The following is a 72089-nucleotide window of genomic DNA, read 5'->3' on the forward strand; positions in this document are numbered from 1 at the left end:
GAAGTGAACACTGAAATGTCTGTTGTAATAATAGAGAGGTCAGGAAAATGAAAGTCGGAAATCTCTCCAGAAATCACTGGGTCGATATAAGCTGCTTAGGGCTCAGTGCAGTGATACCTTTGATTGTATTCTACTTTTCAACTAGCCATGTTTAAAGGGTTCTTCGCAGCCGGTGCTGCTCTGCTTAGCTGGGAAAGGTTGTAATTGTTGAGTGCAGCCTCCACCTCATTGTACGTTGGAGGGATAGAGCAACAGATTTCGTGTGACAGCAGCACTTCCATTTCCCACAGGCAGAACACGCAGGTGTCTGGGCGGCATTTGAGAAAATATGGAAGTAGAATTGGACAAAATGGAAAACACATCAATGACCCACATGAAGAGTGATATTAGTACCAAGTCTGAGTACTAGTCCTTGCAATGCAACCCATGAAGCTGTTGCCCCGTAAGCGTTTACCTTTAATGATGGCTCACTTGCAAACCAGAGCCCCTTGCGAGTCATCACTGGCAACTCATTAGCACTATGCTAAGCTAATGGATCAGTAAATGGATTTTTATGTGGGCATAAATGCTAATTCGCTACAGTGCTGCTCCGTTCAACGATGGCGTGTTTAGCAAGCCCGTCACAGCCTCTGGGGTGAGTTTGTGTCTCATTAGGCCCGGCCGGGGATCTATTGTGGTCGGCGAGGTCTCGGTGGCACAGACAGGAACACAATGATGAGAGGCCTGCAGCCCTGAAACACTTGTTCCTCCTGCACCTGAAGGTTTCACTGTAGAAAAACGGAAAATCTGCTCGTATTACCAGAACCGATCAATTGTCAGATGTTATTGTGTTGCATGATGGTTGTTAATGGGCTGGCAATGACACAAACTGTACGTTTTTGATAAGAATTGTTCAGGTGTGCAGCCCAGAAATAAAGCTTGTCTGTTCCCAAACCACGACCACCTTGACATCTATGGAACAAAAACTGAGGAAATGATTGTTGACCTAAGACACAAGTCATGCACTGACCATTTAGTTTATGACTGTCAACTTAAGTTTGATATTAACACTGAGTCTATTGTCAAACGTGGACAACAGAGAATCCATTTGATGTCAGTCAGGGACTGTCAGTCAATGTCAGTGAGCGGATTTTAAGTATCTTTTATTGTTCTTTTTAATTTTATTGTTCACGGTGATGCCTTCAGGCGGCCGTTATCTTGTACCTCTGAGGAGAACTAACCCATTCTGCAAATCTTTCATTCCTTCTGCTATCAGGCTGCTAAACTCAGACAGTAGTCATTTTAAATGACGTCTTTTATGACTTTGCCTTTGACATGATAACACATGTAACAAATGTCTATTTATTATATATTTATTGTCTCCTCTGTTTGTTTGTTGACCTGTGCTTTTTGACATGTGTCATATTGGATGTTGTTTGTGTAGTGAAGTCATTCTCTATGTTGCCCGTATCTTTAATGTCAGATGTACGGTGGACGAGATGTCTCACACAGGCGCATTAATGGAAAACACAAATGCAAAAGTGTCAACACAACGGCAAAAGTTGTGTTGCAGCTTTTACTGTTGTCTTGTGGCTTTTGCAGTTGTGTTGTGGCTTTTGCAGTTATGTTGTGGCTTTTGCAGTTGTGTTGTGGCTTTTACAGTTGTTTTGTTGTTTTTATAGTTGTGTTGTGGCTTTTGCAGTTGTGTTTTGCTCTTGCAGTTGTGTTGTGGCTTTTACAGTTGTATTTTGCTCTTGCAGTTGTGGTGTGGCTTTTACAGTTATGTTGTGGCTTTTGCAGTTGTGTTGTGGCTTTTGCAGTTGAATTGTGGATTCATGATTTCCATGAATGCGCTTGTGTGAGAAATCCTGCCCAACATACCGATGGCTAGTAATATATTTCAACACATGTAATGCATCATAAGACTTGCTGCAACCTTTTACTATGCATAATGTTCTCCTCTAACAAAAGCCAATCTAACAATTAACATAATAATTATGTCAAGCGTCACTCCTGCCAATGCTCATCTTTTTCTTTCTGCGTAAACAGTTATAAGATCTGATGAACTGCACAGTTCTTCCTGCATCCAGAATACACAACGTTAACTTGCCAGAGCATGACAGCTCATTGTCTGCTTCTGGTAAAGTCAGACTGTTCCGATTTCCAGTGTACACACTGTGCTGTACCATAGTTGGCAGGAGGCTGGATACCACCACCGTACCATTTGTTGATCCTGACAGCAGCCCACATTCAAAAACCCTGAAACAGCAAGACAGACATTCAGAATGGAAGAAAGCAGCAGCGGGGCCTCGCTGAAAGAACATCTCTAACTGTGGGAGGTGAGTGGGAATACTGGCTCAGCAGCAAGCGCAGGAACCGCATGTCTCCTCTTTCTACAGCCGAGAGGAACACACAACACTGTTCATTATACTGCATGGTACATTTTGACCCTTCCTCCAGCAAAGGTGACCTATTTCTGCCATGTTCCTGAAAATAACTAAGTTGTGTGGTACTAAATGTTCTGACTCTAGTTTCTAGGAACATAACCCTCCATATATAAACACATGTACAGAAATTATTTATTATTTAGCGACCTTTTCAAATAGTTTTACTGAAAATGTTACGATGGATGAAGTGTAATACAAGCAACTGTGATACTCGACAATGTACACAATTTTGATGATTAAAACTCTAACTTCTGTTACAACATTTAATTGCACTGGACATTATATTCAGCCAAGATTAGAGTGGAGGTATATGTTTTTTTCACAGCTCTATGTCACTGTGGTGCAGTGTTTTGCTCTTTTACCTCAAAGCGAGAAGCTTCTTGGGTTAGAATCCTGTGTGAGGTTTGCATGTTCTCCCAGTGTCTGCTTCCTCCGGGTTATCCAGCTTCTTCCCACATTCCAAACACATGTCGATTGGGGTAAGGTTAATAGGAGACTCTAAATTAACCGTGGGTGTGAATGATTGTTTGTCTCTGTATGTCTCTGTGTGTACGCTGGTGACCTGTCCCAATGTTATCTGGGATTGGCTCCAGCCTCTCTGTGCGAACTATAAGAATTATAGATAATGGATGGATGGATCACAGCTCTAACATGGCAGCCACACATGTCTTCTCCCACTTGTTGGATCTTTAAAATATTTCTTTGCAGGTTTCCTTCTAATAGATCATACTACACAAGTAATAAAAGACATATAGTATATTTTCATCTTTGGGAGGCGTCCATGTTATAAAGTGGCAAATTTGTGATGCACAGTGCAGCCTCGGTATGAAAAATAAATCACTCCACACACGCAATTTAGGTTATTTTTCGATAACCACACAGCCCATTGTGAGTCATCTCTCACACAAACACTTTTATAATCGAATATACCGCCGTGGAAGTCTGCGTTATAATACATCATATACTTGGAAGGGTTACCCAATTTCATTTTAGTCTGTGCAAGAAATCTTTTCTTGTTCCAGTTTGTCTCAGTTACTGTTGCTTTGTCATTTTTGGGAAGTAATTGGCCTGAAGTTTCATACTTTTCACCCAAAGCCTCTTTCGTAACAAGCACAGAGTGAAATAAAAGGACAAGACATTTATATATAAACGTTTGAGGCACTTTTTAGGCCTTAGCATGGGGCCACTTGATAGTCCCTCACCCCCACTGCATCAGAGCTCAAGTGTCAGAACTCACACAAGTTGGTTTAATGATATGTGCTGTAACCACATTTTCAGACCACTCAGAAGAGCAGAAGGTCCAGATTTTTTTTGTCACTTTACTAAAAGATTCAATGTGAATGCAGTAGCACTGACGGTGAGTCAAATCAAAGGGGAAAATGTATTTACGGTGATAGAAAACCAAAGAGGCGATAAATAAAGAGACCATATGAAATCAAAAGCATGGGATCAGGTGGAAAATGGTATTTTTTCAATCTCACTCCACAAACTTCTGTTAACCTGGAAAACACACACACACACACACACACACCCTTGTAATGCTATTATATTGAGAAAACTAATCGGCATAATGCATTTCCTAGCCGCTTACCATAACCATGACCGATTCATACTTTACCCTGTCCTTTACCTAATCACAATTCATATCTTACTCTTAACCTCAACCAGGTCCTAAGAAATTATATTTTGCCTCTTTATGACAGGGTTTGAGTCCCCATGAGGTCAACTGGTCCTGAAAATGTCAGTGGTGGAAAAGGTCCTAAAGTGGTTAAGTCCCCATAATGTGACTGTCTAAAGTCCCCATAACATAAGTAATACCTGGACCACCCATCTACACACATACACACACACACACACACACACCAAACACACATGTCTCAGGTCCCAGGAGTGAACACTGTCTTTATGTCTTCATATGCTTAACTTGTTGTTTTTAGAACAAATAAAAGAAACAAAACAGGCAGAAATGGGGAAACCTGTACAATATAATATAATCTACTGCAACCGACCTGCAACAAACAGGACGCTGTGCAGATTACTGCAGCTTGTCACACTGTGGTACTTGGATTGTGTTTTATTATATCATACTGGTGTTCATATTCTCATTTTCTTCGACTCCGCTTTCAATGAGATCCACAGAACATAAAACACGAATTAAAATCGAAATCAGCAAATAACACTTCCAGCAGCCTGCCAAAAACATTTCATATGAAAATAGTCAGTTTAGTCAAGGATTCTGAACTACATTTAATCACACATAAATTGATTTTTAATTACAGAATTTAACTTACCGTATGTGACATATTTCAGATCTTTACCCAGTTTCAATAATATTTTCCCCCAAAATAAATATCTCTATGTACTAAAGAAAAAAACAAGAAAAGATAAAGAAAAGGCAAACACAGGATTCATCTACAAAGATTCAAATGAAATCCAACATCTGTAAAATCACAAATGCTCTTTGCCAGATGGTGAGCTCTGGTCTGGGCGTGTCCCAAAAATATACAAGAGTATGAATAATGCATTGGACATTACTTATTTCACAGTGTATCTCTGCATGTGCACATTCTCTCTCTCTCTCTCTCTCACACACACACACACACACACACACACACACACACACACGCACATACCCACCAACTCACATACACTCAAAATACAGACGATAAAAATGAGCCAGGGGTCCACATGTGCCAAATGCTCCCGGTGATGTGTACAAGATGTGTGAGGCTCATTGACAGAAAATTACTTGTCTAATCTATGTTGGCACCACATAATAAAAAAAACATGAGATATAAGCTAAATCATCCAAAATGTCCACATTTCACCTTCATACCCTTCATTCACGGAGGAAAGACAGTCAACTCATCTGTCGCCTCTTCTGCAACATCCCAATCCACTTTCATGCTTTTTCTCGTCCACCTTGTCCGTAACTGTGTGGGCAGAGATTTTGGAGGCTACGGCCTTGTAAAGTTTCACCCCGCCAAATGAGAGGGAGGTGTTAAAAAGGCTAGAATCCAACGGACAATGCAGGCTGGCTAAACAGTAAAGCCATGACTCTTTAAAGAAACTCGGCTGGAATATAACCCTGGACAGTTTCACAGCAGTGACGATAAAGAGCGGGGCTGACTTCTGAGAGACAAAGTGTAATTCAAGCCACAAAGAAAAATCCTTCAAGGAGCCGTCACCTTGCAGACCGGGCGGTGACTCACTAAAAACAACAGGTAAAGTACTTCAATGAATATTCCATCATCTGGTCATAACTGTTCCTTACAGGGGTCTTGTTCTATGATGAGTCCGTGAATTTGGCTGCAGTGAAGATTCGATGGCGATGGTGTACCATGCTGCTCACTTGAGACTTCTCAGAGTTCTTACAAGTTGCTGCCGAGAGTCTTCCACTGCGGTGATGGGAGAAGCTCAGGGATGATTATTTTTGTTAATTTAATTTCTTTTCAACTGAAGATCAAGTTTTGGAGCCTTGTAGGTGAATCGACATAATGTTCGGTTGTAGTGACTGGCATCAGTTCCTTTTTGAATCATGGATGTCAATGAGCCTGTTGGGGAAATGGAGGAAAAACACAGGGATCAGATCAAAATCACATCAAATCAAAAATGTTCCATAAGCCTTTATAAGGTGTTTTTCCTCCTATTGCTATTTAACAGTGTGGACTTTCAGTTTGAGAGCAGGACTTATTGATTCCTCATTCAGATGTGGTAATGCTTTCACTCAACACTGCTCTCACACTCAAATAAACAGTGCTTGTGCTTAGATGTCCTACGCTCCAGCTCCTGCTCTCGGATTTCTCCTCGGCTCTTGGATATTTTCTTCTGCACTTGGAATAAGCAATAAGTCTGTTCAAATTCCCCAATTCCCCAATTGTTAGCTTTATGTCTTTAAGAGTCCTGTACGGCCGGCTTGAAAAACGACGACACCTTCATGGAGCAGGAGTCCTGTAGAACACTGGTCAACATGAAGCGGCAAAATCAAGGATCTTATGTTTTAGGTTTTAGTTTAAGTTGATGTTATGGGAACAATGTTGCTCACTATAAAAATAAAATAGATGCCTTGCTGTTTCTTTTTTCGCCCTGTGTTTTATGGGAACAGCAAAATTAACCAAAACGAGGGCGGTGCAATTTCATCCGTCATTTCTACACCTGGCATTCTATTGGTTGGGGAATTATGACAGACTTGTTGCACAAAACATCCAAGCGCAGAAGAAAAATTCCAAGAACGGGATAAATTTGAGAAGTTTCACGTGCACACAAAAGCAGTGTGAGCTCGGGCAGAAGAGCTGAAGCTGGAGCACAGCAAATCTAAGTACAAGCAGAGAGCGTTACAGAATCTTCAGGTGAAATACGTCCCGCTGTCAAAATAAAAGACCACGATCCTGAAAAAGATAGGATTGTTGATTTGCTGACAATATTATAGACGCCCGAGTCTCTTTTATGTTAAAATTATGACAGCAAGTGTCACTAGGTCAAATGTAGCATAACATTTCATTTAGTGGAACACAACACCAAAATGAAACCATTAACATAAAGACGACAGCATCACGAAACAAGGTTAAATATGCAGAGAGAAGTGTTTGTCTTCCCGTAATAAATGTAATAAACTTAGCGACTCATTTAATTATCATGTCATCTGCATGATAATTAAGTGATGTGCTAAGTCGCTCTTTCACCATTACCTCTATCTAATAAATGGTGAAATTGACGAGAAATATTATGAGGTTCTTCATTGTGAGAGCAACTCATGCTTGTGATGGTCTTTGATTAATGCTTCAATGGAAAAGCAGGGTTTAAAACCCATCATTGATTCATCCTGTGAGACATTTTTCTTCTTTTATATCTCGATTAACTGATGTTTTTGTGCCACTTCTACCTTTGCTGCAGGAGGCTACAAACATAGTGTTGGCTTTGTTCCATTAAGTGATGCTGAACATTTATGGAATGGACAAGTTTGAATGAAAAACTGATTGCTAAGACCAGCAGTTTTATGAATTACGGATCTGACTTATTCGGCTTTAACAAAGCTAATTCTATGAAGAATTCAAAAAAGGGTCTATGAGTGTATACACTAATACATTTCTTTCCATTTCCAATATATATTTCATCTCCAGTAAAATTCTGCAGTTAATGGTTTAATTTAACCAATCATTTCATCAGGAAAACCCATTTGAATGATATGTCATGAATATGTCATATGGATAAATGGATAAATGTTAATACAGAACTGATTCGGGGTGACAGTGGACAAATGTGACACCCAGGACCGACCATATAAATCATTCAGACACTTAAATATGAGTTGGCAAATCCACACAGAATTGCACAAATTCCCAGGGCTTGCAAATAAATATTTATGACGCCCCCAATTCCCCTCTTCTCCCTGTCCTTGGTAATTGTGCGTGATTCATTTTGTTTTCTCAGTGGAAGAGGGAAAATCAATCTTAGAATATTGGCTAGGAGGACATAAAGCATGCAGATTCCAAATGCCCGTGGTTTTGCAGAATATAAAAGCTTCACAGACACTCAGTCAATGTTCTCAGGAGAGGAATTCAGTTTAATCTTTAGCAGATTTCCTTGTTTTTTAGAGAAAATACATTTTTTTGTGGAAGTTCAACTCCCAGCAGAATCAGGCTAACCGGTCCTCCTTTACTCGCAGACATTTCATAAGCAGGTATCGACTTGGAGGGAACGTCAGGAAGGCAACCAACATTTTTAAAGAAAATGTTACTGTGAAATTTAGAAAATAATATAAATAATTTTCTTTCAGTTGTTGCGTTTGTGGAAGAAAAAGAGCCTCCAATAAATATCTGTGTTTCGCTTAGGTCATAAAAGAAAGCCTTGACACTTGATGCAGCCGCTCTCTTTGATGTAACCAGTCGGGCCTTTTTTATTTTCATCTTTGTGGATTTCCCAAAATCCAATTGTCGTCTTTGATTTCTCTTCTTTGCATTGATACATCAAAGTGACTGAATCCTGAGAAATGGTAGATTCCATCAAGTCTGCTCCAAGTTCTTGATGATCTTTATTTAAGCTCAGTAGTGAGAGTGGAATAGACGATAATATCAGACTCATTCCAGCTCTGAGCTACACTGACCCTTTATAACAACTTAGAACGGAGGCGCAGACTCTGCTGTTCATTAAGTTTCCCTGAAAAGAAACTATTTCTGCTTTTCTTCGAGACGCACCAATCAAAAGTGTCTGGGTTGCTTGCGCTGTATGTCAAAGTGACCCCAACTTGCACCCGGTATGCAAAGTAGAATAAAATACATCATTAAAACCTCACATACCTGCTGTGTTCCTCTGCATCCTACGACGGCTCCTTGGGCATAGGCTGGAAAAGAGAAAGCAGAAGGTCAGCATCAGAGGAACAGAGGACCGGCCTTCACCAACGTTTTATTCAACTTTCCTTAAGCATATTGGCCTTGGACACAAAGCAGCATATGTCCATTTAAAAGCACAGATGGCATGTATTCCAATTATATCTAAGGCGAGATGGAGGAAGATGAAGGTTATTTTGTTCTCTCCCTGTTTTTATGACCTCTGAGGACACTGCTTCTCTCCTCGAGCGGAAAATACGAGCGAGTAATGGCCACCTCATCATCCGCGTTAACGAGTGAGAGACATTCCCTTTCTTCCATCAGTGGCATCACACAGACAGAACATTTTTTATCGCATTAGCTGTAGGGCAGGGTGATAAACAGTGTTCCACTTTGTTTCTCTGTGAACAACAACTTCTTGCCGCGTGCATTCATCTCAAGGAGAACACTTGAAAACACACACTTTTCCCCTTGACCGGAGGAAGAAAACAGCTCCCTTGCCTTCTTAATATTGGTGAATGAGCCACTTTTTCGTAGATAATGACTCTGCTAATCATAATCAAGAAGCTAATGGTCTGTTTAGCCAATCGGAGGAGCCAAGGCGAGACGGCTGCCTGGGCATTGCATTGGCATTCCCAGCAGCCCCTGTCTCTTGGCGGCTGTGCCAGGCTTCTCTGCAGCAGCGAGGCAGACTTGGTATTCCGCTGCCCACCCAGCCTGACGTCCTGCGATCCGTCGTTCTGTCTGTCCGACCGGGTCGGCCGGCTGCGGCACTGTCGAGGAAATTCAGTCCTCTGAAGAGGCACTGATCCATCACACCTCTTCTGCAGCATGTCATCTAAATGCTAAGTACTTCCACTGCATCTTTAAATCAAAACAAGAAAAGAAATGAGCACAGGGCGAGCAGTTGGATAAAAGCTTATAAGAGCACAATAGAATCTGCAGAGCAAACCCTTAGCTTTTTGATTACATTCATTTTCGAGGTAGAGGAAACGTGGACGAGGAGACACTGGGTGATAGGAATGTGCAGGTCCCTGGAACCCAGAGACCTTGTTATCCCTTCAAATGTACATGGAAAAAGGAAAAAGGGATAGTTATACGTACACAGGCCCTGAAGGTTCCTTTAAAGGGAATAGTATGTTCTTGACATTCTCTCCAAAAACCATCACCAATGCATCTGAGCTGCTCCCACAATAGATCCCCTCGCCTCTCGCTCATCTGCCTGCCTTAGTGCGACTCGTGGCTATCGATCTGAGGGATTCTTGAAGTCGGAGCAGAGTGCTAAGGCGGCAGAAGCGGACAGCACTATTAACTGCTCCTACTAATTAAAAGGGTAACAAGGTGAATTTGGCCCCACGGGGACAAACCGTGGCGGCTGTTTGCCTGCCATGCACACCGGTAAACAGTGCTCACCACCGCCAGTGCTTACACGACAGGAATCCAAGGACACAGAAGACATATTTATCTCCCGCTGGCGTTGAGGATGAGGGAGATTCACAGATAGGAGTGAGAGAGAGAGAGAGGGGGAAGTGGGGAACAGACTAATAAGAGCTTTGCTAATTGGTTTTGTTGTGGTGAAATTGAAGCATTTGGACCTCGTCTCTGAGCTCGGGGTGCCCTTGTTTCATCATCACTTGTAAACACTGTGCATAAATGATAAAGTTTCACAGTTCAAATGAGGTGCATAGCCTGGATCTTTGAGCGAGCGCCAGCGGAGATTGGCAAAAAAATATTAAGGGATTCAATTAACTTCCTTCCTTATCATCAACACAGCATATTTTAGGATCAAAGTATTTTTTTAAACACAGTATGTTTCGCACCACACAAATATCCTCAGCAAAGGTAACATTTCAACTCCCAGAAATCTTTGTGTCCGAGAGAGGGAAACCGCGGCAGGTACATCAGACAGCTTGTTTGCTCAGTGCTCAGGAGGAAACAAAGCAGCGACAGTATATCTGGTGGCACTTCAAGCTGCAGAATTCTCACCAGCAGCCCCGCCAGCCATTATGGAGACAGGCACTGTGCCATCACTGCAGTAACTAAAAGACCTTTCCCGGAGGTCTTTCAAAACAAGTGAAGTCCTGCACAGGAGTTAGTTGGTTTCATCAGCTGGAAACTCACAAACGTCCAAGACCATTACTGACCACTCAAGCTGCTGTTGTCATTAGGGTAACAAGCACAGCTATAGCTCACTGAAGACCCTGCGTCGCTGAGCCTGATGCAGAGCTGATGTTCGGCTTGTCTGGAGATGTTTTGCTGAAAACAGCAGCGTGCTGTGGCTGAAAACATGGTTGATGAGAGCGTTTCTTTGAGACTTAGAACAAAAAATGTTTGCTAAAAGAGATTTTAATGCTGAGAGCTGAGGGACGGTGTCGGATCTAAAAGTTTTCTAAATCAGAAGCCACAGTTTACACAGAGGCTCCAAATATATGTCCAGCATCCATGCAAAATTCATGATTCAGTAAGGTGCACATTTAAGTTAGTCCTAAAGTTGTGTACTTCAAAAAACTTAATTTATTATTACAGAGGCACTACAGGGGCCAATCAGATTTCAGCCATCCAACCCCTGGATCCGCCCCTGCTGAGGGAGACTAGTGCTGTGTTCGAAAACAACCTCTCATTCACTATTCCCTACTTCACTATATAGTGATAATTATATACACTTCATAGTGAGCTCATCAGGAAAAGAAAAAAAAGGCTTTAGGACAATACTTTGTGCATTTTCTCTGCCCCGGTAATCACTGTCGCAGGACAGCAACAACAACAGTGGCCAGTGGAAAATCCTGCAGTATTTTAATGTTTATTTTGCACTTAGTATTTGTACTTTAAGGTAAAAAACATGTTGAATGATAATCTTTAAATGTAAAAATAAACTTCTTTCAGACTGTTCCTGCTGCTCTCACTCCTCTGGTCTCTCCACCACTAGCGCAATGCATGATGGTATATATTAAACCCAATTCATGCCTCTGCCTCGAAGCTATGCCGCAGCCTACTTGTAGACGTGTACCCTACGCAGAGCCCTTGTTATGAAGTGAACAGGGACGCCAGAGAGTTTCTAAATAAGCAGACCAGAAACAGGAAGTCACTCAACACCAGCATAGAAACTACCGCCACTGGTGGTTACGTGCGTAGGCTACGTGCGTTGCGTTTGTGCGCACAGACTCAGAAGCATGAATCAGCCTTTAGTGACCATTACTTTCAATGATACATTGTGGGAGACAATGAGTTCACTGTATAAAAGCTTCACTAAACATTCGGACACCACTACAAAACGGCAAACTCACTATATGGAGCGACGCCACTGAGCTAGTTCAGGCAGCCAACTCGAGCTGCGCTGCGCCAATCATGTGACATACATCATGTGACATCCCAGTTTGAGCCTAGACGCCAAACACTAAACCTGTTCTAATGCTGCAATAAATGTTTGAACGTGAGATGTCTGACTGAAATAGGGATTAGTGAGTGATTTCAGACACAGCGTCGGACTCTGTCACATGACACAGTCTTTTGATCGATAAGTCATTTTTGACCACTACTCACCTAGACCTAACATTTTCGGTTATATTTGTCCCAGACAGACACTGGTTTAAGTTCATTTCTGTACGACTGGGAAAGCCAATAGTTATTTTACAAGAGTCCGCCTTCATTTTTGTAAATGTAAATTACAGCTGCTCGATAATGCAGTTTAAGTGCAGATTAATATAAAACGTCAGCAATGCGCTAGCTCAAACCAGTAATGAAACTTTGATGAAAATGGATTCAGACTTGATATAAATAGTGATGGATAACTCGACTCAAGCAAGAGCGCGGGTATTGATTTTCATACTGAAGGAAAGTAATGCAAAGCAAAGGACATGTGGAGTGGAAAGTAAAATGCACAGCAGCAACGCAGAGCCAAACACTCAGCTGTGATGTGTATGTGGAGCGGAGTGAACAGGCTGAAGAAAATATAGAAGGAAATATGTTAGTCTTACAATATATTTTATATTATTATTATTACTGGTGCATAAACGTGAGCAGGTGGTTTAATCTATACCAATGCATCATTAGTTATCAGTTGATATAAAATCTTAACCTGCAAAGTATTTTACAGCTGTCACATAAACATTGTGCAATTTAGGGAACATATGGTCAAGTCAATTCATTTATGTAGACTAATAAATGAAATCAAATAAGTCATATTGGGCCGATCAAGGGGCTTTGAAATGTGCTCAGTGTACAACACTACCGATCCTTCCACCCCTATTTTTCAAGATGGCGCTGCATGAGTGGCAGCTTGTTGCAGCAGCTCCAACCTCCTTTCTGAGTTTGTGTCAATCTCCATTTTTGATGGTTGTTACTTGGTTACTGCCTATTTCAGTTATATTTTTAATTTCACTTGTTATTTTGCCGACGTCTTTTTGATTATCTGCTGCTGTAACAAGTGAATTTCCCTCATGAGGGATCAATAAATCTTATCTTATCAATAAATAGGTGATAATCTAAAAAATACCCCTTCCAACACAATTTGTTCTATGACAGTGAATGTAGTATGAGAATTGCATAACAATTAAAAAACAGTGCAAATACTGGAAATTATTTTTGATTCTACTTAAGGAACAGTATTGTGACTAATCGTATCTTATTTCTAGCAGATCTGGGGTTATGTTTTCAGGGCGGATCCAGCATCTAAAATTGCACAAAAAACGATAGATTGCTGCTGTCTGCATCAGTGGAAGCATCACTAAACAATTTATTAAAAATGCATAAACAAAAGATGCAAAGGGCACAAAAAGCATCAGCGCTTTGAAACAGGATGCTGCTGAGATCGCCTGAATGTGTCCAGTCCATAAAGAGGCTCTGTGCAATTATTATTACAAAAACCCCTGCGCTGAAATGTGGCCTGTGGCTGTGGCAATTTTCACACCAGACGAAGCTGTGGAGACGAGCAGCGTGCCGGCTAAAACACAAATGGCAGTTCAAAGCCCGGCTATGACAGCACTTCAAAAAGGGGAGTGGGATAAAGCGATCGAAAAGTGACAGTGCTGGAGACCACATTCATTCCCGGTCTACAGACAGAGAAGAGAGGGGGGCAACATGTGCCTGGCAAAGTCAATGTGAAAAAAGGACTGGTTTAATAGATGATGGCAGCACCAGAGGAAACAAAACAAAAAACCCCAATGCGTTGCAGTTTTACACCCCGTGGACGACTACCAAAGAAAGTACGAGATACTGTCAATGTAATCATGAAGCTGACTTCACACAGAATATTGTGCATGTTCAATACCACAACGCGGGGGCCCGCTTCAGCAATTTAGCTCTTTCCTGAACATCTCTATCAATCTAACCTATTTCAATATATTTTCCGCATCAGTTCACACGCTATCTCCTCAAGACCGATGATCATGCCATAGCACCTGACAAACAGATGAGCTGAGGCCCAAGCAGCGCATTTTTCTTTTTGCCATTTGATAAGCAGAAGATCGGTGAATGCAACTGAAATAGAGTATTTGCTTATCAACTGTAACCTCCATGTACTCTGTCTGTTTGGCAGGGACATGCACGCTGTTGGAACATCAGTCATTTTAGAAATGTTCGTCCAAAGGCTACAGTATGTTCTCCCCGAGGATCCAGAGAGAAGCTGTCACATGCAATATGGCAGGGCTACTCGCGGTTCACAAACGGCAATGTATATGAGAGCCTGGAGGTGAGCCAGTGAAACATAAAACGTATGAGCTGCAGTCTAACACTCCTCTGTCTGATGTCTGTATCAAAGAGAGGGTGGATGGTGCATCCGAGTTATTAGATTGACAATTAATCGAAAATTATAGTTTTGGTTTATTGCAGATATGCGGCTCTCTGGGTACATACTGCTGCACAAAATGAATTCTTGTTTTACCAAAAGGGTATTGCTACCACACCAGAAAAAGAAAAATGTATTAACGTGAAAAGTTTGTAGTTACAACAATATGTGTTTCACATTATGACATACACACTTATAACATCACCATGTGAAACTGAAATTTTGAACTTTTAGAGAAACCGCTCTTTTTGGAGTTTTATTGTGTTTTTGTTTTAGTGGATGTTTGTCAGAGCTTGTCTGTATCTTTTTGTAGTTTGGTCTTTTTTTCATTACCCTAAACCAACCATTCGGGATTAATAGAGTTGAATTGTATTGTATTGTATTGTTTGAAGTTATAACATAAAATGTTGTATGTTATACTGATCTGTTGCAGCAATATTTTTTCTGTATGTTTGAACCCAACAGTGCAGAAATAGATTCAATTGATTTGAATTTTCTTGCAGGTGAACAGATTTGAATAATTTCAACTGCAAATGAGACTGAAAACCAGCAGAGCACGGTGCCCACAATGCATATCTAATATTTGAAAATACTCTTTTCCAATACATTTCAAAGATACAAATATTTCTCTAATGACCTCCGGTCCTGATTTCCTCTGATATTTCCCCACTGTTTTAGAAACGAGACCATTTAAACCACATCCTCTTACTCGGGGGCACATTTTTACTCTGTGTTGCCTTCAGAACTGGGAGTTACTATTCAAGAAACAACCTACTTTACTTCTCTCATTATGCGTTTTATTTAGGCTAAATGAATGCTGCTGGTCACAGCGCTGCAGCTCCAAATGAAAGTGATTTCACCATCAAAGACCACCTTTATCTAAAGATGGCAACCCACTGAGAATACAAATCTGTTGGCAGGAGGTTCAGAAGGCAGCACTGTGACAAACACAAGTCAGAGAAGAACAAAAGAAGCTACAATTTACATAACCCAAAAAAAGGTAAGTGCAAAGTCACATACACGCTAATGCAACTGCACATTAGAACGAAAGCCAAAAGAAAAGAAACACACCTCTTGAAAATACATTTTGTTCTCAGTGGGATGAGCTGTTTGGATTGAGATTTGGTTTTATAAGAGTGGAAAATGTGCCTATAAAAATGAAATCACATGACAAACAAAAGATTGGCTGCTAATGTGACCGCTCCCCTCACCAGCAGCAGCAGTTTGTCCTTTCAGCGGAATCTTTCTGCACGATTATTGTTATTCAGTAGCAGCAGTGGCCACAGAATGCTTTTAATACTGTTGCAATCCATGGATCTGTGCAAAATACTGTTCCGGGGATGTGCACACATGAAGCATATATGCATCGCCCCATGCAGATTGTTGGTTTAAATATAACAAAGACAAAGCAGCTTTTTAAAGGCAATAAATCAGAAGGACAAAGGCACCTCTGCTTCTCTGGTTGACTAATGTTGTATTAGATCTCAACTGGTTGTGTTGCATCAGCAGCAAGAGAGCAATATGTAAGTGAGATGTGTGGGTGTCCGCATCTGCATCTTTTATAGCTTATTAAACATAGAAAAAAAGTCAAGCATGTAGTACCGCTACAGACCTTATCAAAAAATATAAAATACAAAAAATACCAGGTAGTTCAAGAGAAGCAACAGACAAAAAAAATTGAAAAAGGCCACATCTGAGTGTTTGAGTATCATCAGTCAAAGACCTCACAGTGGACTGAGATTCTTCAAATCGAGCTTTCATTCTCAGTTAGTGTGAAGCTACTTCAGGGGACATTTCGGTCCCCAGAGGGAGATGCAGAGCGACCACTCCTCGCTTTAACGCTGCTCCCTGGTGGAAAGTAATTCCGCTAATTCCCGACCACTCTGTGAAGATGTCTGCGACGGGAACAGGCAGCTGCAAACTCGGACCTAAAAAGACTTAATAACTTAATACGAAATAATCTCTGGCTTTTGTTAGTTGTTGCACATTTCAGATCCGGCATTAGCGTAGTTAGCACGCATTAGTTTGGAGGGTTGTCTTGTTTATTATATTATATGAGCATCACTCTCACCCTGAACATCCCACCAAACCCTGTTCCATTTGTTACTTTGTATGAACAAATTGTTGACTATTCGTACTGAACAGCTAAATCTGATCCAACTGACAAAATAACCCTCATGTATAGATCATACCTCCACAATCAAATAAAGGCTTTAAACAACAACCACCCTAAAATACCCATGATATAAATATACCCAAAGAGTGTATCTTCTGTCCCAAACCAACAAGCTCATAGTCCATCTTCAAATACTGTGACTCTCCTACCTCCTGTCACGTTTTCAACCACTTATTGTTCCCCACTGTCGATATGAATCCCTTAAAAATGAAGCTTACAAATACGTTTCAGTATTTTCCAGTTGAGTTGTAGTTTAGAGCAACATTACTGCAGATGACTGGAACTGAAGAAAACAGTGCATTTGTCATGGACTATTTTCAGCGGTGGATTTATACACATTTAGTTAAATTAAATTAAAATTAAATGAGGGTGTATGTGGTAGTAAGTCAAGTGAAATAAAGTGTTCCCGGTACTGGTGCATTTGTGTGATTCATTCATATATTTTATTTGGACAATGACTGAGCTCGGTGGCACAGAGGAATGAGATCATGTATTTCATTATGAGATATGCTTGTAGTTATTACAATGATAAATTCATTGCTGGTGGTTTTTTTCATGGGACTGATCTGAACAAAATAAACACAATCACGAGACAGACAAAATGTCACTTGCCTGTTTCACAGTTTGAATCAGCGGTATTAAGAAATCTAAATAAATTTAAGAAAACTGTACAAATAATAAACTGAATTGCAGTTTCTGGAGAAGTGAAATAATGCCAGCTCAACATTACTTTTCACCATCTGTCTTGAAACTCCATTCGAAATAAGACCACATGCCAGGACATCTTTTGGCGGTGCACCTGAGCCTCAATTTGAAACCTTATTGCCTTTCTGTTTACTTTTACTTGAGCGCTCCATCCTCTCCCATCCTTTTTCACTAATGACACAAAGCCAAGCAGAGATCTGTCGTCTGCACCGCGACTCTCCAGCCTCACCAACTAATCAACAATTCATTTCGAGAAGCTCGCAGACAAACAGCCATGTTGCTGCGTCGCCTGAGAAGAGAAGCGAACTCATTGGAAGTGTGTCTCGGGTCGGATGGGTTGCAGTGACCATGGTGATACATGACTTGGCTGCCTGGTCGTGTGTCGGAGACACTGAAGCCTTTTAAACCGAGGTGCTAGCGAGCGTTATATAACTACATCATCTGTCCTTCTCTTCCCTCCGTTATAAGAGGTGAGAATTTCATATCTCAATCAGTCTGAACAGGAACATTTGTATTGATGCAGTGCCACCGGAACAATCCAGCTTCTCCTCGTGTTTTTCCCTCATGCATCACATTTGTCACATTTCTAATTCAAACACCTGTTTTATTTTCTTTCTATTTCTCAGTGCGGTGCATCTTCTTTTTTTCCTGTACAAATCACGATTTTTCTTTTGGTCACATAGCTTTCGGAGCTAACTGGCTATGATGTCTTCATGTTTACAGACACACTGGCAGGACTACACACACTTTTTCGGGCTGGCTGACACGGGAACAGAGAGCACATAGCTGGACGAGGGCGATCAGTGCAAAAAGAAAAATGACGCAAGCCTTTCTGACCTCCCGGGTGGTGCAGAGTGTGTGTGTTTGCATGTGTGTGTATTTCTACTCTCTTTGGTTTGGCAAAAATGCCCAACTGCAACAGTTTTTTTTTTCTGTCCAGGCTACACACTAGCTGAGCAGTGGCAGGTGCTGTGTGGGTGTAGGAATATTTCTTTTGCTGGCGGCTTTCGAGTATTGTCTGAGGGTCGGAGGGCACATGAGCTGCAGTCTGAATATGATCCACTCAGGGTTATAAGTATCTAAAAATTTGGGGAAACAGTCTGATCTTTAAAGAGGGTTTTTTTTGTTTCCTTTTGAGCCATTCACTTGATTAGCAAAAGCGAATAATAGACCTCAGTGGTGGTCTCACCAAGCAGGGAGCAAGTGATGCAATCTCACATCCCTTCTGCTCGCCTGAAAGGAGAAAAAGTCATTTCACCGTCTTGAATTCTGTCTGTCTTGCCAATTTTCAACCTGACGGCCTTTTCCACCCTCCGCACACTCGCACACATCCGGCACGCTGCTGCGCTCTTGTGTAACCCAGCCATTCTCATCCACACCCTCCCTGTCAAGTGTATGAAACCAATCTCATAACTCCTCGCCCCACCCCTCCTGAAACGCACTCCCCGCCACGGAGAGTATCATGTGTAGATCTTTCAGCGGCTCACTAGTGAAGACAAATTGCCAGCTTGTTTGGGTGGGCCTCCAGAGAGTGATTCATATTAATGGATAGCTGGCAGTGGAGAGCGGGGCTGCATATGCAAACTCCATTAGCAGGTGGGCTGGAGAGTGTGACCTGGCAGTGCCACCGTGAGCTGCACACGCACTGAGGGGCAGCACGAGGGAGGGTGGTGAAATGAAAGAGGTTCAGGTGCACAGAATGTGTTTGTGTGTAATGCAGCTAGACTCGTAAATCACTTTATTAATACATCAAGTTGATTTGAGGGATTATTGCACTATTCTGCTGTTTTATTATTATGTATTAATGGTTGATTTTACCTATAGAGAGCCAGATCATTTCCCCACAGAATTGTGTGTTTGCACGTTTGATTTTTTTGTTTGTTTCCCCCCCAATGGATAACAAGGAAAGTAGTTATTATTAGAGATGTTTAGATACCGAGCTCTTATTTTATGTAATCTTTTTTAGTAATGACTGTCAAACTGGTTCTACAGTATTTATTCTCTGTATGTATTTGTTTTTCAAAGGCTTTAACCTGAGCCAGGCCTATGCAACAATGATAGCAATCATCCCTTCATACACGGATGGTAGCATACAGCTGTCAAAATACTTTGTATAAGTTGTTATTCTGTTTAAATGCACTGGTATCGGATCAATACTCGGTATCAGCCATTATGCAAAAGAAAAGGTATTTGAATCTATATCGGGGAAAACAATGGTATCTAACCAATGAACACCTACACTCCACCTATATTAAAACCTGTTTGACCGCATTGATAGTAGGGTAGTAGGATTTTTACAGGTTTTGGTTGAATACTCTGTTGTAAATTGTACCTGGATTATTTCAAGGTTGGTATCTTTGCTCTAATGGCGTCTCTTCCGAGCGTCGAAATCCTCTGAGGAGAATAGATATGCTCAGTAAATCTGCCATTTAATTGTCAGTATTTCCTGTCTAAATTTTAGCCTGATAGTGGTGCTAGAGGAAAGGTCATCCAGTCATTACACAAAGCAGGATTCATCCTAATAAGATCAGGAACATTCACAGCAAATCTCATTGAAACGCAGCCATTGTTTTTTTATGATTAGCCTGTGAAATATATGTGTCTCTATGGTGCGGGAGGCAATTCAGGGAATGACATCAGCAGCCTTCAATGGGGCCCATTACTGTCTGAAGTATGTGGTAACCTGGGCCAATAGCTGTTGTGAAAGTGATGAGAGAATAACCAGCTACAACCAGGACAATATTATCAGTGGGTCCACTTTTATCAATTCCAGCAGCACTCAGAACAAAAGTGTCATACACTGGTTGCCCGCATCCAACATGGCAGCCTGCAGTACTAATGTGTGTAGAAGAATGTATGAACAGATGTGTTTCTGTGAGTTAACTTAAAGGGGACATAGCATGCAATTTCCACTTTGTTAGTGCTTCTACACGTTAATGTGGGTATCTGGCATGTCTACCAACCCAAAAACTCTGGGAAAAAAACACTTGTGCGTTTTGTTATAGTTCCTCTAAGTCAGAAACGTCATGCTTGAGTGACTCGATTGAGCTTCCTGGGTTTTGTGTCGTAACAAGGCACTGGAAGTCTCCCTACATGGGCTTGGCCCACCCCCACCTCATCCCCTTTCTCCGCGCTGGTCAGCCCCATAGACTGCATATATAAGGTCAGCCCGCGATTCTGCTTTCTCCGCTTGTTGTTGTACCCGTTGAATGTCGGGGTTCGGGGGTAAAAGATGGTCTTCATAGCCCCCCCCCCCCCTCTCTTTCTCTCTCTGTCTGTCTGCTTGTGTGCTTGTAGTGGATGGGCAGAGGGGGACATTTAATTATGTGATTGGGAAAATTAAAACTCCAGGACAACAGAAGGGGAATACAAAGTATGGGATGCATATTTGATAATTTATATCATGATATATATCATTTAAAATCATGGGGGAAGAGGGGGGAGGGGGGAGCTGGCTCATTAGCATTTAAAGGAACAGGCACTCAAAACAGCTCACTCTGTGGAGGGCTGTTTTATACAGGGTAAAAAGGGTGCTGTTTTAAATGATCCTTGTGGTATTTTGACCAAAGTATGTTACAGACATTTCATTAAGACCCCAAGGAACCATATCAACTTGTGGTAAAATGGGCATGCTATGTCCCCTTTAATGTTTACGGGTGTTGCTCAAGGAACTTAGATGTTTATGGCTTCCTCCCTTTGAGTGTCTTTGGGCAAATGGTTCACTGCAGGGGTCACTCAAGGCGTCTGAGCAGATGGGTGCAGGGGTCTCTGTCTTGTAAGCAGGACTGAGTTCTCTGTCTTGTAAACGAAGATAAGGGGTCTCTGAGACAGATGGTTCACGCCAGAAGTCACTCCAGGGGTCTGGGACAGAGATGGAGTCAGGATGTCTGCCCACCCTGATCAGACATCAAAGAAGCTGATGGATAACCTTCTGCTCCTCTCAGGGAGGGGCTTGTGATGTATAAGTGTACTGATTCTTGCACTTTGCTCATTGTACACGTCACTCTAGGTGATGTGTGGGGTGAGTCCATCTGCAGATGTAGAATTGAACTTACCGGAAGACAACTGTATGACTTTGTGTTTGATTAAATAGAAATTTCCACGACAGTATGAAGTAGGATTTGTGGTTATCAAGGCAACTCCAGGTTTAACTCTTTCCAGGGTAAATCACCATGGCAACTTATGCTGAGCCGCTAACTTGCAGGTTAAGTTCATGATAAGAGGCCAAAACCTATCAACGACTGAACTACTGACCAATAGAGTGAGACATAATGAATGTTAGCAGATTTCTTCATAGTTGAGCAGAATCAATTTTCTGGTCGAACTTTTTAAAACAGCTTCTAACAAACGGAGGGAGACATTTATCATAACATATGAATTCATAACATTTATTACAGTTTCATTTTAATTCAACAAATATTCTTTGATTCTGACATGATACCTGACACTGTTCATGCTTTTAATACTAATCAGATTTTTATTAAAAACTGCTCAATGTTTCTGAGGATTATAAATGAAAATAAAAAAAATTCAGCCGGACTGAGTTGCTCATAATTATCTACTTTGCCTGTGTTATATCGAAGCGTTTGTAGCTGGATAAGAAAACCCAGGGTTAATTGAGAGAGTTAATTGAGGTTTTCCAGGATTGCCGATGTTAGGTTAATTCAAGTCTGATAATGAAAGTATATCCTGGGTAAGTTGAAGTCTCTTTGTACTACAGGCCCCATGCAGGTCAGGTGCTAACCCAAACAGATGAACAAGACAAAAGCATGATACACACATACAACTGAAAAACAACAGATGACAGCAGAGATGGTCCCCTAGAGGATTTACTGTATAAATATGTTGTTTGGTTAAACAGCACATCTGCCGAACTCCTCTTTCCTATCTCCACTTAAATAACCTCATGTACAAAGCAAATATCCAATGCAAATTTTTTTCTATTACACAAATATATCATATCACATATCGTATATTCAATGTGTCAAATCAATTTAAGCTGCATTTCATATCTTCTGCTACTCATTTCATTTGCTGGATGTAGCTACACGTTGTAAACATTAATGAGGCTGCCAATCAGAAATAAAGCGTTTCTGCCTCGTCAGCCAACAAAAACGCAGATTGATCAAACCACATTGAACCTTGAAGTCATTTTTTAACTGAGCTGGGATTTCCAAAAGGCATCAGTTATCATTTGGATGCAATGAGCAATTTGACATTGGATTTTGATTTGGTAAAAAATGCAACTGAACCTAAACCCTGTGCGTAATCGATATTTACAGCATAATGTATGTTTTACTAGATGCACAATTTCGTGCATGATCTGCCGCATTCAGGTACATTTGTCACTTCATTCCAGCGGCTGACTCCACCTACGTCAAACCTGCGCACCACCGCATGAATCACATGAATAATGACTGCAGCCATTGTCAGCTTTCAAAAGACACGTCACAGTGATTGCTTTGTAATGTGATCATGTGCACGTGAAGACAGATCCTCTCGCAATTAAAGCTCCGTCTCTACCACTTGATTTCTCGCATGTACTTGCCAAGCGATCGCCTGGCACTCTGCACCCCCTGGCCACCCCCCACCGCCCGTTCAATCGTCGTTATAGAATGGTTTATCTCACTGAATGTGCTTTCCACCCATTCTAGGTCTTACAACAAAAACCTCTGGCTGCCTCCTCTGCACCGCTGTTCAATCTTCACTATCCCTGCCCCCCCCCCCACAAAGAAGAGAGAAAGAAAAACACAAGCATCACTTAAGAAGTTCTTAACTTCTGGAAAGAACACTGATCACCGACAGCGAATGGGGGATATTCAGCTGAACACGTAATCTGCATTTAAATTTTGTTTTGAAGTAAATATATGTGCAAATGCAAAACACTCATCTAAGTGTGCTGTCAGGGTAGATTAGAGCGCGATGGGAATGCATGCATGAAATCTGCCGCAGCTGCCCAGGGCTGCCGGACGGACGAGGCCGAGGAGCGAGTGAGATAAAGACACACGGCGAGCGAGCGAGTTAAAGAGGGAGAGTGAAAATCAACAGAGCCAGTGACAGGTTGACCCGTGGCCTTGTGTACCTCATGACCAGGACAACAGTCTCTGCTGCTCTGACCGTCGTGTCATCTCTTGCTGACATCTACATGCTGTATTGTGCTGTTTCACTCACTCTGTCTCTTCAAGTTACATCCCACTGCGACTCCCTTTGGTCTCTCTCTATCTTTTTATTTTGACATCTTCATACCTCAGGCAGATATCTGTCTACTTGCTTTGGCTGAGCTGATTTTTTTCCTTTCACAATGGTGGAAAATGATTGAAATCGTCTATGAGAATCTATTAATCAACCAGGCTGATTTATTGGCCAATCATTAGAATGTCACCGATATGTTGTATTGATTTGTGGGCTGATACGTAACTGCAGAAGAGAAATGTTGAATATATGTTTGAGGTAGATTACAAACCTTCGACATTAAACTGCATTTGAAGACTGATTGTGTCACATGCTGTGCGACTGGAGTGTCCTTTTTGAAAAACTCCTTCAAATGTGTTCTGTCATCCCCAAGAAAACGAACAAACCTATCCCAGAATTCATTGCGCTTCTGTAACGAACAATTTTTTAAAATAAATAATGCTGAGCGACGAGATGTCTGATGCTCAAGATACATGTCAAAAAACCATGAAGACCATCGTCCCGTTCAACTGCTTTGCTGCTAGGCGACAGCAGTAAGGGCGGGACAAGCTGGTGACGCAAATCCCAGAAAACCTCCGTAGACCAGACCGTTTCATTTAAGTTTGGCCTTCGCAATTCACACAGGCGCGATTGGGACAAAGCTTTGTCTACAAGAGAGCATTAGCAAAGCTTTTGGTTTTTATCACCGCTTAAACAAAGGTATAAAAGCAAAGAGAAGTTCAGATTTGGTTGTTCAGATTTGAGTATCTGCTTGGCGACATTCTCCTTCAGCCGATGGGATGTTATGTGGTTTTAGACAGCGACATTTTGACGTGGTATCAAAAGTGTTTTCAAGGAACACACAGAATTTAATTCAATTCAATTCAAGCCAAAACCAAAAAAGCTGAACTTGTCCGGTGCCAACTTTTGAACAACAATCGTGTACATGCAACCAACTGTAGCAGTGGATCCAGGTTGAAGAGATGAGGCAAGGGGGGGGAGACTAAATTGTGTTTCTTGGGCATGACAAACACAGAACACAGAACTCCTCCATTTCTATTGTGTATAAAGTGTGAAATTGCCAAGTGGTGCAGTGTGAAGCTCACAGCGACAGTGAGACCTGTATCCATGGCGACTCAGCTATCGAGTGGACAAGCGGTAGCGCCCGCGGAGCGACTATTGTTGACCAGCCTGTAGGTTTCCTTCAGAGTCATTCATGGCTTTCAAATTCATTTATCATGCTACTTCCTTTATAATGATACAAAAAAAACCGGATGAAATGAATCTTCATTACTGATGATGAAGTAATGATGTGTTTATCGAATGAGAGTTAATCACATTGAAAAGCCTCAGTTAGCAATGCAGCGTTTGGCAGCTCTGAGGCGTGTCGCTGCAAGAGGAGCCTACAGAGGAGCAGATGACACCATATTGAAGGTTTTAAAAATTCACCATGGTGTGTTTTCACTTCCGTCTCCCACAGAGTCACAGAGAGGTCACGGAGTGTTGTCAGCTATTGTTATTCTCCTCAGCCTTACACTGGGATATCAAGTGCCTAATCTCATGTTTGAGCAGTTTATTTAATCGACTGCCCATATTCATATTTGATTTTACATTCTGTCAGCACGAGTCAGGAGTTCCACTGTGCATGCACTCAGAGAAACCTCTGATTATTGCCCACACAGGTTTGATAATGGTTTAAACATTACAGAGACCTGCTGCTGAACCGCTCGCCAGTGGGCAGTTCAGTGTGTTGCACTGCGTGTTGGCTGCATCCCAACAAGTGATGTCACAGCGGATGTTTTCCATTAGCCGTGTATTGATGTTTATACTGTTTATTGTTGTATGAGAGCCTCATCAGCAGCAGATAGAGCTGATGTGGGACCTAAAATAATGAGTTTAAAAAGGCGAGAGACTGACATGACTCTCGTTATTACCCTTCACCCAATCACCATAAATTCAGTGTTTTTCACTTGCAACTTCAAGCTTATTCTATTTCTAATGTTTTTGATATAAGCTGGTAACTCCTGGTAACTGAAGAGGTTCTTTACAGAATAGTTTGAAATGATATGCGAGTATTCTTAAGTCTTCTTAGTATTTCTGGTTGATGCTGGTGTTTCTGGGTGGTGTATATAACCTGACCAGAGGATCAAACAACAAAGCAGTCTAATAGGTGTGTAAGTAAATGTTCATAATCTTCAGAACACTCATTCTTGAGCCTCTACCTCTTTTACAGAAAATTAGCATTCTTTTAACCTGCCAGAAAAAAGTGATTGATACCTTCCAATTACCTGTAGAGGAGTTTGCCTTTCTGTTTTTTTCCCCCTGGTGAATCATGTTCGACGTCACAAACAGAAACTTAGAAGCTCTCGCATTTCACTGGCTTGCCACTGTTGCATCTTGCATGATACAAAGAAAAATGTTGTTCCCAGGATGTAAAAAAAGAAGAAATATACAGTGGTTATTTAAGTGTTCACCCGAGTGTCACGTTTCTATCACTGCCAATCAGAGCTGATAAAAGCCTGTGTCTTCTGTCATTTGCTGATTGTTTCCATTCCCATTGCAGACAAAAGCCAGATGTCGGTGGGTGTTACTGGGTTTTGACCTGTGGAATAGTTTTTTATAGTATTATGTTCTAAGTCTAAAAGAGACGGTGATTGAAAGTGATACCCAACAGTTTGTTTATTAGATTTCTTTTTCTCCACTCGGGCATCCTGACCCTGACCCCTAACCCTTAAATTGTGGATTGCAATCAAACCATTATAGCATCCGCTGTTACATCACTGAGCGAGGCTGCACACTGATAATGCTTTGTAGTTCAGGTCCAGGTTCACATAAAACAGCTCAGCATTAAATTTCTTCCCTCTGAGATTCGCAACTGATGCAGCATTTGAAACCTGGACACTGACCTGCTGTGTGAACGTTCTGCCTCAAGGTGCTGAGGCTTCATGTGACACTATCAGCCTGCAGGGGGGCGGGGGGTCACACATGCTGAAAACATGGGCGCAACGCTTTTAAGTGCGTATGTCGTGTATTAATGTCACGTCTTGAAAATTACCGTGATGGTCTTGATGCGACCGCTGCCCCTGGTGCAGGTCCAGCCGGATCGGTTGAACAGGAGGCTGCAGACCTCCCCCTCCATGCAGGGAGCCATCTCGCACCACTGGCGGCTCCGCACGATCCGCGCTGGGATGGTGAAAGAGAAGAGGGGAAACAGGCACGTTAGAGAGACAGACCCTGGTAAAGACTTACATTTCTCGAGAACAAACAGCACAGCAGTCTTATCTTTATGCTCACCAGACAGGAAAGCATCTTCGTGTGGTGGTGTGTCTACAAGCCTGTCGTATTTTAATTAGCTTCTTGTTGAACTTCCATGTCTGAATTGCCTCTGGTAGTAACCTTTACAGACCAGCTGGTGGTCCATAAATTACTTTCCTGCTAAAGCTTGCTTTTACTGCAGCTGCAGAACTCCGCTTTTTTTCTTTCAACATGTTGTTTCAGTTCCTATTCCTGTTCATGATAATTACTTAATAACATCACATGGTTGGATTATTTGACTTGAAGCTACACTGTACACTGGGAAACTTGCCCTCAATTGACATTACAATAGTTTCCCGATGAGTCTTTGCGGTCTTTTTGCTATCAGGGCCAGGCACATTATGAAGTATATCACATAAATGTTGGGCACCTCTTCCTGCAGCATGAGTGAATAGAGCTCCAGTAAATGGCAGGAGCAGCAACACTGCAGGTTCATTGTTGGTTTGAAACAATGGCTGAAAAAGCCCTTGTTCCCTCAACTGAGAATAATCGCTCTACAAAGACTGTGCACATAAACATGGAAAAACATTTGCCAAAAGAAATGTTGTGTTGTGATTGTAGTTAATTTCTTGAGATGCTCATGTTTTTACATTTGCATTTTTATGCATTTTAAATGAATAAAAAACTATTTGTATTCTGCAACACAGCATAATGCAGTATGATTACAGCCTCCTGATGCCTTTTGGAAATACTTGTAAAATCTAATTTAACAATACAAGTTGTTTTAAATGATGGCATGTCAATGCTGTTTAATATTTACATGTTCCTGTTTTAAATTAAACAGTGACATTAGAGAGATGACAGAGAAATAAAGAAGAGAGACTGGGAAAGAGAAATAAAAGAGGTCGCCTGGCTGGGTGCAAACTGGAGAACACTGCAGCTCTTCATCATCATCTTGACCTTCATTAATGGGATTTTTAAGAGCCCAGTAGCATTCATGGTAAAACATAAAATACTAATTTGTGCCTCTAAATGAATAGTTTATGTTTATGAATTAGCTATTTGTGAATACAAATATAGATTTACATTAAATCTTACCCTCATAATTCTGTTAAAATTATTTTAGGTGGCACTCCCATTTATTTTTCATTTTTAGACTTCAGCCCCGACCAACGCTGCCTCTAGTGACGTCCCTTGAGGCAATATACTTCACACAGCTCCCTCTCAAGGTGGCCTGGACGTTCGTACGTGGTCCAGCCAAATACACATATACAGTCGAGAACTGTAGACTTTGACGTACAAAACAGGTGGATAACTCTTCAAGTTACAGGTTATTTTCACTACCCTGGTCACTAATACCCCTTTTACGCCTAAATTAGCAGCTATAAGAAAAATTTTTTTTTTAAAGCATCTAAACCTGTTTTAAAAAGGCAATCAACTCCTTTCACATTGGATAGACAAGTTTGTCTTTCTGTTCTTTTCCCCCGGTGCATCATGTTTATCTGGAGCACATAGAAAATTTAAACGCTTAACCTCGCTGACTTGCCAAACTAGCGCGTTCACCTGGGTGTCTCATTTCCATCGGAGCCGGAGCCGGAGCTGATTAAAACCTGAGTCATTTGACCCGGAAGTGAATGCTGATTATACCCATTCCCACTTGACCAGTGGAAAATGGGCGTTGGGGAGGAACACTGTTAGCATCTGGCTAACATCTGTGTTTTGGTGTTAATGTGGCTGAATTCATTCACCAATACTGTCAGCCTGGTGGATTACATTTCATTTTCATTACATTTTACACAGTTGTGATGCAACATTGGTCATTGTTTCAGCTACACTGTCCAGTTGAGGCTGCTGCTGCCCAACTGAACACATACAACTCTCTAGAGTTGAAAATGTTACATATCACGTCCTGATTCAAAACATATGGTAGGATAATAGTTAGTATTCACGAATCATTCATTAAAATGCATGAATGTGTTATTTTTTACCTTGACAGCTGCAGGGCTCTGTAAATCTGAAATGTACATCCTCAGCAATATTTCAATCCATGGATTTGAGGGAGCGGATTACAGACGAGAAAAAGCAATAAAAGCCCCAAAATCTTAAGTCGACGAAAAGTTATTTGTCGGCTGGAGAATGTCAGAGCGAAAGCCGGTGATGCACTCACTCTCCCTCTGTCTGCATGACATTGAATCAGCATTCGCCTGTAGTCGACGGTGATAAACACTGATTGTTCTTTACACAGCGTGCTAAAGCAACACTGAAAGGTTATCAGCTCTCCGCGGACCTGGCCGGGGCCGCTGCTCTTGCCTACCCACGATCCCCCTGGGCAGCATATTGTGGGACGAGGCAACACGGTCGGCAAATTGAAAGAGAGGAACTACAATTCGTTGAATGTCCATGGGAGAGCTGGGGGCAGAGCGGGGGGTGTGAGAGTAAAGAGGTGTGGAAAGGGAGGCCTTGTGACATTTCGCTGTGAGGTATTCCTGGTCCAGGCCTTGTTAACAGTCTGAAATTGGTCTTTGGAGTGTCAGACCCCGACTGCTGCTCTGCAATAAAGACCTGTCATCTTGTGGTATTTATCAAACTGGCTGAACGGCACCCTCATGTATGTAACCACACACGCGCAAGCACGCAATTATTGCTCTGTAGATATAGATCCATCGTCTCTCAGCAAATAATGGATATTGTTGGCACTTTAGGGGAGAGCAGGGATTTTCAGTGTGTCCTGCCAGTGCAGTCAGGCAGCTGGAGGATTCAGCAGTGGAACAAAACAATCCAGGAACCTGTCATCTCATTCAACCAAACAAGCTTAAAGAAAGCATTAAAGCTTCGCAACTTGATTTGGAGACAAAATGGTCATCGCGGCCTCGCCCTGAGCCAAGAGGAGAGGAAGATCTAAAGTGACCTTTGTCCTGACACAGCAACATGCCGCGGTGAATTTTCATTTTCACAGCCATCTGTCAGGCGCAACAAAAAGTAGATTTATCAGTCAGTTGCAGATGTAGGTTTGAGTACATTACATGGCAAGCAAAACTCAATTTCCAGGGCACGGGAATAAAAGCTGAGCTGGCAAAGTGGCTGGAGTGCTGACTAACCGTGGAGAGCATCAGGCTGGCCAGCCCAGAGTCGCGGAGGTTGGCTAAAATAAATGCATTTGTTAGCTGTAGCTCAGAGTAGCTGGGCACTCGATACCTCGTCCTTGTTACTTTTTCAATGCCATCAATGACAGTATGATTTGATCTATGATGACTCCATGAACGTCCTGGTGCCATAACCCACGGTGCTGGCTCGGCCAGCGTTTGTTCATATGACAGTGTTGTCATCACTACTTCTTCAACGGCAACATCATGGAACAAATTTGGCATCACTGCAGTTTGGCTTCAGCCTGTCTCCATTCATCAAACCTATCCGTCCAACATGCTGGCACGCACAACTGTAGACACAGTGAAATGTGTAAATGCTGCAACCACCTACACACATCAACAGGCTCTAAGCCAAGTGAGCTGAAGCTGTGATGAAAAATAATAAATATCTGTCTGCTGCTATATTTCATCCCTCAGTGGTGTGATTTTTACATACTGCTGTTCTAATACACCTGGCTTATTGGATCACTCAATGCCGGAGAATCGTTGTGGCTATGCTGGCATCGTTATTACTATAGTGCAGTGTCCGTTCTAAACCTGTCTGTTTGGGCTGAAGTCTTGTCCCTAGTTAAAGCTCCTGAGCTACTTCAGAATGATTCCTTGTCATTAGTGAGTCCTCCTCACTAATGACTAACAGTTCTACATTATACTGTCACTTTTTACTGTTTGTTAGCTGAACGTTGTGTGCAGAGATTTTTATAATCAGTTTATGGTGCAGAGTGAGGTTAAAAAACTTTGTGTTCATCCTACCTGGTTTATCTGCAATGAAGATTTTATAGTCAACGTTTTTCATAAAATTAAACAAATTTTGCTTTATTAATGTTCAATGGAATAAACAAGATTGAATAATTCACTGGTGCTATTTTTTCATTCAATGCATGTCGGCTATTTCAGATGCACAATCTTCAGATCCAAGTTCACATATTTTCAAAATAAAAGCTATGTAGTTCAGCTCAATATAAAGCATTGCAGCAAGATACATTGAAAACAAATTGCCATACAGGAAGTGATTCTGTGAATGTTGTTCCCATGACAGAGATCATCACCTGTGGCAGGTCTCATAGTCTGTGTCTGTGCGTCAGTGAAATACCTAAATTATCAAAATGATCCGGCAGTGATTTTGATCTGAGGTTTGACCCAGTTGCCGACAGCTGACATAGAAGAAGACATGTTCAACTCAGTCAGTAGACTGAAGACACACTGCCCCGCCCCCACTGTCTGCTATAGAGTGCTGACTCATTTTATTAATATTGAACGTATCAAGCGTCCAAATCGCACCAAATTTGACACTGCATTTCCTTGGGCCATTAATAATTCACAAGTGTGAAGCTGATGAACGGCTCACATACATACAGACGCTTGTTGAATTAGTAAGTAGATGTAGTTTGTGTTGTATTTAAACATGAGCTCAGGGCTGTTGTGTAATTCTTGTCCCTCCTTGTTTGTAATGATGTAATAGCAGCAGAGGTGAAACAGCTGGCTGCGGTGGCTGGAAGAGAGAGCGTCTCTGTCTGCCGGGCCGACACCTGGGTGGCCCGTCCTGTTGCAGTCACTGTCGGAGTCCCACCCAGGGAAAGTGGATGTTGGCCCAGGCTTGTCAGCTGCAAGGGTCCCTGCTGGGGTACGGCTCTGGACCTCCAACTAGATCACACGTATGCGACCATCTGTCCCCCCCATGCACAGTGCCAAGCCCTGCCCTGCACTACACAGCACTGCCAGATGGGACTCAGAATGGGGCAGAAGGCACAACAGTGACTTACTTAAACCAGACCCACTGTTAGTCTGATGAAATTCTGCCTCTGCACAAGTAAAAATATAACATCCATTTTTTACTAAAGCCACAAGGCAGCTCATTTCAAATGTATTTAGATGAGGTGCAACAAACAAAAAGACAGGACTTCAGAGGCAGTGTCAGAAACACAAAGAGGAACGACACCAGAAGACGGACCGCTGCGTTTAAAACATGATACAACTTGCAGCATGAATCACCACAACAACTAACTGTGTCTCTTCTGGTAATTGAATAATGGTACTTATACTGGTGCTTCCTTTGAGGCAGTTGCTGGAACCCATAAAGAGAAGGTCCATTGCATTTAAAAAAGGATATATTGTAAAGCATTAATTACAACAATTAATTGTGCGTTACAATGCCACTAATACTGATGCGTCTAAGTATCCAACACGATGAGCTGAGCACCCGAAACAACAGTTTTTTTTTTAATGTTTCTGTCTGATGTTAATTAAGTTTCAATCATGGATCAATTTGTAGCGGCCACATTTTCAGTCTTCTGTCCTCCATCCTGCTACCAGAGGCCCGACGGTCTCTCATTTCTAATTATGACTACAGAAAAATCCAACCGAATGCATATTAAACACAGCCAGCAGACACACTTCATCATAAACTGTGTGTTTTGTTGAGCAGGCTGTTGCTTGGAATTACTGAGATTGTTGGGCTCACTTTCAAAAGGGCTTTGTGGAAAAACTGTCTGGTAACACTTGGGCTGGGTACATAAGCAATTCAATCAGTTGTTGGGAATTTATCTGTTTATTTCAACCATTTGGCCGCACTGTGACAGTATTATTAATCTGAATCTAAACCGACTCTCCAATGTTATTATCTTAGTTATTAGATAGTCATGATCAATTCTATCAGGATAATTTAGAGGATTCCTGTATTGCAAATGTTGCTTTGAGGGAAACCTCAGCACTGCATTGACCTAAATGAAAAAATTGGGAGAAATAATGTATGTAAATTAACACAATATCTCTCGAGTACATAACCCTGTTGTTGCACTTGAGAGCAGCAGCCTCAACAGCAAATCTAAACAGGAGCAGATCAGAAATATGGAGGCTTCTTACGGCATTTTGTTCAAATATATAAAATCCCATTTCCTATATAAGCATGTTTTAAATATAAGCCTCTCTAAGCAGTTGAAATAAAAAGTATCTATCTTCTCAAGGATGTGCCTGTATTGTAAATTTTAGGAAACCTTTCTTTTGTTTAGCCTCTTTTCCGCTATACTTTTTTTTTGCTCATTTAGAGTCGATAATCATTTTGCTGGGCGTGAAAGCAGAAGATTGCAGCTTGCAAATAAACAGTCTCCCTGCAGCCTGCAGACTCTTATCACAGCGGCCATCGAGCTCTGTACGATTACAGTGTGATGTGGTGGCATGGCAACAATGGGCCGAGCAGCAAGGGAAAGGGAGAGAGTCCGGGAGCAGATTACAGTGAGAGCAGGGAGACAAGCAAGGAAAAGCACATAATCCTCCTGTGTACAGTGTGCACACCGAACCTGCACAACAGTGACACACAGCAGCACAAAAAGAGGGCAAAACGCTTGAAATATGTCCTTAAAGAGACTAATAATAGAAAGTATTCTGCAGAGAAAAGAAATATATAAAGATGCACATGGTGTTCAGTGAATTAAAACAAATAAAGACCAACCAAGTGAATGTGCAGCTGCCGTCTGGACCAATCAACCGATAAATTCGTAGGTGTCTCACTTGTAACAAACTTTATTCACTGCTTGGCAGTTGGTGTGCCATAATGGAAGTGTGAATTCAAGCAAAATGGTAAGAGAGAAGAAAATATCAGTCCAATTGTCTCCTTTAAGCCACCAGCTGCAGACTGTTGTAAATTTTAAAATGTCCCAGGGGCTGCATCAGATGTAAGCCTGGGTTTTTATTTTTTATTCATTGCAGGAAACAGCAAAGTGGCTGAAATCCATGAGCTTTTGATGGTGATTTGAATCGCTCAGACGGGACTCTTGAATCTTAACTCGCCGTATTAAGTTGCATGGACACAGTCTGATAGTTCAACTGCAAACATGATCATACATCAAACGGCGTGCTTTATGAAAGGTACGTGTAGCACCAATGTGTTCACAGGAAACAAATTAGAATAGAATAGAATAGAATAAAATGCCTTTATGGTCATTTCGCACTGTGCTAAAAAATTTGCTGTACATCTCAAAACATTATGATATATATAAAAAAGATGAATCAAAACAAAGGTAATAAGATAATTAATATATAGAAAGTAGACAAGTAATAACATTATGAACAAATATAAAAATAGACAAGTAATAAGATTATGAATATATATAGAAATAGATAAATAGTAAGATTATTAATACATTCAATAAAGACCAGTACTAAGATTTTATATACATGTTAAAAAGCTGGTTAAAAAAAGTGCATGGTGATAAGGTATTGCACAGTAAAACAGTAAAAAACAGAATTGCATGTTAAAATTCTCAGTTGAAGACGTTTCTCAAGTTTTTGCAGATCTGTGAACAGTAGACAGTCGGACACTGATGATCCTGTGTTTATTGCTACTGGAGGAAACTCAAATAGTGGAAAAAGTTCATTTTACATAAACTGATAATCCTTTAAGTATTTTTTTTAGTGCTGTTGTGCACGTGCTCCAAACTCAACTGTCAAACCTGCAGTGTCGGAGAGACGTGTATATGAAAGATTCAGCTTTGATTTGTTAGTGCGTCATCACCAGCAGCAACATGCCAGTCACTTTAACTGACAGTGGAAATGCTTGAACACTGTGTTAAGATGTGTCATTTCTGTGGGTTTCATTAAAAATACAGCCACTTGCACCTGAGATATTGTGTGTGACAGAGGAATAAACACACGTCAACAGGCAGATCTATCGCTGCCCACACATTTCATTTAGAATTCAGAAAAGTCAGGCAGTGCTGCCGGCCAAGGGTAAAATAAATGCTTTGTCCCAAAATCACATAATCAAGACTGTAAAGTACACACTACATAATAATCCTTAGCAAACTGCCCCAGTTAACATATGAGACATTAATGCACTTTTTGTACTGACAGGAAATGATATAAGACATGTTGACAAGAGTGTCTAATCTTACCTCAAAAATTGAATGATTTTAGTCTACGTCCAGATATTTTTGTAAATGTTTAATTGTCTAAAGAAGGGCCTGTGCATGTTGCGGCACGGTGGTGCAGTGGTTACCAGTGTCACCTCACAGAAAGAAGTTTCCATTTTGAATCCCATTTCGTCTGTGGTCTGTGTGGAGTTTGCATGTTCTCCCTTTGTCTGTGTGAGTTTTTTCCGGGTGCTCCAGCTTCCTCCCACAGTCCACAGACATGCAGATTGAGGTTAGGTTAATTGGCGAGTCTAATTTGGTATGAAAGCTACTTACACTGGCGACATGTACAGGGCGTAACCTGCCTTTTGCCCATTGTCAGCTGGGATTGGCTCCAGCCCATCAGTGATCCGCAAAGGATAAGGGGTATCGATAATAGATGGATGGATCGGAGAGCCTGTGCCAGAAACGCTACCTCCCTAGGAGGTCAAATAAAAAGTTTGTGGGAGCATAAACTAGTGTGCAGGCAATTCTTGTTTTCTGGTTTTCGGCACCAATGTCCAGCAGTGAGTGATTATCAAGCTTGGATGTGCGTGCTTTTTTGCAGCTTCCAACTATTTAGTTGTGCCTCTAATACAGTGTAATATCACTACATACTTATAAACATCTAGAATTATATTGGCGGCTGTGGTTTGGAACTGAATCTCATGTAAAGTCTTTCCAGGAAAATGAATTCACTCCATAAATCTGCTCTGACCGCTGTCCATGGTGCTGAATTTGGAGGTTTTTGTCATCTTTGTGCCCATGCACTGAATTCCTGCTGCTGAAGACTGAGGGCAAGTAGGTTTCCATAGTGTCATCATTCCCTTCACCGGTTAGGCTGGTCCCCGAGTCCTGGAGACCACTGCATTTTTATTATTAAATTAGTTATTTAGACTTTAGTTTACTAATGATGATTTAGTTTATCTGTTCACTGTGGCAGAGGCCTATAGTTTGTTGGCTTCTGCAGCAAAGTTGAGTTTTGTCGTCACGTGTTCTCTGTGCTCCTGGGTCCTGTTTAGCATTTAGTGCTGTTACCAGCCTTTATCGCGCTGCTGCAAACAAAGATGCACTGTGCAGATGAGATTGTAAAAATGTATTGTCTCTGCTGTTGTTTTAATTTATGAACAGAAAGACAGTAGTGTTCAACATTACAGACTGACAATCACTCACGCCCCCACCTGCCTCACAGCTCTGACAGATCGTTGTTACAGCACCAGTTTTTTCTTTAGCATTTCATTAGACAGTGACAGTGTAAGTACATGGTTGGAAACATGTGGAGAGAGACTGAGCCACAGCTTTCAAAAACAACCCCCCCGCTGGAAGTGAATCAAGGGCATAGCAGTTGGATCGTAACATGGATGCTCTCAATGCTCTCAATCTCTTGACAATGTAAATATTAATGCAAACAAGAGTTATGTATGTAACTAGCGTTCTACAAATCCTGATTAAGAGAAATGTTGTATCTAGATGTATCACATTTACCTTTAGCCAAAACACTTGATGACGCTAGAAATTGCTGTCTGTGGTAGTCGGACACCACTGACAACAGATTTCTGTTTTATGTGTCTTGAAACTTGTCTTTTTGTACTTTTCATTTAAACACTGAAACTGTAATTTAATAATTCATTATATTATTAGTTGGGTTACGATATATTTATTATGTGATTTAGTGATGTAATTTGTTTTGCACTGATTTATATTTGCACTGATTTATATTTGTATATTTAAGTTAAACCGTTGACCGTTAAAATGTTAACTCTCAACTTGAAATTTTATTTTAAGGAAAACATATCAATTCTGGCACAGTAACCATTTTAAAAGTATAAATGCAGCACAGATATCTACAAATATTCCAAACAATACCCAAACCTAGGTTACATTTATGTCTCTAAACTCAACATGGCTGAAAGGAGAGGAATGATCAGATTTCCACACACAATAACAGGATGGAGCTCTAAGCCCTCTTCTTACTCACTCACTGATGGTTTCACTTTCACTGACGTTCACTGTTCTATCACACCACATCTCAAAAAGGCAGTGATCTACTCCTGCTGCTGCTGCTGAGAGACTTAAATTAGACTGAGCCAGAGGACAGCGAGACCTTGCTGTGTTAATGACAACACACTGAAATAAAATTTAGCGATTGTGAGGGATACAAATAAACATACTTATAAGTCAGTAAATTGGTTTATGTGCTTAGAGGGGCAAAGGGGAATTTATGGGAATTCACATGAAAGGCAAACATAACTGGATGTACTCTGAACCAAAGGTCAGAGAGGATATCTGTACGGTGGCAGCATTAGACCAATTGCATTCTCATGCAATATGCAGAAATTCCACTTAAAAGCCAGGCGATGATGGATACCATCTCAGCTGTCAGCGGAGAGCCTGTAAATTAGCAACAGGTTCCACCTTTAATGCGCTGGGTATTAATGGAGTGTAGGGTGTGGTGCGGCGGGAAGCCAGTAATAATCAATTTCCTGCTGCTGTAATCATAGTCCTCTGTAAGTTAATTAGCATGTGTTGAGAGGCTTCTGCAGAGAGGGAGAGCTGGATAGAAGCAGCGTGTGGGAAGTGTGACACAGGCGGTGGGACTGCAGTCTTGTGTCAGGCCGATTAGATTAAGACCAACATGAGTCATTGCATGATGGAACTAATGGCGCATCCGATACATGTGATTGTGATATTTGTGAGATCCAATCAGCATTTCAGATGGACCTTGTCCACCCCCCAAGTCTTTTCATCCATCTTATAATCCTCCTCCAGACACGGTCCAATAACACACAGAGAGAAACTCCAAAGTATAAAACCGTATAAAGTGGATAAACACTGCATTCACCACAAGTGGCCTTAAGGGATTTTAAGAGTTCAACTTGATACACACTGAAGAAAAACGAAGGAGGCACATAGTGATTGGCTGATCTCACAGAGGCTGACAAGAGAAGGCCAGAGGCAGACGATCAGTCACGTAGTTGAGCGTTAAACGGTCCAAAAGGCACCAAAAAGGCTGACACGCAAGGTGATTATTGATTGGTTGTTTGAACAACCACCTTACAATGGCAGTTGCTTTTAATGGAGAGAGGAAGAGGCTAATACATTTTGTTCCATTGTATTTTTGGGGGGTTGGGGGTTTCACATTATGTTTTTTTCTGACCTGTATGGACATATTGGTATTTTATTTGTGACCAGAGGCCTTAAGCATCAGTGCATCCGTTTAAAAGTACCTCCTATAAAAAAAGTATTCAAACTGGTGTGCATCAATAATGGCATTTTCTGACTTAAATGCATTATGTGCACTTACAGCATCATTGACAGCTCAACATAGAAATAATCCAGAGAGTTACCTTAATTAAAACTGAAACAAACTTTTTTGCATTAGAATGAGGAGAAGCCTCGTCCTCCTCTGCAGCTGCTGTTCTGCAAATAATAGCTCTTATGTGTTATGTGTTAGCTTAAACCGTTCCATCAAACAAAACCAATACTGGACTGTAAAGTTGAATCCCTGCAGCCCTGCCACCACATCTACAGTCTATTTGGAACAGCAACTCATGTCACTAGTCCCTCAGAGTTAACAGGTAGGCCAGGTTGTCCTAACTAGCCAATTTGTGCGGCATGGTTGTAAGGCGGTTGTAAACTGTCACCTCACAGCAAGAAGGTTCGAGGATACCAATTTGAATCCCAGTTCGGTGTATGTTCTTTGCATGTTCTCGTCGCGTCTTTGGGGTTAGACGTGTGAATGTGTGTGTTAATGGTTGTTTTCTCTCAGACATGCTGGCAAACTGTCCAGGGTGTACGCCGCCCCCCCCCCTCCCTATTATAGATGATGGATGGATACCTATTTGTAGTAAATAGTGTAGTTAAAATACAGGTGCAGACAAAGAGAAATGGTTTGCCAAAAAACATCCATAAATACAGAATTTACTATTTCATGAATTGAAATTCAGGCTACAGTAAAAATGTTCGTTAACTGGCATTTAAACATAACTTTTTCTGAAAAGTTCCAGCCACACAGAGCCACTCAGGGAGAGTCAGAAGGCAGCAGCAGGTCGATGAGGATAAATCATACCTGTCTGATTGAAAAGACAGAGAGTGAGTGTTAGCATCAGATGAGAGAGAGAGAAAGAGAGAGAGAGAGAGAGAGAGAGGCCGCCATGCTCCAGAAAGCTTCTGCATCAGGTGAGGCAGAGCAGAGCTCGGTGTGCCCCAAACAGATCCAACAGCCTACACTGTGTCACTCAATACAATGAACTCCATAATCTGGGTCCAGTTTTCTAAAAGGTTCTGTTAGATTTCATTCTGTTTCCTCACCATGAAATAAAAAATCCTTGATCTGTGCGGCAGTGGGTCCCTCCAATAAGTTTATATAAATTCTAAAATTAAAGTTGGTGAATATGAAGGAGGGCCCTTTGGAGGGTGGATTGGGTCAATTATATGGTGTGAAACATATAAAGCATTCTTATGACGTGACCTTGTGATGAGATTGCTTTCTCAACTTGCCAATGATCTCTTCTGCTGTTACTTTCCTCTTTCACTATGTTCGGTATTACATATTTGTTGTAGATAATCAAACCACCTCCACACTGCTGATATTTTACTGATTCCTCCAGTGGAGCCAGCAGCAAAACCACGTTCTGCCATATTTGTTGACACTGAACATTTTAATGATGTAAATGTGTCAAATTCTCACAATATCATTGACGGTCCAGACTGTAGGGAGACGTATCTGCAGCAGTTGAATATAATATTCAAAATTATGTTTTCAGTGTATAATCACTTGAAACTATGAATATGAAGCCTTTCTTTCTACATAATGAGCAGGTCGACTTCCACAGAGTCTGTCATGATGATTCTACAGTAGTCCAGAATGGACAAACCAAACACTGGCTCCAGAGGGAGGCACCTGAAGGCCACCGTATGTTCTCCTACATGCCTGGAAGGAGAGAGGCGTTGATCCCTGTAGATCCCTGTAAATCCAACACACTGAATCTTTAATGCCAATGTATGACATAGTTATACTAATTCCCCACCCGTAATGTTAAACCAGATAAGAAGTAAAAATAAGAATATTGTAACATGTGATATTTTGTCATTTTACAGCAGAACATTAACAACTACATATCGGTGTTCCAGATGTAGCGCCCTGGTATAGTGCATGCTGGGACACAATGGATCAGAGACAGTGTTTTAAAAGTGCTGTTAGGATTTTTAATGATGTTCCTGTTATGTCAAAATTTCATGCAGGAAAAAGGGCCCTTGGATTCTGTTGAAGCGTAGTTAATGGTTTCACGTTCCATTACTTACCATTATCACTGTGTATTTAATGTATTTATAGTCGCTGCTGTAGAATACTGTATTGTTCATTATGTGTTACATTAGTTTTTATGTCAGGACTGTTCTGTAGTGTGTAGCATGAATGTCCTCTGCACGTCCTTGAAGACCTATATTCAATATTCAAATGTTTATGTTGAGTTTTCAAACAAGTGCGTTTACTTTTGGTCCTTGTTGGGGGGGGGGGGATCCATCTGCTGCATCCTGTCCCTGGGATACGTTCATCTGTAATAAGATCTGCTAAAAAATTACTGAGCTTGAATATGACTGTTATTATTTCATTTTATGTATAATTTAATAAAAGCTTTTAAATAACACTGCAAATACCTTATTGACGATGTTGGCTGTAATTTGTTACAAACGTCACATCGGTGACTTTGCCAGCTTGATTGTTTGATTGTTATCTTTCACACACTCCACTGTTCTGATTTTGTACCAGTTTACCAACCTCACAGTAACAGCTTTGCTTTTTTGTCAAGTTAAGCTACATGTTACCATGACGGCTGGAAACAGGGTGAAATAACTTGTCTGGCTCTGTCCAAAGGAAACTAAATCTGCCTAATAGCACCTAATGTGCAGGGCTACTTGTTGGCTTGGACCAGTTCATTCCTTGAGTTGCGTTGTAACTGGTCTCAGTCTTTATGCTGAGATAATCCAACCAGCTGCTCACATTACTACACAGATACAACTCATCTTACTCTTAGTGAGGAAACAATAAAAACAGCTGCTTTACCTAACACAAACATTTATAATATAACTTAGTTCACTTTATGATCACCTGCAGTGGAGTAAAGCCATGAGACAAGTTTTCATCCAGTGTTCACATGGTGCATATTAAAGGTGAATCTTGTTTCAAACATTATGAATGTTCAGAGAGTGCTTGTAGTTTAAACACAACACAGCTATGATATAAAGTGGTCTAACACAGACACTCATTAAAGGCCTCTGATCCAGAAGGTTGTGAATAATCTATGGTTACTGCAGCGGAGACAGAGGTGGCTGTGATGGGTTCAGCAATGTTTATAATTTGAACAAATAAACGTCCAGTGAATGCATTTATAGTAAAAACTACAGTTAATGAATAATGGCCAGAAAAATGTTTTTTTCACAGTCACAGTGAATTTGACCTTTAACCTTTTGGATATAAAACATCCCCATTGCATTATTGTATTCAATTAGTTATATTGATTTACAAACAACCAGACCATTAATTATCTAGTCTGTGCCGGCCCACCATTTTCTAATTTGTCCCTCCACAATTTCGTGATGAAATTAATATTTGTTATACTTCTCATGATAACATAAGAGACCTCTAACTGCTAATGTAAGTGCTACTTACCGCGCTATTTGCTTCGTGCTTGCTCGCACGACTGTGACCTACTGGGGCTATGTTCCATAACGTCGATACAGCCCATTGCAGACAGTCAGACCTCATAGTTTCAGCTTGCAGTTGTGGCATCAGTTCTTTCTCTCAAGCAAGAACTTGTCTTTAGTCTCTGTACCTGCCACAAGTGACCTTCATGCAGCGTGCATGAACACCCTCATCACCACCATAGATTTTATTCTGTGGGAAACACTGCACCAACTGAGGCTTCATTTTTGAGGTTTGGCCAAACATGTATTTTTCTAAAATCAGAGCCTTTTGGGCCTTGACCTTTGACCATAAAATCTAATCAGGTCTTGTGCCAGATGTAGTGAATTTCCCTCGTCACGGTCTTGAGGTAATGTCTTCATGATCACAAAAATCTGTTCATTTTTGCGTCCCAGTCAACAACTGTGCAAATTTAGAAGGAATTCAAAGAAGCTCAAACTCTGATTTAACAATTTGAAAGACTGAGGAACAAAAGAGTTCTTCAGTCTGTCCAGTCGAGCCTGTGGGACTAAGGCTTTTAGTGTGTACAGCTTGAAAGCTTGAATCAAGCGGTTGACCCACAATCTTTGAGCAGATATATGCAACAGTCTTGTCAGCCGGGCTTTAAGTTGCACAGAAAGACAACTGAACCATGCACTGATTCCTGAACTCTCTGGATAATAGGCTGTACACATCATAAGATTATGTGTTTGTTTGCTCCGAACAACCTATAGATGCTTTATGTATGTAATGTAGTGCACTCCATGTTAAAGCATCGTCCAAATAGATCCCCAAATATTTGTAGGAAGAAACTTGTTCTATCTGTGAGCTTTGGACGGTAACTGGTGGAGGATGTGAGTTCACTGGAAGACCAAACATTTTTCCTTTTGTCTCGCCTTTGAGTTAATAATAAGTGAGTTCTTTTCACACCACTCCGCTAATCTATCTGTACAACAATGATGAATTCTTGGGTCATCTTCAGGTCCCAACAAAGACGACGGTACAGTATCATCTGAAAACTTCAAAATAAATGTCTTCAGAATGTCAGCTTTACAGTCATCTGTGTATAGTGTGAAGAGTAGCAGTGAACTCACACAGCCCTGTGGTGCCCCTGAGTAGTGACGACAATCTAAATGCTGTCCAACAAAGAGGCATTATTTAACAGTTGATAATCTGATGAACATCGTTTGATTACTTCAACATTTATTTATCCACAGAATGTTGTGTACCTGCTTCACATTCACACATTTTCTCCTCCCAGTGAACGGACAAAAACATTCACTTTTCTGAGAGGTAGTGTTTCACTTAGTTCTCAAACCATCGACCAGTGGCTTGAACTCATTCTAAATTAAGTCTGTAAAATCTGCCCTCAACAGGACAACTGCCCTCCTCTGGGCTACAAAGGTCATTGAACTTACCGTCTACACAAGCCGGCCTCGCCCTCGTGGTCCCGGCAATCTGGCCTCTCCGGCAGGCGCAGCGGGCCGTCTGCCTGGCAATGGTCCGTCTGGGAACGCTGCTGTCTCTGTTGAGCATCACTATCTCACAGGTTCCCACCGCCAACTGGCCTGCAATACACAGCAGCGAGGAACAAAACACATCACATCAGCTTAATGAGACTGTAATAAACATATTACACAGGAGCAACTGGTGTTTGGAGGCACAGACAATGGGCAGCCTGGACACAGAGCAGTTTATGACTCTCATTTAGAGTCTCAAATAGAAAAATGAGAAACTGGTGCCTGGGTTTTAAAGGCAGCAGGGCTAGATTGCCTCTTCAGTTTTAATACAGTATGGCTGGCTGCTCCTGTGATAAAAGTGCCTCACAAGTGATCATGTGGAAAACAAAACTCCTTCCAAGCATCTGTTAAAGGGACATTTTATATTTGGTTAGTCATAATTGCAAGTTAACAAGCATACAAGTTTCATGCTTCAAGATATGGAAGTACTTAACCAACATACTGTCCATTTTACTGCTCTTAGATTGTAAGCATAAAATTAAAACAGTTTCAGTATTCTGAAAACTAAATCAACCTCTGATTTTACATCTCCCTGATCAGGAACACTTATACCCTGCAAATAAAGACTCTAGTCTGTAAGAGGCCGGGGCAGATGGGTGACGTCGTTCCAGCACAGTATACACAGTATTGTTGGATGGTTAGTTCAACAAAACAAGACCACAGTTTGTTTCTCGTGTTCTATCGACCTTTAGTGTTGGTTCTTGGTCGTCAAATTACCATAAGCAAGTAGTGTTTGTGTCTTAATCTAAAACTGTCACTGACGTAATGCTACATTCATTTTCAAATAATGTCGTCCCCCAGAAAGCACCACCAAGTGTTGTTTGGAAGCTGAGCATGGATGATTCTACAGTTCTCAGTTTTGTTTTCCTCCAATCTTGTGGTTTTCATTTAAAGTTAGGGTTGGTTATCCTGGAAAAGGTAACAAGAGCAGGCTTCACTATGAAAAGATGCAATCGATAGATCCCACCCACTCCCATCAGCCCTCTTGTCAAAGCCACGCCCCCAAAACACATGAACGTGCACTGACAACCACCAGAAGCCGACTTCTCAGTGACTTGCTCACCAACTTCTGACTATCGTCTCTGCTTCAGCGATGAATGACTCGCCGTCTGTAGGCTCCAGTCATGTGCAGTGACAATGCTGGCAGGGTGCACGTAGACAGGCAGGTTGCTTAGTGACAGACAGGTACATCAGCCAATCATTTCATTTTGTATTATCATTACATTTTTATGTTATATAATATATAATTTGTATGTCTAAACATTATATTCAGTTGATCATTTTGTCACAGGTTGTTAAATCAAAGCCATACATCAACTTGCATCTTCTATCCGGGTGTGGTGTTTGAGATCAGTACGTCCTTTGTTTAAATTATACATTAGTTCCGGGGGCGACAAAACCCTATTTTAAAATAATGAAACTTTGGTGTTTAGATGTTTTATTTGACTTATGAATTATTTATGTAACTACTGGCTAAAATGCTGCGTGACTTGGTTGACATGGCAGTGGCTGCCAGGCACCGTGTTCCTACTAAAGATTCATTTTCAAGCCATGTGAAGCTCTACTGAGACGGCAAATGGATAGAATGTCTTAAAGTGATGATTACCTCGCTCCCAAATCTCTGCAGTGTGTGTGTGTGTGTGTGTGTGTGTGTGTGTGTGTGTGTGTGTGTGTGTGTGTGTGTATATGAGCTATTTTTATAGTTCTATCCATGCACAGAGAATTACTTCAGAGCTCTCCAGGCATTACAAATTGATGGATAAGTCCCTGGACAGGAACCTGTGGTTAACCATGTTTTGGGGTTTAGAGTTTGTCAGAATATGATCTATAAATTAATTACAGAATCTGCAGAAATCTACAACACACCAGGGTGTTTCTACAGCAAATGGAATACTTGAAAGAGAACATTTTTTTACAAAAAAAAACATTTAAGGGTAAATGTTCTTCATCATCTTGACTTTTTTATGTCAGGGGAGTTGACAAAAAACTTTTCCTTCAACTTTCTACTTTGTAAATTGCACACCGAAAAGATTCTCATTTGAACCGTGCTCATTACAAAGCAGCTTCGTATTCAAACGTACTCCATGTCCAGGTGAAGAGACTTCAAAGGAAGAGGTTTTGAGGCCAGAACTCCAGATGGAGCTAAAACATGGCTCTGATAACATTTGTGATAAAACATGGTAGTTACAAGAGCTGTAACTACCATGTTTTCAGTGTTTGGCTTTTATGAAATGTAAACTCTGTGTGGCCCTTTGCAGCTGACAATTTCACTGAGCTCTTTGTGTTGAGGTAGCAGTTTTTGTTTGGGGAAAAAAATCAAGAAACCCGAGGGAACATTTAATTGTCTTTTATTCAGGCCTTCCTGGTGTGTTTGAGGGAATCATTGACTATTAACAGTCTTTTGTTGTATAGATAAACAGGTTTTAGTCACAGTGAACTGCTTGAGGTTGTCTCTGCTTTGAAAAGCACATGTGGAAAAAAGGTTTCAATGTATGTAGATGATTAATTTGTCACTTAACTCTAAGGGAAATTTGTTGAGGCGTAAAATGAGCAAACAAAATCAATAACCAGCCACACTTGAGGACCCCCACAGGGTTGTCCATGAGGGATTTCAACCAGATTTCCATAACTTCCTCGATTCAAGCATTCCTGCATCACCTTCCATTGGTTCAAAATGCTGCTGCTGTAAGATCTTTACTGGTTCAAGAAAACGTGACCATATAACTCTAGTCATTCTAGTCTCGCTGCAATGGCTTCCTGTTTGTTTATGCATGACTTTCAACTCCCTACAAGCCTGAACTTCATCTTAGATCAGCTGACAATGGTTATACTTCCCTAACTAGAAGCAGATTTGAATTCATTACATTTAATATTAACAGGTTTTTTTCTTTTATTTAATTTTATTGTTGTTTTATTGTTTGGGTGTCCTACTGTGAATCCTACTTGTAACTCCGTAAAGATAAGTTCTATAGAAATAAAGCTTTTTACTATTATCATGTGTGAATACATTATGGGCCTGATCTACTATTATCCCAAATAAAAAGTGTTAAAATGCCTGTGCATTATAACAGATTGCACGTTTGGTTGGTGGGTGTTTTGCGGTTGTTACTGGTTTCCACCATGGAGCATAACGGAGAGCAGACTGACCGCAAGCGCAGAGCGAAATCTAATGCCATGCAATTGGAGGTGTTAGTGGAAGAGGCAAACCTACATGTTGTTGAGCTACAGCAAAGAAATATTAATAAACTCAAAGAAACGCAATATGGGAGAGTATCTGCGAGAAAGTGAATGCTGTGGGTAAAACAAGATGGCAGGACATAAGAAGAAGAACAAAAAAGATCAGTAGATCAGCTTGCATGTTTTTTTGCTGGTGAAATCAAGTTTGCATACGTTTTTAGACGCGCAAACCTTTAGCAGATCAGGCCCTATATCTGACTAGATTTAGATTTAATTAAAATATCACAACGTATCAGCTCTAGGTGGAGTAGTAAAGGTCAAAAAGAAAAAAAAACGTTGTGGGGACTCCTCTCACCTATGTAGTGATCTGGAAAAAGTAACAGAGTTTCTTGCTTCTTCTTTTCTTTATTGAATGGAGGGCTGCCAGTGAAAGCCATTCAGGCTGACACTGAAATAAAATCAGCTCAGGGAGGTAGATTAGAGGAGAGTCGGTGCTGCAGCTCCTTTAAGGTCAATCCCTGGCATTCACCAACCATCACTCCTTTATACTGCTGCTCCCAGTCGCCTCACAACACCCTCGAAGCTTCATTAAGTGAGACGCTAACTGCTTTACAGCATGAAATGACGGTAATAATGGCAAAGGTTGAAAGGACTGTTGATCAACACAAATTACTCTTAAAATTACCTCAGCGGTTTGCTCGGACTTTTGAGCTTCACTATACGAAGTTTCAGGACGAGACATGTTAGAGATGTGAAGGGGATCATTTGTGCCGATCGTGGCCGACCCCATAACCTTTATTTATTTTAATCATCATAAGGTCACAGTGTTTCCTAACCGAGGCCAGGTGAACCTGCCTTGTGGTAAAAAAAATATTTAGGTCTCCAGTAGCTGCAAATTCTTCCAACTCTAGAGAATGTAACTTAACCTTTAAGTAATATACATTTATTAACTTTCAATTAGTTTATGGTAATTTTATTAAATCAAAAATTATTTAAGAATAATCACCAATTAGGCAAATTAAAAACTAGGGGGAGGTTTAAAAGGTACACACGGGCCTGTATTTATCAAAGTACTGAGATGTTACATTTTGCACTTCAGTGAAATATAATGTAAATTAAGTTTTTGAAAAAGAATAAAAGCAAAACATCAAAGTTCTTTGCACTTAAACATACTTTTAGAGATCAATTTTAGACTACTCGAGACAACAGAGGTCTACCAGCACTTCTCAGGCTTAGTAATTAACACGTTTCCAGTCTTATCCACATAAAAACCAAAGTGTGTAAAATGCAATTCACCATTTTACAGGGAGTTGTGTGCCAGACTATTTCCTGGCGGCTCTGAGTAGTTGCCAGGCAACCAGCAGAGACTCGAAAGAAGTTACTAATCTTGTCATTAAACTCAGAAACTGTCAGAAAGTGAGTAAGCACTCATCTCCTGACATGATGAACAGTTCCTTTAAGGTCCTCATCATTTCAGTTCAGGTCATAGTGGACTAATCTCTGTTTAGACCTAAAACGTAGTTTGCGTGTGGATGAGAGGCCAAAGCTCAGAGGATAACGGTAATTTAGCAAAACATCCAAAGTAATCCAGTGGCACGATTGTTAGGTTAAATTTTTTCTTTACCAGGAATTTGGATTGTGCTAAATTATCTGGAAAACCAATGGCTCAGTCAATATTCCTGAACCCCAGAGGAAAGATCCTTATGTTGTTGTTACAAATATCAAACATAATGTTGAAATTCTTATATCTGTAAAACATAGGGTGAATTTGGATTATGTGGGACACCTAAGCTTCAGTCTGTTTATTTCCTATTCCAACAAAATCTAGTCAACAGGACTTTTACTATAGGTTAGCATGGATATCATGTGACTGAAATCAAATGACTTCATGAGGTAGATGTCACAGAAAGGGGCGGGGCAAATGTCAATCAGAAGCTCCCCCCTTTGGAATTGCTTGACAAGGTCAGTGACAAAAGATTGTGATAAGATTAATGTTAAGGATATAAACCTGTCTTAAATAAGACAATGCTCCTAATTGTTATAAAATTCTGTTGTTTGTGATTCATTCAAGCAACAAAATATGCATTGAGTTGTTTAAAATGTTTTTTTTTTAAAGTTAGTTTTTAGCCACTTTATCAAACATGATTGATAAGGTGGGACAGCAGGCTTTAGATAATGTGGGACAGTCATTTAAGTTTCTAAATGGGGGAAATATACATTTAGGGATTTCCTGAATTAAAAAGAAAAGATAAACTAAAGAGATGTAGCATATGATCTGCAGTTGTCAGACAGGAGTTAATGGAAACTACAGTCTGTCCCTGTCTGTTTAAACTGATTGTCTGGTTAACTAACTAGCACATCAGTTTGCTCTCTAGGACAGAGATGATCCAAAAAGCCCAGAAGAGTCTGTCCTGGGGTCTGCAGCCATTGGTTTCACCAAACATGTGGAGAAGACAATATAGGGTGAGCAATGATGATGAGTCTCTCAACTGCAAGGACCGTTTGTTCCCTGAGTAATCCCAATAGAATAGTAAATTACAGAATCAATAATCTGTTATTGTTATCCTTGCTTGCTGTTGATCAATTTGTAATTGATTTTTTTTTTTAATGTGAAACACCTCTGATAGAGTGCTTTAAATGAATTAGACTTTGGTTCTTTATGAAGAAAATATGACTTTTATATGTAAATATTAATTAATGGCATTTCTTTTAATAATATACATTTTCTTCTTCAGCTTTCTGTAATTTTGTCATAATGCTTAAAAAATGCTAATATTGAGCCAGACATGCATTAAGCAAGGTGATTTAGGCTTTAAAGTCTAATACAAGTGTCCTAGATTACAAAGTGACCTGTCCCAGATTATCGAATTCAGGCAGAATGTTTCTTCAGGTGTGGTGAGAAAACATCTTAAGGATTACAGAAAGGTATAATAAGTTACCGTAATGTGTAAAACAGATATCGAAGTAAGTCGCAGGTGTCAAAATTGCCCAAAATGTCCCAGATTACGCAAATTCACCCTATTCCTTCTCTCCAGAGGATGGACCCTTTGTCATTTTCAACACTTGCTCATCAGATTTCATGAAGCTCCCCAGCCCCTGTGCGGCAGGTTCAATGGGCCGCTCACTAATAACCACACAGGACCTAACTCTTACCAGGCTAATGGGACAAATGTGCATCTCAGTTAATGGATTGGTGGGTTTCTGTTCTCAGTGGAAGCCACACTTTGTGATTTAGGCTGATAAGATAGGTGTATTTTTACATCAAATTATTACCTAGACCAGCGTCGGGAGCCATAAAACACAATCACCTCTACAAAGAACTGCAATACTCATTTCATTTCATAGCATCCGCCGGGCTGTCCATCCTTCTCCCCCACCCACCATCACCATTACCGCTCAGCCCACCCTCCTCTCTCTTTTTGCTGAGGCAAGTCCTTGTGTACTTGGTGGGCGCTTGGAGGACAGAGGTGCCATCAGATATCAGTTGTCCCTGCCATGTTTCAACACTGAACAGATGAATGGGCTTCATGCAATAAGCCTAAAGGAAGAGAGTAGTAAGGCGGAGGGGTAGTTGAAGTGGGGAGTTGTGAAGTGTGTGGGTGGGTGGTGGGGTGCTCTACAAAGTGCCCTCAGCCACGGCCAACGTTCCATCACACACGCAGGAGTTAATTCATATGACAGAGGGTTTCTGTCACTCAGCACCGTGAAGACACTTAGCCTCGTCTCTATTTCACATGATGACATGCGCATACAGCCGCGGCGGCGAGGAGCCTGCTCGGTGAAGGATGGCGGCACGTTGCTGTCCAGGCTCTGGGTCCTGTCATATACGACATCTAGAGGGCAACAGGAAGCCGATACAGAGCGTGGAGACTGGCTCTCAGCGCTGACAGGCAGCCTGATGACCTTATCGCTGAATCACAACACTGCACCAGTGCAAAGTGGCAGCGTGTGTGCGCACACGGGCATTCAAGCACACACAGCTTAGAGCAAAGATGTGTCTGTGCAGTACATATCAGAGCTTTGATCAGACACACTGCAGATCGCCAAAGCACAGGAGCACAAATATCTTAATATCTCTGCCTGAAATAGTCCACAATCACTTTCACAATATTCCCTCTGACTCAATGTGCGTCATTGCAGGACTAAGAACTGGTGGTCATGATGAGGTTATTAAACTCTAGATAAATTACACTGGCTGACCCCAACAACACACAGTGAATGAAAAGCAGCAATTATCATCTCTCTGGAAAACATCAATCTATTCCAGCTATTTACTGTTGTTTTTAGTCATTTGTCCTCAACAATCAGACACCGGGTTCATTCTAGTTTATCTTTCTACTTGTTTGTCTCTTTAATTAAGACAGTGCAGATAAGTACATCAATAGTTTGTTCTGACTGATAAAATACTTATATCAGATCTAACAGGCATGAGACTCTCCGGGCTGCTCCCGTACGACTCAAACCAGATCGGGGGCTGTGAGAAAGGCTCTGCTTCTCCTCAGGGAATGGGCCATAAAATTATATGACAGGCTGCACTGAGTGAACAATGACAATGATTCCATTTCCATATTAAAACAATCTTCCTTTATAGATTGTAATTACGTGTGGGCAGCTACAGATGGGAAGTTAGGTTTTACAATGCTTTACTGCAAAGAGTGCTTTTGCAAACTACAGTTTTGATCCATATTTATGAAGAATTCCACTTCTTGTTAAGCTAGTGCAGTTAATTATTCATGACAATATGTATTGTATTTGGTATTATTCCACATTAAGACGCAGCTATAGCACAGAACCTTTCCGTGCTGGCTCGGCTTTGATGCCCTGGCACTGAATCTAACCAGTTTTCCCTGAAAGAGCCAATCAGACTCAAATCACAGCCCTGGCATGCAATAATAAGTGAGGGTGATTATCTCCATAGCATTGTATGTTCCTTTTGTTATAGAAGTGCCATTCTCAAGGATGAAAATGGAGCTGCCGACAGAACGAGTAAGAAGAGCATGACAATCATATTAACATTAATCAAATCAGATATGAATTCAACTGATCTTTTATGGAAGATTAAAAACACTCAAATACGCTCATGTAGCAATGGGCATGCAAGGCGCAATTTATATTTTAATGTGTTGCTGAGATATTCTTTAAAGTGTGATCAGGATGAGCTGAAATCAAAACACAAACCCTATAATTAATGGATGACCTAACACAAGGCTGTGGCTGGTATTCATTCCAATTATTCATCTAGCGTCAACTCACAACGTACATTATAACAAGATATCAAAACCTTAAGAAATTATAGAGATTCCCACAACTCATTAACTGAACCTCTGGCAGAACTTTGGTGTGATTGGGGAATTTCATAAAATGATGAAAAACTGTTTGCTCGGTCCCACAGATCAAAAATATTTGATTCCCAATAGGAAAAGCATCTTATCCCCACATTAGTGAAACTGGAGACTGGGCCTCATTCAAGCACTAAAGGCAGATTAGCTCTTGAGTGGTACACATGAGTACAACTGGTGCCTGCTGGTGAACATAATTTATTATAACACCCAACAGTGTAATGAAATATATCCTTTCTTCTCTCTCTGTGACTGCCACATCTCCCTGAGTGCCTCCCACCTAAGTTGCGGACCACTCTGTGTGAGCAGGGCTCCACCTGGTATCTGAAATCATGTCAAATCGTCCGTATTCATTCCCGTCTCTCTCAGTGATGAGACAATCTTGACAACTGTCTCGTTTGATAAACTCATCATTTGGTCACATTTGAAATGTTCGAAAATTGTGATGAAAGCCCGTCACACTTTCCTAGAGCCTAAGTCGATTAAAGCAAATTGCTTGTTTTGTCCTCACCAACACTCCAACAGCCAAAAGATATTCAGGAGAGAATATCTGACAGGAATGTTCAGCATTCTGGCTCCAAAAATTACTTCAACAATTATTCAATCATCTAAATAGTTCCCCATTATGTCAGGAGACTATTCAATTAAATTGTTCTTGCAGCTGATTGTCGCCCACTAACAAATGATTCAGACAAGAAATTGATTCTGAAAATTATTTCCTTTTAATTTCCTGCTGACAAAGCAATTATTTGAATTGACAAACACCAGCGCACCTTGGTTAGTCACTGTTCACTGCAGTGCTAGTTTCCCCTCATGGTCTCACAGCTCTGCCTGTTATGAACAACACGGGATGACATCGAACAGCAATCTTGTTTGACTGAGCATATGCTACTCAAGGCAGCCACGGCCAAGTGCATCTCATTACCTTAACACCCCTTGACGTGCACGGCGGTAGCATGTAATAGGACACCAGGTGAGAGAGGCAGATGTTTGACTGACCCAATGCTATACGCTTCCTGACACCGTCGGGATCTGCTGCTGCTAAGCAAGAGCAGCAGCCGAGCAGTGGAGCGAAACATGTGATTTATATTAATGTGCTTGGTTTAAAGGGAATACCACCACTAACCATTTGAAAACTCTAGAGCGGTCCGATCAATATTTATGCACGAGAACAACTCTCTACTGAAGTTGGAGGACCTGTAATGGTCCCTAAATATGCAGTTTAATCTGAATCTTGGAGAAATGGATCAGTAGCGATGGCACAGGGAAGTGTGGGAGCAGCTGCGGTGACTGGTGGAGATGAGGGCCATGTTACGCTATTACAGGATGAGGCTCATTTATCTGCAAGGAGTAAAATAAGCACTGTGGTGCCCCACAGTCACTCCACCTCTAATTGTATTGAGGAGCAGCTCCAGCACTCACATCCTCCTGACGATGCTAGTTGGAGTTTCTGCTCTCAAAAACAGGCCCTTTCATATATGAATGTGTGGTGTGTCCAAATGTGGGGATTTTTAGAACCGCACCGAGCGTGATTTTCATGCCATCACAAGCACCCAGTGGGGTTAGCAGAGAAAGAGACATAGGTATGGCACCCCCACCCGCTGAGATGCCAGAGATGTGCTCTATTCGTCCACATTTAATTCTCATGTCAGGTTTGTACACTACCCCGCCCACAGGGAACGACAAATTGAAACTTCTCGTCGCAGCAGTAGGATGGCGCTCCCTTGGGTGGAAGCCGCATTCACGACCATGAGATTGTTTCCTCTCTCACTGGAAAGCAGGAGCGTGCAGTATAGCTTGCTAACATCACTGCACGGGACCTATAGGACTTCTCAGTTGACTTTTTTTGTACAGTTACCACCAGCTAACATTCAAAGCCGCCATTGTGTGACATTGCCAAGGGCAACGTAAAAATGGAAAATATTCCCCCATGCATATACATCCCCTGCAAGGACTGACACTGTAATTCAGGTCTGGCCTTCAACATGTCCCGTACAGTACACATGATGGGGGCTCCTGATAGATTGCAGTTGCAGTGATGCAGCACAATCCAGGCCGAAGAGATATTAACATGTAGAGTATACTCAGACAAATGGGTTGTGGATGAATACAAGCTCGAGGCACAAAGAGAGAATATGCAATATGCCTTGCGAAAATAAACAGCTCTGCTGAATGTAATGCAGAGAGGACTGTAAAGCTACGGTGAGTCACTTCACATTTCACTCAGATAACCCTCCAGGATGCCCTCCTGCTCTAATACAGACACAAAGACAATGGCGAGTTCCAGGAGACCGTTATGCCCCCCACATGATGCCATAATGTGGCTTTAATATTCAAGAACTGGCCCCATAGAAAATATGATCACGGCATCAGGCAGAAAACCGAACAGGACACAAGACTGAAGGAACATAACTCAAATCATTTACACCACTCTGCCAATGATGGAACAGTTTCAAGCCCAGAGCTTTCTGCAGAGAAAATAACAATGCAGAAATAAACTCAGCGGTGCACTACTCTCAACCACAAGGGAGGTCAAAGCTGACGGCTAGAAAGAATTCATATTCAGGGGGCTATGAGATATGAGCTTTGTGAGCTGCCAAATTGATTTAGCTGTAAAAATTCTTTTCATTTTGTTCCATAAAGATGCTCACACTTTTACAGCAACGCCGCATATAGAAGCAGGCCTCGATGATTTGCTTACAATTTACAGCCAAGGTCATAATCAAAGCGGGTGTCCCTTTGCATGCGTAATGCCGCCTTGTAGAAGACTGGAATGAAAATCACCCTTTTCACTTCAAAAAGTCTGTAATTCTCTGCCACTCTGATTAGTTTAATGCTTGGATGGATAGCCGCTGCTCCCCGAGTTAAAAGAGAATACCAACTAAAGATTTTTAAATTCATTACTCTGGCACCCCATGAAGACTTCCTGTCGCCAACACAGAAGCTGACTTGTTAAAGCTGTGAAAGCATCCAGGATCATTTACAGGGATAAAATCAGTTTACGCTGTGAATTGCATTTGGACAGGAGAAGTCAGGGAGTCGGTGTGATGCAGAGAGTGGGCCGACTATGTGAGTCCATCATCAGGGGAGCCACGTACTGACTGTAAAAGCCAAAGTGAGTCACCTCAAAATTTAGTGACACAGCCTGTAGACATTTCTCATAAAATGTGTGCTGTCATTCCCATCGACAGCTTGTGCCACAGTCCAGGAGGACAGGACAGACATTGTTGTGTCTGCCTCTCAGCTTCAGGACATTGTTGTTTGTGTTCAGAGACACTGATTGGATTATTCAAACATGTCACTGTGACACGGACTATGACATGTGCTGTAAACATGGCATTACTGTCTGGCACTAATATGACACAAAGTTTAGTTTCATTCATATTCAAGTCACTAAGTTCTTATTGTTGTTTGAATGATACTTGCAATTCCCCACATTTTAAATAGGTTATTTTTTTGCTGCACGGGAAGTGATGTTTGACATTTCTAGATTATTTGTACAAATCTGAGAAAGTGCTGAGTGGTAGATGAGACCTGAGAAGACAAACAATCATGTGCCGAACACCTGAAACTCAAAGGTGCATAAACTGTGTTTTTAATGCCATTTGGAAGTAGCAAGACACAATTGACAAAATATTCAAATGGTTGTTTTAATGTATTAGCATTAGCTATGTTACGCTATTACAGGATGAGGCTCATTTATCTGCAAGGAGTAAAATAAGCACTGTGGCGCCCCACAGTCACTACACCTCTAATTGTATTCAGAGGGGTTCCAGCTTCCACATCCTCCTGACAATGCTAGTTGGAGTTTCGGCTCTACAAAAGGTCCCTTCATATATGAATGTGCGGTGTGTAGATAGTTCACCGAAAAATGAAAATTCACTCATCTACTATCAAAATAGCATCTACGATATTTAGGCTAAAAACATTGTTTAATTGCTGCTGTTCAGAGTCCAAATTTGAATGTCGGGGCTCAAGGACACTTGCATGACACCACAGGAGCAGTATGGAGGCATTTTAGTTTTTTCCGGTTTTCCATCGGCATCTGTTGAGTAGATAATGAGCGAGTTTTCATTTTTCTGTGAACTATCTCTTTAACATGAATTTGGTGTTGTTTCTACTGTAAGCTCTTCTTTGGTCTAGAAACATCTGGAAAAATATCTTGTTCCTCAGCTGCTAGATGTTCAATTTCATTCAAGTTTGTCTGTCTGCTGTTTGATTCTGGACAGGTAACATGTAGAATATTTATCAGTCTGTTTATCTGAAAACAATTCATATGCTGAAGGAAAAGTTTGTGGGCTTTAAACACAAAAAACTGAAAGAGGTAAAAAAAAAAAAATATCTTAAAAAGCTGAGTTCTCTGTTTGTTCATCACCACAAACCTTTTATGACAATTCCATTCCATTTTAATGTAAAAATTGTTTTAGTAGAGCTTTAAACTTCTTCCAAAAAAAGATGTTGTGTAAGCTGCTTGAAATGCAGAAACCACAGCGATGTGTACTTCCCTGAGCATCAAAGAAAAAAAAATTCTAAATCGAAGAAATTGCTCCAAGAATCATTGGCCTCATTATATCACATTATCTCAATTTGAGGAATTGTTTTTATATAATGTGTTGAATTTGAATTGCCAACTGACTGTTCACCTCCACCTTACGAATGTGGGTAAAAAACGTTCCAGCCCACCACCTCTTCACACCAGCCCGATGGTTTGTGGTTGACAAAGCAGAGAGAAGTTGCCTCTGCTCTCTTACTTCACTGCTGAACCCCAAATCTGGTCCAGCGGGGAAAATCCAGACATTTCCAAATTTATTGTTGAATAAACTGGCAACATTGAGAGCGGCTGACAGGCCATTCATCGTGGTGGGGCGCTGGCCCAATGGCGTGCAGGGACAGGGCTGCTGCGCTTTGATTTCCTGTCTTGGCTGCCATGACAGATGAGCCGTGGAGAGGGTGGGGAGGCGACGCAGCCACTCGCCACCACAAGGCTTCACCTCTCTCTGCCCACCAGTTCACCCCCACTTGACGCTGCTTCCAGGGCCCTCGGGGGTCATAGAGGTGGAAGGGGTAAAGAGCTGGTGATGGAAAGTGAACGGTGCTTTGTCTTTGTTAGTGATGTGCAGTCCAAAATACACAAAAATGCTGTTAATGTGTCGAATACTACAGCTGATGAAGATCAGTGATGGTCAGAAATACTTCTGCAACAGCACAGACTGGTCAACGCAGCTGGTTTCAATTGAGGATTTTAGTCGTACTTGAAGATTGCAATTATGGATTTAAAAAAATAAAACTCCTTTTATCCTTAAAATTCAGGAGCGAGCCGAGAAGAGGGGCGAGCAACATACAGATAATGTCAAAGCTCAGATTTTCCACAGGTTTTAACCATCAGGCCAAACCCAGCAGGATCTATTTACTCTCCCAATATCAAGGGTGGTAAGGTTCACGAGAGATTGATTGAGTGATTTTCTACAATAACACGCTAATGAGTTCATTTTCGGCTGGAAATGAGTCAATAATGAAAGGCTGAGGGGAAGGGGAGGTACGCTGCGACTCCTCAGATTATATGCAAAGGCTTGAAAGACAAATAACAATCCACCATCGAATCATGGGTGGCAATAAGCGGCTGGTGACAGAAGCATTCTGGGAGAAAACGCTGCAAATTAGAGGCAAAGGGAGCACATATCAGCACACAGGCAGTTCATTTTTCACATCAGTGTCTACTTTTGTTCCCGGCAAGCTGCCAAAGACATTGATGTAGGCACTATCCCCCCCTCTACAGTAATTATGCTGCCGGCCAATGCTTGATTAAAAGATCTAATCTGCAAACTTTGTGTTCAACATCTCCCAACAAGTTCCAGTGCTTTAAGCCTCTTCTCTGTGTCTTTGACGGCTGGGTTCCAAACTGTTATGTCATGGACGGCAGCCAATGAAGTGCAGGCAAACATCCTTTTGCTTTCTATTCTGTGTCAGGGTGAAGGTGTAATTGCACCAGTGAATGTATTATTCAGGAGGAAAGCATGGCATGGATGGATATAGCCTCGACCTGAGTGAAATTATAAAGCTCTGCAGGCTGGTGTCAGGCCTTTTTCTCTGTCTGCACCAGTCAAGTGTATTGCTTTTTCACTTCAAGCACAATTATGACCCCAAAGATGTGGCAAAGAGCCGGCTCTATGTTGCTGCAACAAGGTAACAGCTACTGAAAACACTGATTTAACTTTAGAGATAGTCCTATTGGAATACTATTGTGAAAACATGGTAACAACGACACTGTCTGTATTTAAGTATAGTGTTAGGTCCAATAATGTCACTGTGCACTGGCTATTCAGTATCATAGAATCTCTATTAAAATATTATAAGACAAGGTCACCATAGTTATGAGCTCAGACATATTCCAAGTCCATGCAGGGCGCTTTTATCCGTCACTGTGTGGATTTTCTCCTCTGGATCACAGCATGTGCAGCTGCATCCCAATAACAAGCCCTCAGAGACAATGGTGCCTCTAACAAAGTAATAAATAGCTGTAGTTGCCCTTACCCTCTCTGAGCAGATGGGAGTAGATGAGCCAGAGGAGCAGCAGGCAGCAGAGTGACGCACCTCCACCTGCGGAGAGCGTCTTCACTCCAGACTGCATCCTGCACCTTTCAGCCTCTCAGATTATCCAAACTTTGAACGCCTGTGCCGTTTAGATGTCAAGCAGATGAGCGCAAGAGGGGCTAATCCAGTGGCGTCTCCGCAGCCTGTTGTCGGCATCCATTTTGAGGTTATAATAAGAGAGGGACTGATAGTAATCCCCCCTTTTTGCTGCTCAAATGCCCTCGTTGAGCCGCATATCCACCCAGGCGGCTCAGCGCGCGCTCACTGAGGCTACAATGTCACCAGACCTGGCCAAGTTTACGCAGCTGTGGCTCCAGGAGCCGAGATCCTCTGTCGGGCTCCTGCAAAAACCTGGAAGTGTGTAGATGCAGAGGAGTGAGCAGCCCCCTGCAGTTTGGATCCTCACACGGAGAAAGATCTTGATGATGCTGGGAGAGAATCTCAGCCGCTCAACACCCCCCTCATCTCCTCGTCCGGGCTCCGCACTCTTATCATCATCAGTGTTATCCTTCCCAGGCAACTTCTGCTGTGCCGTGCCACTCTACAGAGGAAGGCGCACGTTCAGCCTGGCGGACATGGCGAACACACAGCGAACAGCTGGGAAACTTGTCAGAAAACGTGTCCCCACCTGCCCACAATAAAAACACTGCTCCTGAAAAACAGCTATGGGCGCAGATGCGTCATATGTGGCCACACGTGCACCGCAGCGCACGACAAATGTCACGTCCAAACCCGGAGCGCAGCGCAGTGGCGCGCACTGAGAGCGCGTCAGCACCGACGGTGCGGGGAAGTTGGGCGCACTTGTCACCTGTTCGAACCCTCTGATGGAGGCTCTGGGACAATTTGTCAGTGATGATGCCGAGCTCCCGTCCTCGCAAGTGCTGGAAGCGGATGAGCGCGTTAACCCAACCCAGCCTTGTTACTCTGTCCCGGTCTGCTCCATTTACATGCAGCAGGCGACGTGGAACAGGAGGATTCCCCCCCCTTCAATCCATGGAAGGCAACACTGCTGCTATACTGCTGCTGCACCCTGAGTTGCCTTGACTTCTCTCTCTCTTCTCCCTCTCTCTCTCTCACACACACACACACACACACACACACACACACAGTGTCCTAATTCCCTCCTCCAAGTGGTAAAAAAAACTAAACTCTCAGGCTATAAATCCCAATCTGTAGATGATGATGATGATGCTTATTAATACACATTAAGATGTTCTATCTCAGCCCACAGAGCAGCACCAACCTCCCCACCTCCTGACCTGTTACTTCTCTCTCTACACCCCTCTTTCATTAGTGCAAAGCCCCCCCAGGGCCTGCACGGTCCTGGGACTATACGGTCGCCATTTAGCACACTTGCATACTGGGGGAAAACGTGAGAGGTTTTCTCCTTTAAGACGACTGGTGTTATAGCGAGGGCAGTGTCTCAGAGCTCTTTATAGCAGAAGTTAGATTATTATATACTGCATGATATCAAATCAAGACTCAAGTGTGCACACACAGGGACACATACTTCTTGTGTATATACACTGTGTTTGTGTGGGCGTAGGAGAGAGAGGGAGAGAGAGAGCTAAAGCGTTGCAGATGCCAGTCCGTCTTCTGAAAGAGCACCATTTAAGTCTCCCTTGCCTCTCGGAGACCATTACTATAACTCACCCCCCTGTCTCACACACACACACACAGACACACAGACACACACATAGACACACAGACACACACACACCACATTCCATGACCAGTAAATGTGCACTTTATTAGCAGATGGAGAAGTTCCCTAAATGCGCTGCTGGGCTATCAGCCTCTCACTGAATGGCTTTTATGATGACGTATTGGCCGGGGCCGAGGCCTGTCACGTCATCAGAGGAATGTATGAAAAATTACTCAGGCTGCAAAGACTTAGCATTTGTTGTGTACTAAAGGGAGTCTTCGTCGATATTGCACCTCACTGCCACATCAGCAGGGTGTCGTATACCTTTAAAGCTGAGGATGTTTTATTGGACGGTTTTTGCATCACTCTAAGCACCAGTAGTTTACTTATACTCGGCCAATTGTGGAAGAAATACAGGGAGATAACGACGGGAGTAAAGGGGATCAAAGGTTTGTTCTTCAGCCACTACTTGAACATGTTCTAATCCCAAACATTTACATCTCTGGAAGATAATGGGTGCTTCAACCTTTGGATATGATTCAATCCATAAACTCAAAGTACTTATTTTTATTCTAATATCAACCAAATACTTTCTTATATAGATTATATTGATAGATTTCATAAGATTATAGATACCATAGGATTATACTATAGATATAGATATGCACTTTCTCAGCCCTGCTGTATCAGTGGAATGTCCGGCTATAGCAATTTCTGATCATGTACCACTTGAGATAGATCTTTAATTTCCTCTTAATATTAAGAACACCCTTCACTCCCCAACCCCCAGCCCTTTCCCTCCTGGGTTTAGATGCTCTGTTGCTCAGAGATGAGGAGTTTCTAAACTATAGACACTTCCATGGTTGAGAATAATTCTGATTCAGCTTCTAATTAACTGCTCTAGGACACCCTAATCCTCTTGCAGATTTTACTGATGCAATAAGTATACTTGATAGGCAATATTGCTCAAAAAATCCCCATGAGTTCTCAATGGTTTACAATCAGAATTTAATTTAAGATCCTCTCTACAAAAATGTAGTATACAGTATATAATATTACAGTGTTAGGCTTACACATATAATTATGGAGCGAAAGGCATCAAGCTGTCTCACTTCATATCTTAATTGTAACTTTCCCCTCACAAAATACATTTGATGTTTAAGTCAAACTATATTTCTCTTTCTAGAAATCACAACCAACTAATGAAAATAAGATGTCTTTTCTTTAGATAACCTTATCTTCCCAAATATTCATCTTGAGGGAAAAGTTGAACTCGTGAAATCTTTAGAAGATCAATGAATTGTCAAATCTGATTGTTGTGTAGCAGTAAAGCACCAGGTCAATTTTCTCGGATCACTAGAAAACAATTCCTCGGCTCACGGCAATAATAACTTTTTCTTGAAGTGTTACTTTACCCCTAACTTTTAGCGTTAGGCGAAGTGTCTCTCCCTGGCAATTCCCCAAAATGCCTTTAGAATGCAGCGGTGGGAGACTGGGCTCAAACACATCTACTCCCACAGGCAGCCGTCTCAGCCAACCGATGGGCAGGAGAGGATGAGGGATGTCTCTGATTGGTAGATTATGTGATGGTTTAGGGGTTTCGTTTCAGCATAGATTTGAAAACAGGTGCAGCTTTCCAGATTCCCACTCACAACACCCACCTTTAGTTGGAGGGTGTTAACTTGATGACGTAGAAATGCCCCAAACGCCTGACTCTACATTAGCATGGGCCCTGCGAAGTCCAAGATGGTTTGAAACACTAGGTGGCGTTATGAGCCATGTTCGACCCACGTAGATTTGTTTTTATAGTTTTGGTGATAAATGTGATAGAGATTATAAATTAGTTTACAGCTGAAAAAACAAATTTAAGTGTGCTGTATCTCTTAAAAAAAAAAAAAAAAACTAACTCACTGACTATGGATGAAATCATCCCATTTCAATTTAAAATGTAAGCCTTAAATCTGTGCTCCCACAGATTAATTCAGTTGACCAGACAGGCTTTACACAGTTCAACATTTGTTCTCCAGTATAAGGAACGGTTTAGAAATCATTCATACATTGAACTCACCCCTCCCTCCATAGTTGTCTACCATAAACCCAGATAAGATGAATATATATCCCGAGTCTGACCCAGAATGTGACTTTAACGATTCTGGTCTTCAGTGTTTGAGACAATATCAACTCCCTTAAATGTGCCACTATAAAGCCAAGACCACTGTTAGCCATTAGAACCATTGCAAGGGGAAGACTATTTCTGTTTTGGAAATCTCCAAAGCCAACCTCTTTTTTCAATTTGGTTGAATGATGTGATGTTTTTTCTAAGCTTTGAAAAAAATGAAAATTCTCTCTTAGGGGGCCCACTAAAACCATTGGAACTGGAAACCATTTCTTGAATATTTATAAAACCTCTCAACCATGCCTCCAGAGTCAGAATCAAAATTCTACCCTATTTACTTCAGGTATGATATGTAGTGGGGAAAAAGAAAAAAAGGAGTTAGGTGCTGAGATGAGGTTTGTTTTCTTCTCTCGTCTGAAGCTCAGCACAGCGAGCTATCAGACTTAAGAACCACGTCTCAGTCTGTCTGACTGATTCCCCAGCAGGAGTTGCAGTGTAATTAATCATAATCCATCACTGTGACTGACAGGGAAGTAAAACTTCTGCCAGTCAATTTTTATATACAGACTTATTTTTTATTTGCATTAAGGCGTGTGTGGATTGTATTTGTAATGTAAGCGACACCATACTGTGTATCTTAAAGAGGCTGTGCTAAACACAAAATAAAAAAGCAATTTATTCGTGCAGAATGCTTGAGCTCTTTTTATTATGCTTTAGCAAAGATGATCATTAATGCCGCAGTATCATTTTGCTGTCATCTGTAATAAGGACAAAGATGTCCCTTGTGTGTATAGTTTGTGGAGGTGGTAGAAAATATATAAGTACTGAACTTTTTTCCCCCAAGGACTATTGTTAATTAAAGCTTTGAGGGTCTTGAACCTAACTTAAATGTTTTTAGTTTAAGGTTAGTTAATTCTACTACTCTAATGAAGCTACAGTTAGCAACCAGCTAACTAAGTTTAGCCTAAAAACTGGAACACCGCAGGAAACAGCTGAGTCCAAGGCTAACAAGATCATCCTGCCATCACCATAGACTGTATAAGAAGATGGACAATGTCTGCTCCCCAAAAGTCAAACTTTAGTGTCTCAATTGCCCCCTGGTGGCTGGCTACAGAATAGGTCATAAACCCAGCCTCCTCCATGTTAGTAGAGAGGACTTGGGCCAAACTAAAAGTCAAAGTGGGCTACACTCAGTGTAGGCAGTTCTTATCGCACTGTTGTATGTTCAAGTGCTCATTTTTCCATTAAGTTTGATTATAAATACTTATTTGATGCTATAAAATGGGTTGAAACATCATGATTGACAGCTGCGACTGACAACCACTTAGTTGAGTGTCACTCTGCTACTGCAGCTCCATCTCCCGATGGCTGCTGAAGCGCAAAATGGGAGCGATTGTATACATGATATTTCGCTTTATTTCTGGATAGTGGGAGGAAGGGGAGTTGCATTGTCTATCTTTATACAAGGTCTATAGCCAGCACCAGTATGGTTCACAAATCACCCCCTTTTATCTCGTTAGTCTAATCCATACATAATCTGTTTGTGTAAACTAGCTGTTTTCCTGATTTAACTCTTAATTCTACCCTAATTTGCAAGCTCCTCGCTGCAACTGCATGTTTACAGTAGTATAGATTAGCCTACATTAGAGTGGTATCAATCTTGTCACTGAGCTCTCCCAGCAGCTGCAGATTACCTCTACTTAAAGTGGTCTGGTCCATGTCAATATTTATACCAACATTGGATCACATTTTTGTGTGTGACCTTTTTAAATCCTCTTCCTCGCGCGCTTTTGTTTGGACCATGACGAGTGTATATTTCATCTGGCGATTTGTCTAAAATGTTATTGGTGGAGAAGCAGGTAGAGGGTTGTTATGCGCATTGTGGATTCTGTCTGTTAACTTATTCCTATCTGAAGAAGGAGTTTTAATATCGTGGCTTACGCAGTCCCCATTTACTTGATTCGTATTGGATTTGGCTGCAACACTGTTTACCCCTGAGACTCCAAAAGTGTTTTGTGGACTCAAACACTTCACCCACCCCTCCATCAGCATAGTGGTGAGTCGATAATGAGTGAATTTTCATTTTTCTGTGAACTATCCCTTTAAAGCGCAAGTTTAAATAATGAAATGAATAACTGCTGATTTCAATTTAGCTGCTTTAGTTTCAGGGTCTTTGTTTTGAGCCTGCTGGTGCACTGTCACTTGGACACTTGAGCAGAACTAACCAGCACTTTTCATACTTAAAGTTACAAGTTACAGTTTGATGTGGAAACGCCTGTAATGTGTAAGATCCTGCAGCAAGCAAAGTAATTTGCTCTTTTTGAGCTTTCTGCCAAGAAAATCTAAGAAGGTGAGGCAGAGCTGAAGTTTGCTGACTTCAGAGCAGAGGGAGTTCACATTTGACAACGAGGGATTGAAAATCATCTTAAAGGTGAATCAAATAATATCAGTATAAACTAAATTGGCACTCAGCAGCACGCATACCTCCATCAAGGCCCAAACGTTTTCTAATGAAAATACACGATTTTATTTGGATCTAACAAGATCAATGATTTATTCTCAAAGAAAAATGTTGAAAAACGCCTGATCTCACGACATTAAAGAAAGTTTAAAAGAATTCCTGGATCCGTACCTTTAATCGAATCCTCACCAACAATTAATAGGTCCTTTCTTCATGTGCCATCCTTACAACAAGTTTCATAGTAATCTGTCCAGTATTTTTTGTGAAATGCTGCTAAGTAACAGACAAACATCACTGCAAACCTAAAATATTTTTTGTCTAAAGCAAAAAATAAATGAGATACAGTTCAAGCAGCAATAGATCAAGTAAAAGCCTTCAAAATAACAAGAGATGTGAGTAGATGATCTCAGAACAAGTGTCCAAGCGACTTTTGAAGACCTGAGTCATTGTGTTTGCATTGAAGTTTAAAATGAATATTAGTCCCACAGTATGTGACAGCTAAGTGTGGGAAGTACAGGTTTACAGTAAAATGGCAAATAAGAGGAGTTTCATTTCATTGTTTCATGTGACACATCTCAACCAAAGAAAAATAGCTTTGTTCAGTTGTTGTATATTACAGGACATAAAATGTTTTGTGTTTCCAAACACGTGAGCAGAAATTTTTAATGTTGAAGGCAGAGCGGATGTGTCAGTGTGTTTAGATTGGAGGACTTTGGAGAGGGAGGTCAAAGGTCAGGGTCGACTACAAAGCCTCAGATCTGATGAGATTCATCGTTTTGATCAAGAACGCTGTCACACAGTGATCTGAACTTGTAATTAACAACTTGGCAATCAAATTCAAAACACTAACTCAAAGTATTTTTCTTAGTTTTACTTAAAAAGAAACTAATATTGCATGTTGCAGTTCATTTTCTGTTTTATTAATCATGCATATGTTTCCAAGAATTCACATAAATATGGTTTTACAGGAACAGGTGGAGAATTTGTTTCAGTTAATTGCAACATTTGTCAAATCATTAGGGGAAAAACAATTAGGGCCCCCCCCCCCAAATCCATGAGCATGGGCATTAGGATAAAAGCGGGGCACTTGAGGATTGTGATTTATTGGCTTATATCAAAGTAAGATGGACCACATCCAGGTGGACACGCAGCTCCAGTCCTTGGTTTCCATCCACCGGCAGTTTACAGGCTTTGCTTACATGCTGCAGAGGAACATATGGTGCCTCAAAGCATCTGTTCAAATGGACCTTTGTTCTTCAAAATAATGAAACGGTGGGCAGATAAAGCCACAGCTACACAAACTGTGTGATCATTAGGAGAATTCAGGACTTATCACTTAAAAGTTGTGCTTTCCTGCACCATGCAGGAACTCTAACTCTATAGAAAAAGCTCTCCTTTGAATAAAACCTCTTACTGCCAGTGGGTTAGAGAGGTAGCTCTGAAAAGTTTGGACCTTGCTCTTATACAGAAAACACCAGCTGTGATTTTTTTTGCTTGGATTCAAAGCTGATCCAATGTTGAACCAGCTTCAGAGTGAAAAATATGACCAAAATGTAACAGATAGATCGCAGCCCACTCCTGCAGCATCGTGTCCTTCTCCTCTGAGCCTCTGTGTCCTCACTATGTCCCTGATACTCAAACTGACATTTTCACTGATATGAAGACACAGTCAGGTACCATTTGTTGCTAGCATGGTTTACTGTGAGCTGCCAACTTTAGGCTATAGAATACTTTGAAAACTTAGACTTATAGTAGGAGACTGGATGGCAGTTATAAGCACTGGCTTTGTTAATGTGCTCTACACAATATCTCTGCAGTGAGGCGAATTCCCTCAGCCAAACCCAACAACAAACCAGAACCACCTGTGTTAAAGCGTGAAACCAGGGAACCCCAGGCAACCTGTCCAGGGCGCACCCCCCCCCCTCCCCGACCCTCACAAGGACGAACGGAATACAGAATGGACGGATGGAGTCAGAACACAAAGTACGATTCACAAACAAATAAAAAAAATACTGAATAAATCATGATGCTGACTCAGGATTGGTATTGTGGCTATCAATCTATTGCAGTGCTGATAGTGTACAACCAGGATACTGATACAAAGCTTAAAGCTGCGGTCTCCAAATTTTTTAAAGTTTGGAACCCAGGCGAGGTCTCAAGACCCCGGCAGTATTTTATACATGGCTTGACCTGCGGATGGTCACAGCAGGCGGATGTCTGTTTGGTATTTACAAGCATAAACACCTTCTCGCTCCCTTCATCCGGACAATGTGAGCGACATGACAGGAGACGAGACATGGGCCGGACCCCCTTTTTCTGCTCCGCTGGACAGAGAGTCATGTTGACAAACTGCTGCAGAAAGGCAAAGGAGCGCCTGTGCTTCTGAGGTGCAGCAGACCTTGAAAGGACAAAACAAACAATTTCAAGTGCAACAGCAAGGTCCCTCGCGCAATTACTGAAGACGCAACGTGCTCCTCATAATGATTCGCACCGAGTTTTCCCCCTTTCCAGCTTCCTTCTATGGATCACCATGTGGGTGACATCAAGAGAACACCAGCCTGCCACATCATCAACATGCAGGTCTGTACATACGCAATGAAACAACCTCAAGGTTTAATTACCAATAGTGTTCCCACATGCTTCTGCTCATCTCATATGCTGATAGATATAACACATGAATCTGCGTAGCCAATTTGTGAGGGCGTTTACATTTCCTGTTCCAAACACCCAGGGGCGAATAATCTTTTCAGCACACCGTAAAAACCTAATAGGTCTCCACAGATTTGCATATAATGACATTTGCTTGCAGTTAAATATTTATTCTAGCATGAGTAATGTGGGAATAGGACTAATGTACACTGGATCATCAATTCTATGTGCTCATGTGATGAATCAATCATATGTGAGGTTTAACAACAACATTAAGTCGTGGCTGTCTGACAGTTATAGAAGCACAAAGGTCACAGAAATCAAATTATTTTGACACATCCACATCCTTTGATTGACATGATATCTTGGAGTTGCATAAACACGACAGTAAAGAACATTGAAAGATAATAAAATCGCAATAACGAGGGTTTTATGCACAATTAATTCCACAAATCTCATTTTCACAAAGTGCTTTATGGCACACGAAAGAGACTATAGAGCTCGAGCAGAGGCCAGGCACTCTTGGTTGTGTTAACCAGCGATATTGACCTAACAACTTCATATGAGTTGTGGTGATAGTGAAGTCAGATCAATAATGCCAAGTCAATAAGAGGGCAGTGGTTCCCAACATCACACCATTGTCACTGTCAGTGATTTACTGCCCTGTTTGCATGTAGGATGGAGCCTCTGAGAAGATTTCAATTACAAAGTGTTTTTCTACTCTGTCCCCTTTCAGCTGTTTGGATCAAATCACTAACTTGGCAAATTCAATATGGTGCCGTGCCCTGAGAAATCCAGCCTATTTTCTGGCCTGTCAACTTCTGAACCGTTGGCACTGATAGCACAGTAAAGAAAACAAAGACCTACCCTGTAGACGAGGATAGATACTAAGCCATCATTTTCCCCCTTGTCCCCCTGCAAACATGCTCCCATTGCTGTTGCATCTCATTGTTCTACAGGAACGGCGGCTTTGGAGTATTTGCTTTTGATTAGGAATGTTTAATGGCCTCTACACATTCAATTATAGCAGCCTGCTCTGCCAGTCGATAGTCATCCTCTCATTAATGGCCCAGAACTGATTACCAAGGACAGAGAGAGAAATTGGTGAAATGTTATTCATTCAAAGCACTAATTAAATCCTCCTAGGTGGGACTTTCAATCCCTCTAGAAACGTTGCCAGAATTTTGCTAAGTACCCCTTTTAGTGATAGTATGACTAAAAATAACATAATGGAAAATCATGCTTCTCTCTGTTGAAGTAGTTCTGTTTGCTGCTGCTTTTGACAGAGCAGAAAAGTTGCTGTGGCCTCTGTGCACATCTCAGCCATACACAACTAACTTACCTTTTGGATTCACTAAAACTGAGAAGTTTGGAAACACTGCTGATCCTGTTTTAGTTTGAAAACTCCAGGAGCTGCGTTTTAGTCTGAACGGGCTGAAACAGACTAAAACTCACAACCACCTGTTAATTGGGTCATTTGGTCACAACGTAACATGACCCCCTTTCCAGAAGATAACAACCAGCCTTAGCTTCGGCTACCACAGAACGCAGCATGGATATCAATTACAAGTGTAGCTGACCCTGCTGTCTTTGCTAACAGCTCGTGTGCAATTCATTTCTGTATTTTACAATGATACAACTGCGTATTCAAGCAATCTGCAACAATTCTGTATCTAACAACCTACTGCTTCCCATTAAAGGCAGCTCATGTCCTGTATACGACAGTGGTCATGTGATGTGCACTTTCAGCTGTGTTAGATTGGACTGGAATTCAAAGTGCTACAGAGTCAAAATGCTCGAGTGGCCAGAGATGGTTTTCAAATGTGAATGTAGCAGGGATGTAGCCCCGTGGAGCTGAATGTGAATATCATGTCAAAACCTTTGTCTGCTTGCGTTTGTTTCTGTTTGTTGAACCAGAAATAAATACCAAAAAGTACTTACTGCCCATTTTATTTTTCTTGCAGCGAAGGGTGGTGCAGCTCCTTCCTCTTCTCTCTTCTCAGTCTAAGTGGAATAAATGAACTCGCTGCCAAACAAATTGAAGGACCTCCTCCTGATAAACACTTGCCTCTATAGTCTGGATCAAATGATAGCCTTCACATCCTCGTACCGAATATTGTCAGCGCTGAGAGGAACTGTTCAGTTAAAGACTTTCAAAGGCTGAGCCAGGCACGGCGCCAAACAATATTCTGTTCCTGTAGCGGGCCTCTGAATTTGAAGCACTCCCACCAGGATTCACACGGGTACAAAGTGTGCACAAAGTTTTGGGTTTGAATCAATTGTACCGAAAGTGTCGGAGATGAACAGGGCTCCCAACCTCAATTTGACTCGCTGCTGTGATACAGCTGCAGCATCAACTATATCAAACAATAAAAGGAATTTTCTGGATGGCCTCCTCATCTCTCTGTGTGCAATCATTTTTTTCTCCTGTATTTCTCAAAGCCAAATCTCCCCTGTCTATTGCCTGAGTGTTTTGTTGGATTCACTGGGCGTAAAGTAATCCATTTCGATAACATGGTTTTACTGGGTAGTTTTCTGCAAAATATTCATAAGTTTCATTTATTTGCAGAGCCCCTTAAAACATAAGGCAGTAGGTAAATCTCATAAGTGAGTGAAAGACATTTAATTGGACCTAATAAAAATAAGGTTCAACGAAACTCAAGTGAAGTCAAATTAAAGTGATTAAAAACAGCCACATCCCCCTGAGCACGTCCAATCTCACCTGACAAGTAAACAAATCACTCAAGTAAAATGAAGCAATAAAAAATGTATAAAAAATGAAGCAATAACAGTAAAATGGTACAATGACTTTCGCTAAATTGTCCTAAGACGTTCTTGCATTGTTATCATCCCTGGGCCACCTGACCAGTGCTGAACTCAAGGCCCCAGACAGACCTGAGCCCTGAACCCTGCAACTGACGTCATCAGCGACAGTGTGAGTGCAGAAACATGTTACATCGCCAAACTGTGTGAGGGAAAGCACAGCACTTTGTAAAATCAGGCTACCTGGAGGCGTTTTTGTGGATTGTAAAGTGTGAGGCTGGAATTCCCAAATGTTTAATATATAAAACCTTTGTACAGCAAAGTCTGTGTTGAAAGTCTGATTTCACAGTGAGACAGCCCTGAGCCTTCACAGCCCCAACCAGCCACACACAGGTGAACATGTCAATATTGGGCAATTCTGCAAAAACCACAGCTCATGGTGAATGCCAACATTTTGAACATTCAGTGCCAACCTTTTTTTCGTATTCTCACTTTTTGCGCCATCTTGTATTAGCACTCCATTATAGTTCAGGTTGGAACTGGGCCCACATGTCTAGATTTGCAGACTTTAAGATTGTGTTCCTGGGAAAAATACGAGGTCTGTCCAAATCTGCAACTCATTCAGCTGAGTTAGCTGCGTGTTGATGGAGTCCACTCTAGATAGAAGACGATCATATCACATACTAAAATCAATATGGCTGTTACAGTACAGGAATAATAAAAATGATAACAAGAGGAAATACAAAGTTTAGTTTTTATGCGACTAAGAAAAACAGTCAAACATACAGTATATTGTCCAACATTGAAAATATATCAAGTTATGTATCAATGTTCATGTAAAGTTTTGTTTGCATATCAACACTTATTGTATCTGCTTTAAAATGTGAAGCAGTCGACCCTGAATTTACGTTTTATGAAAAGCCAGAGTTAGAAAAATTACTTGGAATGCAGAGAGTCAAGAACTGACACTCATATACTGTATGTGCAAACAAGTGATTTTAGAAATCACGTCTCCCAGACCACTTCCGCTCGCTGCCCAGAGCCCATACACTGTCATATCGAGATGGTGTGGACCCAAATGTAGATGATGCACGTCCCAAGTTTTTAATTAAGACTAAAAAGGTTTTGTGCACAGAGAGAAAGAGGTATCCAAAAACCATGAAACAAAAAGGCATGGACAAAAAACAAAGCTTGTTCAAAAACTCACAAAAAAACCCCACAAGGGAAACACTGAAGCTCTCTGACACGACAAAGTGGAGCAGAGGGAAACACAGGGTTTAAATACAGGAGTTAACAGGATGAAGGAGTAAGTGATCAGGGAGGGGCAGGTGATCAGTGAAGGAGGGAAAACAGACAGGAAGTGAAGTGCACAGAAAAGAGACACAAGGGTAAATAAGATAAGACACCAAATCATTTAAAATGCAAGAAGAGAAAAAAAACAAACATAATGAAAACAACAAGGCACAAGTCCATAGACAAGAAGTCCCAAGGAAATCATTGCAAAAAAAAAATGCATCCAAAGCTAATGAACGAAGGCAGTAACAGGACACTTGTAACAAGACAGCAAACAGACTCAATAATGTCAGTTTGTCAAAAATTGCTGAGGCAGCGCCAGGCTGGTGTCAGGAGTGTCCCCGGTGAGTTTCATTCTCAAAGCTGCTTATTCGCTCAAGTTCCAATGTTTCGACTCCAGTGAGTGAAGCTAATGATTTGAATTTCATGTCTATTTGTGTCTTTGCATTGACTTTGTTTGTGATCTCATCGCTGTGTTGTGTGAACGTGCCATAACACATTAAGTAAAGCTGTTGGAGTTTATTTAAATGAAGTACTAATGTGTTTTGTTGCTCACGAATCCAACTCTTCCTCAGTACAAGAGGAAAAGTGAATTATTATGTCTTTTAAAGTTTCAAACCCTCAGCTTCTCACCATATTTCTGTGATATTGAGCCAAGTACAGCTCTGGCTGTTTGCGAGCCCGGCTCATGAAGACAGAGGACGCCTGCTATGCGATCATATCAAAGGAATTATCCAGTCATCAGCATTACTCTTGCACACAGCAGGTTTCCTTTGTGCTCCAGAAACGCCACAGACTGAACAAGCTCATCCGAGACGGCAATCCTAATTTATACCCTCGAACGCCTCAGCCCAGCCACAGTCTCGCTCTGGCATGCTGCTCGCTGCGGAGGAGCTGTTGTGACAGTCAACAACAGTTGCTGCTGCATATGCCCCACTATCACTACCACTCAACCCCACAACATTTACTGCCTTATGTCTACA

General features: G+C 41.4%; 1 protein-coding gene across 1 annotated transcript; it reads right to left on the bottom strand.

Annotated features, from left to right (window-relative positions):
* Positions 1–4677: 4677 nt before the first annotated feature.
* On the bottom strand, positions 4678–58711 carry tafa5l (TAFA chemokine like family member 5, like). The gene is made up of 5 exons (XM_035158221.2): positions 58120–58711; positions 42971–43120; positions 26642–26769; positions 8723–8766; positions 4678–5980 (listed from the first exon to the last, which is right to left on the bottom strand). Exons 1-4 carry the CDS (start codon positions 58214–58216, stop codon positions 8743–8745), a joined length of 399 nt encoding a protein of 132 aa, XP_035014112.1. The 5' UTR covers positions 58217–58711; the 3' UTR covers positions 4678–5980; positions 8723–8742.
* Positions 58712–72089: the final 13378 nt, after the last annotated feature.

This window comes from Hippoglossus stenolepis, chromosome 6 (assembly GCF_022539355.2).
Source record: "Hippoglossus stenolepis isolate QCI-W04-F060 chromosome 6, HSTE1.2, whole genome shotgun sequence".
Taxonomy (NCBI): domain Eukaryota; kingdom Metazoa; phylum Chordata; class Actinopteri; order Pleuronectiformes; family Pleuronectidae; genus Hippoglossus; species Hippoglossus stenolepis.

Bases quoted from the DNA above. Each gene is read 5' to 3' on its own strand.
- tafa5l (XM_035158221.2), bottom strand. From the start codon at position 58,216: ATGCAGTCTGGAGTGAAGACGCTCTCCGCAGGTGGAGGTGCGTCACTC. The intron at 43,121-58,119 runs GTAAGGGCAACT...TGTGTATTGCAG, and splicing joins CTCCCATCTGCTCAGAGAGG to GCCAGTTGGCGGTGGGAACC. The intron at 8,767-26,641 runs GTAATTTTCAAG...TCTCTTTTCCAG, and splicing joins GTCGCATCAAGACCATCACG to CCTATGCCCAAGGAGCCGTC.